This window comes from Typha angustifolia, chromosome 12 (assembly GCF_048772165.1).
Source record: "Typha angustifolia cultivar Huaian chromosome 12, ASM4877216v1, whole genome shotgun sequence".
NCBI classification, from domain to species: Eukaryota; Viridiplantae; Streptophyta; class Magnoliopsida; order Poales; family Typhaceae; genus Typha; species Typha angustifolia.
In genome coordinates, this window is record NC_133250.1 from 4,967,758 (window position 1) to 5,039,846 (window position 72,089).

At 39.6% G+C, this 72,089-nt stretch overlaps 1 protein-coding gene and 1 pseudogene across 2 annotated transcripts; one reads left to right on the forward strand and one right to left on the reverse strand.

Moving 5' to 3' along the window:
- Positions 1–8,082: 8,082 nt before the first annotated feature.
- Positions 8,083–30,481, reverse strand: LOC140771626 (uncharacterized). 2 transcript variants are annotated; one of them, XM_073113184.1, is made up of 3 exons: positions 30,186–30,481; positions 29,958–30,052; positions 8,083–8,502 (listed from the first exon to the last, which is right to left on the reverse strand). In XM_073113184.1, the coding sequence occupies exons 1-3, from the start codon at positions 30,328–30,330 to the stop codon at positions 8,371–8,373; spliced, it is 372 nt and encodes a 123-aa protein (XP_072969285.1). In that variant the 5' UTR covers positions 30,331–30,481; the 3' UTR covers positions 8,083–8,370. The 2 variants fall into 2 exon arrangements, with proteins under 2 accessions (XP_072969285.1, XP_072969286.1); XM_073113185.1 differs by having other exon boundaries at positions 29,958–30,046; positions 30,186–30,478.
- LOC140771961 (uncharacterized) lies at positions 15,847–18,162 on the forward strand (annotated as a pseudogene).
- Positions 30,482–72,089: the final 41,608 nt, after the last annotated feature.

The window sequence follows — 72,089 nt, forward strand, 5'->3', positions numbered from 1 at the left end:
GTGAATGCGATGCAGGCGTTCGAACTCGCCCGACCACGTTTGAACGCACAATATGCGTTCTCTGTATTTGCGAACGTGATGTAGGCGTTCGCAAGGTCGTTTGAACATGATCTCTCTTGCGTTCGAATACGACCTATAGGAATTTTATTTTAATAAAAATAAACAACTAATGCAATAAGAAAAGATTCTAACTAAGTGTATCAGCCCACCACGCTTCCCCCACCTTGCCCTTAAAGTGAAAAGTTAGAGAAACACTCCAAAATGTCAATCTCCAACTCCCATGTCGCCTCATCGGATGGCTTGCCAAGCCACTCAACTAAAATCTCCATCTCCAATCTGGTACCATGTCGTTGTCAGCGTTTAGCAAGTATACGAACTGGCTCTATAATCTATATCTCTTCCAATGGCTTCGATAGAACTGATCCAACAATCTCATGACCTTCAATGCGCTCCCTCAGTAATGAAACATGAAAGACAAGATGCACTCTCGACCCCTCCAGCAGCTCCAAACGATATGCAATCGGACTAATATGCTCCAGCACCCGAAACGGACCAAAGTAGCGATGTGCTAACTTTTGGTTACGTATCGGACACAAGGTCACCTGTCGATACGGTTGCACCCTCACAAACACCCAACTACCGATGTTGATATGGCTACGATCATAAACTTGCTTCGTGCGGTTTTGAGCAAGTTTAAGCTAAACACAACCTCCTCAATGTGGCATCTCTATCCATCAACGCTAAGTCCACCTCCGTCTGGTCTACAGATGCCACTAGATCATAAGCGTGTAACATCGGAGTCATGAGTTCATACACCACCTCAAATGGAGTCATGCCATTGCTGCTATGGTAGGCGGTGTTGTAAGACCACTTCGCCCACGGTAAGAACTCCAACCATTATCTCGGCATCTCTCCAACAAAGCACCTCAAATACTGCTCAATACCTCAATTAATTACCTTGGTTTGGTTGTCCATCTATGGATGGTAGGCCGAACTAAAGTTCAATTGAGTTCCCTACAATCTAAATAACTCAGTCCAAAAGTCGCTCATAAATACACGATTACGATCCGAGACAATTGTGCATCGCATGCCATGTAACCGAGCAACATCTCTAACAAAAATTTCAGCCATCGACTTGGCTGAAAATGGATTTGATAATGCCAAAAAATACGCATACTTGCTCAATCTATCAACCACTACAAAGATAACAAAATAACCATGTACTAGCGGAAGAACCTCTATGAAATTCATAAAAATGTCTTCCCAAATACGGTCCGTTATAGGTAAAGGCTGTAATAATCCAGCCGGTTTCAATGTGGTTGTCTTAGCCCTTTGACAGACTTCATAAGCAAGGACAAAACTCCTCACATCCCACCTCAATCCTAGCCACGTGCAACTCTGAGATATCCTCCTTAAATCCTCAAGACGCCCTTATGACCAGCCTTTGGAGTTTGGTGGAAGTGCTCCAACATTTTTTGCTGCAATCCATTATTTGCGGGCACCCGAATACATCCATAGTCCAACCGCAACCCGCCTCGATTCTCCAACTCTGGATGGCGCTACGAATCATCCATCACCTCCTGCAACAATCTCAAAATATCTAGGTCAGATATACATGCATACCTTAGCTCGTCAAGGAAGAGAAAGGTAGAAGAAGAATTGTATCGCCCCCGTTTGGCACGGGCACGTGCACGCCCATGCGCCCACACGGCACGTGCGGCGCATGCGATAGGTCGGGCGAGGTTCGTCACGCATAGATACTCTCTTGTGCACATATAATCATGACATCATTAAATAACACCTGCTAACATATCCATGATTACATAATCCATCGCCAAATAAACCATACTATCAATCAAATAAATCTGTTTTCATATAAATATCCAAGTCTACAATAATACACACTATACCACTACTTACTCTAGCAGGACCCACACAAGCCACAACAAACCATCAAGATACAACTAAAACAACTAATACAAGAATACGCTATGATTCGACCTATATTATACAAATCATCGTCTAATATAAAAGAGTACAAATATCAAATACTGGTACAACTCAATTTCTATATAAACTATCATCTATACTGTCTTGCATCTATAGCTCACCTCATCATCACTCTAAAATATCTTCTCAAGATATCTCGAGTCGCTATCACGTACCACATATCTGAGGGGTTAGAAAAGAAATAAAGGAGTCATGAGAAAAAGGCTTAGTGAATAGACCGACCTTACCCTGAATCAGTGATGCCAAATAGAGAATAAATCATGTACTAGATACTGCCTACTGCCCACCACCATCACTATCACTTATTATTATTCCTTTTATCTTTTCCCTCCATCCTCCTTATTGTTCTCATTCATCCTCTAATCTCCGTATCCCATTTTGCCTATGAAGGAAATCTACTTTGAGTGTGGTGGTGGTGACGGGTCGAGTGGATGTCAGGGTCATGGATGATAATGGAGATGGGGGTGGATGGGTGATGTTGTTTAAGGGATAAAGACGAAGGGGAAGAAGTGGTCGAGATCCCAAAGAAGAGGGAGAACTCGACAGATGAGGGAGATTAGAAGTTAGGAGAGACCTTGCCAACGGTAGAGATGGTAGGTTGGTGAAGAAGGAGGAGGGAGATTAGGGTAGAGAGATGATAGAGAGGCAAGAAATCAATACGATTAGAATATTGGGAGTTGGAAACAGATATCTTATAGCATTTCCCCGACTTTACACCTTGAGGGCAAGGTGAGGGAAGCGTGGTGGACTGATACACCTAGTTAGTCTTCTTTTACTACATTAGCTATTTATTTTCATTAAAATAACTTTTCTGTAGGTCACGTTCGAACGCCTTTGCGAACGCCTACATCAGTTCGCAAAAACAAAGAACGCGAAATGTGCATTCGAACGCAGTCGGGCGCATTTGAACGCCCACGTGCGAACGCTTGCATCAGTTCGCATCGACAATGAACGTGATCGGTGGGAGTCTACTAGAATTAGGGCTAATAATTATTATTTTAGCTTGTTGGCTAGCCTCTATAAATGTGTGGATGGCAGCCAAAATTATTATGCTTAATGAATATTGGTTTCTTTCCTCCTCTATCATCTCTATAGTCTCTCTACCCTAATCTCCCTCCTCCCTCTTCACCAACCAACCACCTCTACTGTTGGTAAGGTCTCATCTAACTTCTAATCTCCCTCGTTTGTTGAGTCCTCCCTCCTCCTTGTGATCTCGACCACTTCTTCCCCTTCGTCTTTATCCCTTAAACTATATCAACCATCTACCATCATCTCCATTATCATCCATAACCCTAATATCCACTCTACCCATCACCACCACTTTCACCCCCACTCTATCATATTTTTGTCCCAGTTACAGTTCGAATCTACGAAGGACATAAATACAAAAATCATAGATCAGGAAGTTATGGATCGATCCAACTTGGTTTATTAATTTTCTGACTATGAGAGAATATTTGGTGAATATTTTATCTCGATTGCGCGGACTACTTCCTGCAATCAATCTAGATCTTGAAGGGATCGTTCCGTAGCTTCTTCTATCCTCTCTCTAGTCTCTCTACCCTAATCTCCATCCTCCCTTTTCACTAACCAGCCACCTCTACCGTTGACAAGGTCTCATCTATCTTCTAATCTCCCTCGTCTATCGAGTCCTCCCTCCTCCTTAGGATCTCGGTCACTTCTCCCCCTTCATCCTTATTCCTGAAACTACATTAACCATCCACCCTTATCTCCATTATCATCCATAACCCTATCATCCTCTCTACCCGTCACCACCACCATCATCTCCACTCTAGCGTATTTTCGTCCCAATTGTAGTCCGAATCTATGAAGAGCGTAAATACCAAAAACGTAGATCAGGAAGTTACGGATCGACCACCTTTAGTTTTGTAATTTTCTGATTAGGGGAGAATATTTTGTGAATATTTTCTCTCAATTGTGCGGACTGCTTCCTACAATCGATCCAGATATTGAAGAGGACGTTCTGTAACTTATCACAGCGGTGGGTGACAAAGCTTTTGGGGTATGACTATGAGATGCAATACAAAAAAGGAATGGAGAATCGAGTAGCGGATGCTCTTTCACGCCAGCTGATTGGAGCTGAATTGGTGGCTTTTTCCATGCCTTCTTTTCCCTTTCTCGAGGAGTTAAGGAGCACAAGTGCCACTGACCCATGCATAAGGGGGTTATTGCAGAAGATTCGAGCTAATCTAGAGCGGTTGGAGTATCTTCCATGGGCTGAGTGGTTGTATAACACTTCTCATCACAGCAGCACCAGCATGCCCCAATTCAAGGTAGTATACGGACGGGCGATACCGGCGTTACGGGGGTATGATTTGGTGGCTTCATCGGAACGGATTGAGGTTGATATGGCATTGATGGATCATGATGCTATTCTTAGGAGGTTGCAGATGCATATGAGAGCGGCCTAGAATCGGATGAAACAAATATATGATCAGCATCATCGCAAGGAGTTTAGTGTGGGCGACATGGTGTTTGTACGAGCTCAACTCTATCGTCAAATCACCTTGCGCCCTATTCAGAACCAGAAACTGGCATTCAAATTTTTTGGTTCATTTCGAGTTTGTGAGCGTGTTGGACCCATCATTTACAAGCTTGAGCTATTAGAGGAATCTAGGGTACACCTAGTGTTCCATGTTTCATTGCTGAAGATGAGGATTGGGCCAGATCAAGTGGCGAGGTCGGTTCTACCCGAACCCGAGGAGGATTTACATCAGGTGGAGCCAATACGAGTATTGGCACAACGACAGAGGCAACATGGCTCGAGGCTAGAGATGGAGATCTTGGTTGAATGGTTGGGCAAACCATCCAACGAGGCGTCATAGGAGCTTGAGTCCAAGATCGTCGATCTATTCCCCGACTTTACACCTTGAGGGCAAGGTGGGGGGAAGCGTCGTGGGCTGTTACGATTCAGCTAATTATGGCTTGGGACCTGACTTTTGTTTCCTTTTATTTTAGAAATAACTTTTGTTTTGGAAGAATAAGATTTATGGCAGTTGCGTTTGAACGCCAGGAAGTCGCATTCAAACGCGGCTGTCTAACGCCTGCACACGTTCGCAAAAATAGAGAACGTGTTTAGTGCGTTTGAATGGACCGTTCGAACGCCTACACACGTTCGTAATGACAGAGCACGCATTAACTGCATTCGACCGCGTTCGAACGCAATCAGCGAACTACATGGTCCTAGGGTTATTATTTTGTTTGATATATTAACCTGTAAATATATGGAAGGCAACCTAATTGAGCATATTTGATGAAATATTGAAGTTCTCCTTCCCAACCCTCTCTCTTTCCTCCAACGGCATCCAATCTTGGACATTCATAGGTTCGAGATCCACATCTATGAATTGAAAGGTCTGGTCTGGCTCGGCTAGGTGTAATAGCCAAGCCATTCCTTTTTCTGAAAGATAAGGGGCCAAGCCAACCAAATAAAAAACCAATTTCTTCCAAATTTTTCTCTAAAAGAAATGGAATGTCTAATTCCAGGAAAAAATCTTTTTTCACGAGGTATAATTAGCTATTCCTATTTATCTTTCCGCTATATCCTTAATAGCGGGTTGGTTACACTATCTGTGCCCCCTTGCCTCGCAAGGATTGGTCCACTCTCTCCCCCTTCATCTAGCTTAATGCTCTACCTCATCACCGCTGCCATCATCTTCCCCAAAACCTAACCATTATTTTCCTATTTCATTACTCACATCCTCCACGCCACCACCTGACCAACGGTCAGTATTTTCCTATAACTTTTGATCTACATATCCGATCAACGTGATCTTGGTTGCGTTGGATTTCTCACTTCAAGAGGAACAACCTGCCAATGTTACAGATCTATTGGATGGCTAGATCTCTTGCATATCTCCTCAAAATTTCTGCCCTAAGAAGAATTGGGCTGATCTTCAAATTGTTGCGACATCATTATTCCATATCTTATCAGCGTGGAAAGATGGAGTCGGGTAGAGAGAAGAAGTAGATGAAGGGGGAGAATAGGACTGTTTCTCTAGGATGAGAAGGGTCGATCAAACAAGGAGGAGGCGGTGGCTGGCCGAGTCCACAAGTTAAGCTCAGGTAAAGGAGGAAGAAGGAGAACAGATAAAGAGCTTTCTGATTTAAGGACTGAACTTGGGTTCACACCACAATATTTTATAGGTGGCTATTGATATGAATTAGCTTGATCTAATTCATAACTACTTCTAGATAGATTTAATGATTGAACTTTCAAGGGCAATTATGTCAAATCCACCCATTGGATCCTCTAGAAATTTGAATATGTTACCACTCTTAAAGAGAGCTTTTCAACAAACAATGGCTAAAAGTCAGAATATGTTCTGTGCAATAATGCGAATTAGAGGATAACTAAGTGGAAGAGAAGATGAGAGAGAGGAAGTGCCCTTATGGACAAGGGTGGTGCAGCTAGATGAAGGAGATTAGCAGCTAGACAAAACCTTGTGAAGGAAAGAGGTGGCATCGGTTGATGAAGGAGGGATAAGTTGAGACCAGCGGCCAAGTTGAGAGGCGAGAAGGTAAAGGGCTTGAGAAAAATAATTCTTCCTTAATTCATTTATTGAATAACAATTAGGATAGAACTCCACATGTATACATAGACTAACCCTAAACCGATTTATACTATGATTTGCCATAAAGTCTTACATTAAAGATAAACATGAATTAGCTAATTTAGTTTCCCTGATCTTTCTCGGATTAGTTCTTCATTCTGCCACAGAAAGAGTCCGAGGAAACTTTGAATATAAAAGTTCTAAATCATGACGTCAACAAGCTTATCCAACTGGGTTCATAATATTTGGACACTAGACGAATATCTTCTGAATATTTTTTCAAAACTGTACAGAGTAGAATTTAGCTAATTAAATAAATTCTAATATACTAAGACTCTAACTAAATTATATAAGCAGATAAGAGAAATAGACTCAATCTATCGAGTCCAATGTCCTCATGATGTGATCCAACCTAGTTCGATTCACATTAGCTACTCTTAACTCAGCTCCATGGTTGGATTCAAGGTCAAAGGCTAAATCATAAGTAATGACTAATAAGCAAATCATGACTCAAAATCAAAATGCAGAGCATCAGGGTCTAAAATGAATTAGACTTTTTAAATAAAGGGCTTGCATGGGCTTGTAAACTCGCCAAAACTGGTCCATATTCATTTTAGTATATTTATGAATTTCTTTCGTCATCCCCAATTATCCAGAGCTAGTGAGAATCTTGTTCGTAAACACTAGTTTTATGACAAGCTCCAGAAGAACTCTTCAGTCCTTAAGAGTGAACCTGAAACATTTCATCAATCTCGAGATCTGCAGAAGTATAAAGAATAAAAATCTCTTGCCTCATGACGATTGAAATTGATATATATATATATATATATACAGACACACCTATAAAGCTATCATGATAAATTTGAAAAATGACCCTTTGTCCAAATCCATTTCTTCAGCTTAAGGTAATTTCAGTATTAGAGATAGCTTTCGGACGCACATTTTAACAAGTTCAAGAAGGGAATTCAAATTAAAAATATATATAAGCCTGGTAGGATTTGATCTAAGAATCTCGCGTTCTGGTACCACAATAACCTCACCAACCAGAAAGATGTTAGACAATGCAATTAAATATAACAGTATTTATAAGAACCCCAAGCCACCCAAGTATCATGGCAAATGCATCACTGGCAGCTGTAAGAAGTAACTTGCAACCATGGGATCCAAGATCATCACAGAAGTGTAAAATTCTCAAGCCACTGATAATATAAACATTGCCTCATCCAAATGCAAATCTTTTAGTAACATCAATGTTTTCAAATACTAAAAATTTGTCTAAATTCAGCTCCTTCCAATGTCAAGTGCCTGTCCATCATATGAAGGTGTTGACTTGTACATCATTTTTCTCTTTTCTTTTGGAGAAAGTGCTGTTAGACAATGCAGTTAAATATTACAGTATTTATAAGAACCCTAAGCCACCCAAGTATCATGGCAAATGCATCACTGGCAGCTGTAAGAAAGTAACTTGCAACCATGGGATCCAAGATCATTTCAGATAAGGAAAACAAAAACCTGGGATCAAAGCTGTTTCACAGAATTGTTACATTCTCAAGCCTCTGACAATATAAACATTGCCTCATCGAAATGCAAATCTTTTAGTTACATAAATGTTTTCAAATACTAAAATCTTTGTCTAAATACAGCTCCTTCCAATGTCAAGTGCCTGTCCATCGTATGAAGGTGTTGACATGTACATCATTTTTTTCTTTTCTTTTGGAGAAAGTGGGCTGGCCATATATGTCTTATTTATGGGAGAAGGAGCTACAAGAGTAGAAACTTCTGTACATCACTGGGAACTGCAGGCGTTATTCAAAGCATCAAAAACATTTTGAAGAGTTGCATCCTGCACAAGCACAACCTTTTCCCTTGATTTTGAACCAGAGCCAATAGAAACTTGTCTTTTCTTCACACCTAAGACCTGTATGTTTGAAGATGTATAAGTTTTATATGTGTGAATCAAAGGTGGAGCCACATCTTGTAACTATGTGGCTCTGGCACTGAAGATCATGAGTAAGCTCCATTTTGACCTGGCTAACATAAATAGGAAACAGTTCAATGCAGGTCATGTGGAGAGAAATTTCTTCTCTAAGAGGGAGAGAGTAAATAATTTATTGTGAAGCTGTTTTTAAGGCCTTAATGGGAAAAAGGAGCTGGATTGGGCAGCTTGGAACATCAATAGCTATTTGGATACCATACAGGTAGGATGGGACATAAAATCATCTGACCATTAGGGGCAAATTGTGACCATATAATTAGAATCCTCTCATTGAAAAAAATAACTTCAATAGATATTAGGTGTCTTCGAAAAGGTCCAGCAAATTACTGTTACAGTCTGGACTGAATCCAGATCCGAGTCGAAATTAGCCCAAGCCAGCGGACCAATTAAGTCTGTCTAGTTATTTTCTTTGCATTTCATATTATGTTATTTACTTATGGCATAAATTAGTACAGGTCTTGTTCGGTCTGAACCTGTTTGTCTTTTAATTTGGTTGAGTCCTAGCTAAGTCGACTAGTTGAGTCGGGTTAGCCTCCAATATAACTGTAGAGAGTAACTCAAGTTTAGGTTTGATGCTTGATTATTGAACCTCTCTTCTTCCTCCTCTATTTTGTCTCTAGCTTCTCTCTCCTAATCCTTCTTTGCCCCAGTTGTCCCTACCTTCTATACAATTGTCATCTCTACCATCGACATTGATATTGCTGGCCTACCACCCGCAACCACCACCACTATCATCTACCTTGCCAAGCCCACAGCAATCTCCACTCGGCCTCCACCTTGCGACCACCATCAACCCTTTTCATGACCAGTATTCACTCTAGACGTGGTCCTTCATCCTCAACACAAGCAGTTGTCACCTTCAGCCTTAGACCACACAACCACCACCACCAAATTGCTATAGCCACCAAGTAGTCGTCAACCCTTCTCAGTTCATCAACCCTTCTCATTTCCTAGCCGTCATTTTCATAGCTCCACTATAGCTAAAACTCTACCCTAGATCTCTCCTACCTAGGTCGGCCATGACCCTCCCATGGACATGCCTCCCCACTCAACAAGGATGCTAAAACTCTAGCCAGAGGCCTACCTCACAAACTGCTGCGAGCCAGCAAGGGCTTTAGCCATTAAAGCCTTGTTCCATGACTCAAACCCTAATAAAATCCTAGCCCATCTCTAGCTAAGAACCCAACTCCACTTCCATGTCTAATTTCAGCCCAAAACTTATAACAGTTTCGTAAATGGTTCGACCATCATGAGATACTTGTGCAGTGAAGGCTCTTGGTAAGCTCGAGAGGGTAGCCACGTGTGGACGGTGGTGATGGTCGGTGGTGAGTTAGGGTTGGTGGAAGCTAATTAGCAACTACTCCTAATCCCAAAGGGTGCACATCGCAGCTCTTATAGGTGGCTACCATGATCAAATTATAGACTCGAGTCGGTTTACCCCTTGCTTGATAAGCTTAGGTCCGACTACCCTAACAATCAAGTGCAAAATTCAAGTTAGACCCTTGGGTCTAACCGATTACAATTGGCTTACTTAACATGAACCTAAATCTAATTAAAGAAATCCTAGGGTCTTTATTGCATTTCATGAGTCTTCTCGGTTTAAACGTAGCATTCCCACGTTCTTTGCTCCGGCTTGGCCAGATAAGCTAGTAACATTCCACCACGCTTCCTTCACCTTGCTCTCAAGGTGTCACCGAAAGGAAGCCGCTGGTTCCATTCTCCTTCATCGTTCTCGATTTGGACGTCGATGATTGATAGTTCATCCCAGGTTGAACTACTAGCCTTCCGATCGGTGTAGCTAGTAATTCAAACTAGGAAAAGCCATTGGTTCTCGATAGATGCCCCTTTTCAATTTCTTCCTTGCTGATCGTCTTCCTCGATGTCGCTGACCGAGGTTATTCCCAGCTTAAGCTACCAACAATTTGGTAGGTATGGTTGGTAATTCAAGTTGAGAAAAGCCACCAACCACCAACACTTGTCCCTCTCTGAGCTGTCTTTAATGGAATGTGCCTTAGAGCCATCCATCATGGTTCCTTCCCATCGGAGATCAAATCATCAGCCCAACTCGACTCACTCACCACTAAGATACGAGTTGGTAAGTTGAGTTGGGAAAATGGGTTGGGCTTCAGGGTCGATCTCTCAATCCCTTCGCCAACCTATGAGCGAGAAGATCCTCTTTTATAATAGGGTTTCTTCTCCTACAAGCTGGAGTCCCTTGCCCTTCTCCAAGTGTCGCAACGTCTCCGTCTACCTTGATTTGGTTGGGTGGCACTGAGATCAATCTTGAGCTCTCGAATTAGGTCCGCCCCCTTGAGTGTGAGCCGGGACAAGTCAAGCTCGAACTCATATCCTTGGATCTAGATCCTAAGCCCTTCAAATCTGTCATTCGACCGTAAGACCTTTCCATTGCCTATAGCCACATCAAACCCAACGGTCGGGCTCACCACCAGTCCATGCTGATGCGCCAACTTCGCTTCCACGAAGTTGTGTGTGCTACCCGAGTCGATTAAGATCTCAACCCAAGCATCCTTGACCTCACCTTCCATCTGTAGGATGCAAAATGCACTTGAGCCCGAGCAGATATGCAGGCTCAACTCAACTTGAGCCTCAATTCCAACCTAATATGCGGCTTGCTCAATGTCTCCTCCATTCCAAGCTCCCACTTCCTCTTCCTCTTCATCTGCCTCGAGGAGCATGATGGCTGAGGATTGTTTCTTGCATTTGTTGCTGAGCATAAACCGCTCATAACAATGGAAACAAAAGCCCTTGGCCTTCTAGTCGACCACCTCCGCCAGGGTGAGTCTCCTACAGTTCACTCCTCGTGAAACCTCCCCCTCGCTCAGGGCCGCTCGGGATGGTGCATGGGGACTGGCTTGACAAGAAGCCCAGCCCTAGGGCTTGCCTTGAGTACCACCGCTCTGGCTAGGGTGCTCGTGTAGGTGGCTCTTCCTTCCAATGCAAAACCCAAGCTTTGGTACGACCCTCGGAGATGCTTGAGCTTCTCCTCCATCATAGAGGCACACGAGAAGGGCATCCAGAAAGGTTAGAGGCTTCATGGCCTTCACCTTGAGTCACTGATGAACATGCTACAGATTAGTGAATCGATCCATCCTTGTGTCCGATCCGAGATGCACTTGAACTCAGCTTGGTAGGCTTGAATCGTGGTTCACTGGTATACTTGAGACAATGCCTCCTGAAAGTTTTCATACTCGGTGGGACCCGAACCAAGTACACATGGCTACCGCAAAATCAGTTGATCCCACGAATGGTCAAGCCTTGCTCGTGATTCAAAACTAGTGACTCATCTCCTGTTCAAAGTGGAAGAAGGCTAGTTAGACCTGCTAGTGATATGGAGTTCTGTGGTAGCTGAAGAACTGCTCCACCTAGTGCAGCCAATCAAACGGGTGTCCTCCCGAATATCTCTAACTTTCTCTACGAGAGTCAAAATCCAATATCGTCTGAAGATTTGGACTTTTAACGATTGTTGGACTGGGGAGACATTCGCATTAGTGGCCTAAGTCCCGCCCTAGGGCGTGTTCTTGCTACAGCAGTGACTCCCTACGGTGACGTGAAGAGTAATGTAGACGCTACCGTTTGCCACCCTATACTCCTTGCAAGGAGGGCCATCATTTGCTCCATTGTCTGCTCTAGGACCTCTCTCGCCCTTCTCATTTCCTCTTGCCATGGCAGCAACCCACACCAGCAATTGGTACCTTCGGTGTCAGGGTGGTCTCCTTTACCGGCGGAGCGTCCACTAGTTGAGGTGCCGTCGATGGAAGGCTCTCCTTGCTGACTGTTCCCCTATAGTGTGCGCAAACTTGCTTCATATGTAGGTCATTTCACCAAGGAACGTTGATTCTAATACCAAAATGTAATGGTCCCCAAACGGTTCGACCATCATGGGATACTTGAACGGTGAGGCTCTCGGTAGGCTTGAGAGGGTGGCCACGCGTGGTAGAAAGGGTGGAGGTGCTCGGTGACGGTGATGATGGTCAGTGGTGAGCTAGGGTTGGTGGAAGCTAATTAGCAATTACTCCTAATGCAAGAAAATAATTCATTCATCAATTTGTGATTCAATAGGGTGCTCTTGTAGACAACTACCCTGATCGAATTACAGACTCGACTCGATTGACCCCTTGCTCGATGAGCTTGGGTCTGACTAGCTCCTATCAATCAAGTACAAAATTCAAGTTAGACCCTTATGCCTAACTGATTACAGTTGACATACTTAATATGAACTTAAATCTAAATAAAGAAATCCTAGGGTCCTTATTGCATTCGACAAGTCTTCCTGGTTTGCACCCAACGTTCCTGTGTTCCTTGCTCCGCCTTGGCCTAGTTGGACCGTAACAAAACTCTACCCCTACGAGCCTGAACTAGCCCAAAGCTCTGTCCTAACCAAACAGACCCATGCTAACTTGTTGAGTCTAGAGCCTTCACCCACTTGACCTATCTAGCCAAATCCTCATGCCCTATCCATGGGTAACTCTCACTACGATCCAGACCTATGCTCTAGCCAAATGGCAAGCCAAGATTTGTAACCAAAAGGCACGTGACATCATAAAGCTCTAGCCAGCCAGAACTAGTCTAGTCAGCTAGACCAAGGCACCTTAGGCTGAGAGCACTTCTCTCCTTCCCTTGGCCAACCTTTGGTCCTTTTGAGAGAATCCTAACCTACGGTTGTATCAATTGGTATTAAAGCCACCCTTCCTTAGCATGCCACCACCCAATCCATGTCTGTAAGGAGAGTTTTGGCTGATTCGAGTTCATCGACATCGGCGCCATCCAATCTTGTGACGGAGCTTAAGATCGAACATTTTCAATAAGAGATGCCCGTCAATCCCACCATAGCTAATCTCTCCTCTCTAACGGCAATGATGTACAAGGTCTTCATCAAGTTTAGGTCGACCATTGTGGAGAATTCCTGGATTCTCTTCAAGATGAAGAATGGAGGCAGATCCAAACCTACCACTGGATCGCTGATTGTCGTTGCCGCAACCATACCAATATGCAACCTAACACCAACACCTCCACCGCTGTCCCGGCATGATGGCACGCCTCTTCCAACCTAGGACAGCAACCCCAAGCACCATTGCTGACCACACTAGAGTCAAGAGCAGCAATCGCTCACATAGGCTACCCCCGGTCACTGACCTGCGCAACCCTGCACCTGATCCATGGGCTGACCAACCAGAATCATGGCAGCCATACCAAACGGTAGTGAAAGAGCCCTTTCATGGCCGAGGAGAGTTTGGACGTAGAGACAGTCGTGGACCAGCGAAACAAGGTCTAACCACAAGGCTGGGCTTTTCAAAATTCAGCAACAAGGACCCGCTCGATTAGATCTATCGAGCAAACCAGTTCTTCTCGTACCACTACAAGAAATCGTACCTTTTATGACACATTATTTTATGACGGACTTTAAATCCACTGCAATACATATTATTTGCGAAATATTTTTTATTTGGACACAACTACATATATATTTGTCACGGTTAACAAAAGGGACATAAAAGATAGATTTGTTTGCATCACTTTTTGTTAGGTTGACGCGTAAAAGATCTTAATTATGATGATTATATAATAAAGCGGATAAAGACGGAAGGGCTAGATCGACATTATGTGTCACAACTATTTTAATTTTCATGACGGGATATAAAAGCTGACATAAATAATAGTTTTCTGTGACAATATAAATAAGTGTCACAACAAGTATTACTTGAGTGACTATTTCACAAGATTGTCACTAATAATTATGTAAAAGTATAAGTTTTCGTGTAAACATTCGTAGACACAAATATAAAACCAAATAAAAATAATTCAATTAAGATGGACACATATATAACTTACTCTATAAAAGACTTAGTGACAACTAATAAGGGATACAAAACTTGAATTATTAGGTCCAACTTGAATTCCAATACCTATTTGATTACAAATAATATTTTCATGCATCACTATTATATACATAAACTAGGAAAAATAACAATAGAGTATAAAAAAAAAGAAAAAGTATAATATTTGAAATATAGATTTGTTATTTATCTTTATCTATTCATGATGATGTAGATTTGTTTAGACATCATAAAAAGATCATGTCATTGATGACAAGTTGAATACTAGTGGGCCCCGCAACTTATAGAAATCAATACGTGTTCATTCACTCACTAGTAAATATAAAATATTTTAATAATTTTATATAAATTAATACGGGCCCCACAACTTAAAAATTTTAGAATGAATCGACGTGGGAAATTTCTCTCTTTGCGCGCGCATGATCAAATCTCACCCACGATTTGATTTTCCTAAATCCCTAATTATTTTCCTTATCTATATCGTAAGTAGTTAAGTACTTTATCTTTACTTTCATCTAGCCGTCTTCTTTATTGGTACTTTCGCCTCTCTTTCTATCTTATTTCTCACAAAGGAACACAATACCAAAATAAATCAATCTTGACATCTCCCGTTGCAAGGTATTTTTTATGTTTACTTCTCATATTGCTATGATGAATTTTATTTTATATTTTCTCATCTTTTTTACCTATCTCTGTTCACATACATAAAAAAAGCTAGATTTAATTATTTTAAATTAGTGTATATTCTCGTTTTTTACTATCGAACCGTTTTAGCCTATTTTAAGATTGAATGATTAGCATCAACTTTACTCTATTAAATTAGCCATGAAATAAGCAATCAATAAATCATGGGGCATATACAACTTTTAGTGTTGCATCTTTCTATTAATTTTAAACAGTGCTTTGCCTTTGTAAACCGTGCAATTACTACTACACTCTGATTTTTAACTAAGAATTATACGGATATTTTGAAGAGTAAGCTAGCTTGTGACTTGATAGCATAATTTATTTTCCTTTATTGATACTGTAATATGTATATCATTAATTGTAAATTTTTTTATTGCCTAGATTGCAAATGGATCAAATAGATAAAAGATGGATGGAAAATAAAGATAGATTAAGCAATGAGTACAAAGGAGTTCAGATATTTTTGGATTTTGCCTTTCAACACAGTACACATGAAGATCAAATATTATGTCCATGTCGGAAATGTAATAACGCTCGCATGAGGACTCGAAAAGAAGTCTACAATCATTTAATTATACATGGAATTTTACGAACATACACCATTGGGTAGCACATGAAGAGGACATTATTGAACTTAACAATATAGAAGAAATTGACGATGATGCTGACGAAGATAAGCACAATAATTTAGAGGAAATGATACATGACTTAAATTGTGGAACAAGTGTAGATCGAGAGGAAGAACCAAATGAAGAGGCTGCAGATTTTACAAATTGTTGGAAGATGCTCGAAGACCTCTTTATCTAGGCTATGAAAAGTTCTCCAAGCTATCATTCCTTGTGAAGTTATTTCATATAAAGTGTCTTAATAATTGGAGTGACAAGGGATTTAATATGATTATTAAGCTGTTGAGAGACATACTCCCCTCAGGTGAAACTTTGCCAAACAATTGGTACAAAGCAAAACAAATAATTAAAGATCTGGGTTTGAACTACGAGAAGATATATGCATATGTGAATGATTGCATGTTGCACTGGAAAGATTTTAAATACGTAGATTCATGTCATATATGTGGAGCCTCCAGGTATAAACTGAATAGAAATTTGGGAAAAGATGCAGATGTTGATCATTGTTCTACTACAGTTAGTAAGATACCAAACAAGATTTTACGTTATTTCCCACTTGCAAGTAGACTTCAGTGATTATTTATGTCACCAATAACAGCTAAAGATATGATATAGCACAGTGTAGGTCGTTCTACTTCACTTGATAGAGTTATGGCACATCTAGGCGACTTCCAAGCTTGGAAGACATTTGATGTAATACACCCAACTTTTGCATCCGACAATCGAAATGTAAGGCTTGGTTTAGCTACTGATGGTTTTAATCCTTTTGGATCAATGAGCATTTCCTATAGCACATGGCCCGTTGTTCTTATTGCTTATAATCTACCTCCATGGTTATGCATGAAGCAACCTTATATAATGCTCACTTTACTTATTCCTGGACCTAAGGCTCCTGGAAATGACATTGATATCTACCTACAACCTTTGGTAGAGGAGCTAAAACAATTATGAGACCATGGTGTGGATACATATGATGCCTTTAAAAAGCAAAATTTTCAAATGTGTGCTGCACTACTCTGGACAATTAATGACTTTCCAGCATATGCCCACTTATCTAGGTGGAGCACTAAAGGCAGTTTAGCATAATGTGGATACATGGTCATGTAGGCTTAAACATAGTGCCAAGTTTGCATATATGGGTCACCGACGATTCTTGCCAATGAGCCATAAATGGAGAGCAAATAAAAAGTCATTTGATAATTCTAAAGAATCACGTCCTCCTCTAAAGCGAAGAGCTGGTGATGATGTTTTGAAACAATTAGAGGATTTTGGAGAGAATAAATTTAGAAAAATGATTAGGAGAAGTGAGTTAAAGAGACGCTCAAATAATTGGAAGAAGAAAAGTATTTTTTTTCTCTTACCGTACTGGAGAACAAATCTCTTACGCCATAATTTGGATGTTATGCATATTGAGAAGAATGTTTGTGACAATATTCTGGGAACATTATTGAACATTGAAGGGAAGACTAAAAATCACCTGAAAGCTCGTCTTGATTTACAAGAGATGAATATAAGGAAAGATCTGCATCCAGTACCACATGGTGATAAATATAAACTGCCAAATGCACTTTACACATTGAATGCAAACCAAAAGACTAAAGTATGTAAATTTTTAAAAGACAAAGGTTACAGATGGATTTTCATCAAACATATCTCGTTGTGTGAATTTGGAAGATTGTCGAATATCTGGATTGAAGAGTCATGATTGTCATGTAATGATGCAACATTTTCTTGCCTTAGCAATTCGTGGAGTCTTACCAAAACAGGTAGCAAATCCGCTAATTGAGTTGAGTATATACTTTTGAGATTTGTGTTCGAAGGTCCTAAAGGTAGATGTCTTGGAAAGGATGGAATCACAAATTGCTATAATATTATGCAAGTTAGAAATGATATTTCCACCATCATTTTTTGATATTATGGTCCATTTACTTATCCATCTTGGAAGTGAAGCTAAAATTGGTGGTCTAGTTCATTACCAATGGATGTATCCAATTGAAAGGTTAGTTTTCTTAAATGCTACTTTTTTCATAACTTGTATGCTTTTACTTTAAGAATATATTAAATATTAACTTATAATGATGATTATAGGTATCTAAGGAGGTTAAAAAAATTATGTCCGAAACAAAAATTGAGTTGAGGGATCAATAGCAAAAGAATATCTTGCTGAGGAGTCTTTAACATTCCGCTCTCGGTATCTTCATGGTATAGATACAAGATTTAATCAAATTGAAAGAAACTATGATGGTGGTCCTTCTGATTATAATGGTACCTTCTGGATTTTTCAAAAAAATGGACGACCAACATCCAAAAAAGGAAAAATACGACGACTTAGTGAATATGAGTTGGACCAAGTGTAGTGGTATGTGCTAAATCAATTGGATGAGGTCACTCCATTTGCTGAGTAAGACTTAGACCCTTAACTATTATATGCACTTATAAATCATTTATTACAATAACTTTACTTTTATAAAATAATTAATGACTAGTCTTTTTCTAATTGCTTGAAGATTTACTTGTTGAGAATGTATCGAGAGCTCACAGACAAGATTTTCGTAGATGGTTCTATAATCATGTAAGTTATATAAATATCAGAACTTTCTCTCCTAATCTATATGAGATATGTTTTTATTTATAATATGATTTATATTATGATTTATATTATCTTATAGATCATCTCATTACAAATGGCCGGAGATTCTCGAGCAACTAAGGGGATGCTTTCATTGGCAGCTGGCCCTCGCCTTGGAGTTAGATGTTATAGTGGATATATTATGAATGGTTATAGATTTCGTACAGAAAAAGTTGAAGGGAAGAGCATGTCACAGAATAGTGGCATTGTTGTCAATAACATTGAGGAAGGTTCAAAATGTGACTATTATGGCATCTTAAATGAGATCATAGAACTTGAATATGGTGAAAGACGCATTGTTTTATTCAAATGTACTTGGTGGGACTCTCGAAATGAGCGTGATCGTATTGGTTGGGTCAAAGATGTGCATGGGTTCATAAGTGTCAACAGCAAATCTCCTTTAAATACAAATGAACTATTTATAATAGCATGCCAAGCTGAACAAGTCTTTTACGTGCCAGATAATAGCAGAAAAGATTGGTATCTTGTAGTGCAGACACCACCAAGAGACTATTTTAATATTCCAAATACGAATGAGTTGGAATCAGATCATGATGAGGACCCATACCAACAACATGATACTGAAGTTCATACTAACCATAACATTGAAGTTGGTGAAGAGGTGCATAGATGGATAACTGGGGATGGCCATATACTTGTTGATATGCCAGTAGCAGCTATCGATGCAGATTGTCTTGATAGAGATCAAGATAATAACTAGAATATCAAAGATAATATTATGGATGTTGAAGTAATGGCCTAAAATTGTGTTACATCATGGTCATTTTTTTCTATTTTATATCTTAATTCTTCATAAGACATTATATTAGTGTAATGTCAGCATATAGCTTTGTAGTCACCTTATTTTTTTAGAGCACTTATAACATTTAGTTTGTGAGTTATTTGACTTTTCTCTTTATTAACATTATTCGTCAGTGTTCTTAGTTCCTAGATTTAGTAAGCAATTTTATATAATTTATCTCAAATTTTAGAGTTCTTCACTTATGATATTTCACATGGATTATGAATATATTTTTCTTAAGATGGTTAGTGGAAAAGAACACCTCAGATCTACAGGAGGTATAAAAGGTCGAGCTCCTACGCAATTTATGTCATCGTCAAATTCCTTTGTGCCAACAACGCAATCTTCAGTGACTGAGCCTTCTTCTCAAAATATTGCTACTACTGGACAGCAAAATTCTACTAGTACCAAATTTAAACTTATGTTTTCTAAAAGTTTTTGTTCATATTAATTTGATTAATGTACTAATATTTTATGGTATTTGATACTTATATCATATCTGAGTAATAGGTTCCAATAATCGATCAAGAAAAGGGCGATGAAAAGCAATTGGAATCAAAGTAAGAAAATTAGTTCAAGGAGAAAAACTTAAGGACCTTAAATTTACAAAGCAAGGTGATTTTTATGGTAAAGATTCTGCTAGCTTTGCTTCTGAGGCCAAAATGCTAGTAAGACAGCTTGTTCCTTTGAAAACAAAGAATTGGAAAGAAGTTCCAGATACTGTGAAAGAAAATATATACCTTCGCCTTAAAGTACGTATATATTAATTTTGGAGTAAGTAACATTTTTCTATACATAGAAAATTAAGTTCCGCTTTCAATAAATTTAATAGTATTTGTTTCAAATGTGAAACAGAGTTGATTTTCATGGGAAGGAGAACAAAGAAAGGGTATATTTCGCTTTCTTAACAGGTTACATAAAAACTATCGCTCACAATTAGTGAAGTTCTACTATAGCAAAGGAAAGACACCTCACGAGCGGTTTGCTCTTTGTCCTCCCGATATATCACGAGATGACTGGGCCTGGCTCTGTAAATATTGGGGCTCCGAAGAATTCCAAGTAATTATCTCCATATGTGTTATTTTATGTCAATCCTAACTTTTATTCTTTTTGTTTTCAGATGTAGATAACTAACAATTTACTTGTCAATATAGGTTGTCTCCAACGAAAATAAGATAAATCGATCAAAAAATTAGGAGATGCCGCATTTGACAGGTCGTACTAGTTTCACACAGCTTGCCTACTCTACAGTAATAATTGATTTCATTAGCTTTAGTTTATGTAACATAAAATTTTATCCTTATAATTAATTTGATACTATTATTGTGAATAGGAGGAAACACTACATCGTGAACTTGATCAACTTGAAATATTTGAGATGAGTCGGCAAAAGAAAGATGAAAAGTGGGTTAATACAGAGGCTGAAAAGTGTTGGGTATGCATCTTAATTAGTCTTTTAGATAGTCGAAAGACATGAACTAACAAATTCTATTTTCATGAATCCAGGAAAACATACAATCAGAGGTGCAATCTACTACTCAAGCATCAGAGGCCGGAAAATCTGCTCCCACCCATGAAGAGATATTCATTAAAGTTATGGGTCCTAATAGGTCTAGTCGTATTCGTTGTGCCCCTCGAAGTGAGACTATCAAGTCATATTATGGTGAAACATCTTCTAGGTCAACAATGTTGTCCCAAATGTATGAACAAGCTGTTCAAGAAGCTACAGAAGCAAACAAAAGATGTGCAACAATGCAGGAACAACTTACTGAGACGCGAAATCGCATGGATGAATTAGTGAGTTCGATACAAACATGGATGGATCATATGCGATCTGCTTTTCCAGGAATGCCATCCATTTTGGGATCACAGTTCACACCAAATTCTCATGTAATTCTACCATTTGAATCATCACCGGCAGTAAAAGATCAGGTATATGAATTTGTGTAATACTCTTACTACATAGAAATTAATTAAAGATTATTAGACACCTTTGTTTTAGATATTTTGTTTTATTTAATTGCGTATAAAGAGAGGTAAATATTATTTATGATCTTATTCAATGATATCAAATACACGTACGAATTCTAAATAGTTTATTTCTTGAATTTTTATAGGAGACCAATCTTGGAGAACCTTGATAGTTCTTTCTCAAGTGCTTACTGTGGAGTGTGACATGCTTTTATGAGTTACTTGTAGAATCAAATGTGATCTCTTGAATGGCTTTAATTAGTTAGTGAGATGATTTAGTTTGTCATGTATGATTTAATTTATCATTTACTTATAAACAAGTTCTAATGTTTATGAAGCTTTTGTTTTGTTAATGCAATTATTGGTTGATACTTTGCTAAATTTATACTACAGGTTCATTCAATGTTGTGGATGATAAGTTATCGTTTGTCTTAGATAGTCTCAAAAATATCACTACATTGTATTTTTGTATTAAAGAATGTAATTGACAAAAAAAAAAAATTCAATAAAAACTACCTTTTGTGACAACATATAAACGTCAATAAAAATATAACTTGATTATAAAAAAACTACTTTTTATGACAAGCTAAATAGTGTTACAAAATATTGTACCATTTGTGTGATATGATCCGAAAGAGCTGGGTCAATCTAGAAGATGGGCTTTAGGCCAATTGGTCCACTCAAAGGGTATTGAGTCTGGGCTCAATACAGTTATCCACTCTATTTGCTTATTTACTTATTGCAATTATTTTAGTTTAATCCCATATTGGATAATGGGCTAAACCCACTTGTATCTCCCTCTTATAAATAGGAGGGCTGATCTTCACTTGAGGGTCATGAATGAATTATTATGAAACTTCTGGCTTAAGCTCACTTCTCCTTCTTCTATCAGTCTAGGACTTGACTCATTATGGTTATGTCCCTCTCCCCCGTATTCGACTAGTCGTTCCCTCTCGACCCCGAGAGCTGACTCCCTTCTCCCTGATCTTCTTTGCCTTGCGCAGCACCCCGATCTAGCCCACACCATCTCATTCATTTCCTCCACGTCCTAAAGTCTTTCCCATACCCATAGGCCTTCCACCATCCATCGACGACCTTCATCTCGTCAATCTGTAGGTTCTACCTTTCACATCCATCTCGTAACCATCTGATCTTCTGTCAATATTATCACCATAACTCTTGATCTACTCATCCAATCGACCTAATTTTGATTTCGTTGGATCCCTGACTTCTAGGGGAACAACCTACTAGAATATCAAATCTTTTGGACGGTTAGATCGATTAGAATTTATCTTAAAATATCCACCTCTAGATCTATTCTAATCCAGCGGAGTATTTTGGTAAAACCTTGATATCTAGAAATCCACATATCGCCCCAAATCCCATGACCCCATTTCGGAAAGCTGACTTAGAGATCTATCTTCCATCCAAATTTGATAAGTATCCAATGGTCGAATCATCGATAAATCAGCCTGGAAGATACGACTATATTTAGATCCAAATTAGACCTCAATCATCATCTATTTCGAATTCTTTCCGATATTTCCTTAAATATCCTTCCATATCTTCCCTATTCCCTTCCATCATATTTCATCTACTATTCATAGCCATTCCATCTCCACCATTCATCCTTAATCCTCCATAATCCACCTAGGATCTCGTGCCTCCATCCACGGATCCATTGACGGACTCCCCTGACGTTCGTCTACTTATCTGACGATATCTATAGATCCTGCGGTCCGATTTTCCTGAAACTAGATTCGTTGGAAAGCTCTTTTCCAGAGCTACAATGTATCAAAGTTTCACGTCGATCCGACAGCTAGAATTTCCAAACTCCTTTTCCAAAGTTCCGTGCTAGATTCTGTCCAGATCTGAAAAACATGATAAATCTAACCTTAGCCTAAGAGATCGTATCATTGTGACACCTACTACAGGATGCAAAAGAAGTTAAAATAAATTTTACTTTATTAATTAAATTATCTTTCGTGTCGGATGTAAGTTGTCATTAAAAATATATTATTTGCAACACATATTGTACCCGATGTAAATTCATCTATTTATTGCTATAAATAACCATCACAAAAAGAGATGGCAATGACACAATTAATTCAGATGGTGACAATAACATATTAATCGTGTCGACATTCCCAAATATTTGTGATGGCAATTAGTGTCGCAAATAATTACTCAACTGTATCGGCTTAGTATTATACTATCATAAATATTTTTGCGACGGCAATATTTGCGACGACTTTTTTAAGTCATTGCAAATACTTTTTGTGATGCATTTTCTATTTTTTGCCACACACATAAAATGTCACAAGAATTTAATTTTGTTGTAGTGTACCAAGACACACCGGAGGACCATAAGGTGTTGTTGGCCTCCCTATATCTAGAAAACGTTGCAATAAAATGGTTCCAATTGGCACAATGAAACCGTTCGTTCAGACATGGGATGCATTCGCGAGGCAATTTGTGAACGATTTGGATCGTATAGGTATGATGACTTTTAGGCAATCCTATCGAAGTTTGTTCAATTCTCCTCTATCCAGATCTATCAAGATAAGTTTGAAAGAATCTTCAACCAAGTACATGATACGAACCGACTTAGAGTCAATCCGAATCGTGGACAGTTCTACACAGTTGAGGGACAATATTCGCTGAATATTCTCTGGATGCTAGAAAATTACAAAACCAATTGGAATAGTTTCGTAACTTCCAAATCTAGGTTATTGAATTTAGACTCTTTTTAGATTTGGATGATATCGTGGTCTAATATGGATGACAAACTGATAATGGTGTAGGTGGCGGGTGTGGATCAGCTTGTAGATGATAATGGAGATGGCGTCGATGGTGGATAATGATGGTGGTGGTTAGATAGATTAATAGTTAGAGGAAAAGGAAAAAAAGTAGACCTGCCCTACGGGACTAAGGGAATTGGCGAAAAAGGGAAATTAAAAGCTAGACGATAACTTATCGACAGAAGAGGTGGCATAGGTTGGTGAAGGAGGTGGGAGATGTTAAGGCCGGTAGTCAAGTTGAGAGAGATATAAGGGCAAAAGTCAATTAATTATTCGTGCCAAGCATACCTAAGATACAAGCCATAATGCCATATATATAGAGATCAAATCAAAAAAGTTCTAAACAAACTTATCTAAATCAATCTTCCTTATCTTTCTTAAATTAGCCCTTTATTTTGCTGCAGATAAAGTTCGAATCTTGAAAAACCTTGAATAGGAAAGTTGTAGATTCTAAGGTTGCCAATCTTATCTATGTGGTTCATACTATCCGAAGACTTAAAGAATATCTTCTGAATATTTTTCCAAAACTGCTCAGAGCTAGATTTAGCTAATTAAATAAATTTCTAACCTACTAAGACTCTAACTAAACAGACTCAACCCATTGAGCCTAATGTCCCTTTGATATGATCCGAGCTAACCTGGTTTGCATCAATCCACTACGCTTCTAACCATCTTATCCTCAAGATGTCCATGATGGTTTACAAACCTTTTTGTGGTTGTCGAATCCTTTCTTTCAACATTTGAGCCAAGTCCGAGCATTTTTGCTAACTAGGTTTGATCACATCTGGTCCTTGCAAGTGGCCACTCTTCAGGCTGAAACACAAAGAAAGTTTGGACACAAATTTATAATTAAGTTGATCGGATCAACTTGGCTTGAGTCCTTCTCATCCTCCCAAGTGAAAGTACCTAACTAGTCTTTGGTTGTGGCCTCTAGCTGGTTCTTCACCTTTGCCTCTGCCCTTGGTTGATGGTGGGGTTCATCCCACTTATCCCATGAGTCTTCTTGATGATTTGCTGCCATAGGTGGTCTAGGACACGAGTGAAAATTCTACACATTGACGTTGTGCTTCGTCGCGCCGAGGCCATAGTGCTTGCTAAATTGACCATTGTTGGTCCTGTTCCAACGGTGGACGCTCCTCTAGCCTACGATGCTGGTCATGAGGTGGAGGATGCTGATCTAGTTGAGCCGGGGCCGGGGGAGGCGCTACAAAAGCTGCAGCCATCACCAGTTCGTCGGTGGGCACGAGTGGATCAGGATCGGCGACGACGCTGGTTCGAGGTAGCATGCCACCTTAGACATTCACCCCATGGGTGGTAGGGTCTGGGGTACGCCTTCGAAGGTGGTGATTCATGTCCAAGAGGGTTGCTTGAATTGCCATCATGTTTTGCACCACGAATGCCAATGTTTGCGATAAATCAACATGGCCCTCCATCGAATCTTGAGAACACGGTGGAGATGGCGATCTAGATGGTACTTCTTGTTCCGTCTCTATGGCTAGATCCGTTATTTGTGATATTTGCTCCACTTGCTTTGCTGCCGTTAATCTAGTGGTACTCATCACGGTTCAAAAAATGTTGGCTCGGATACCAAATTGATAAGAACCGACTTGGGGTCGATCTAAATCACAGATAGCTCTGCTTGAGGGAGAATGTACAGCGAATATTTTTCAGATGCCAGAAAATTATGAAACTAGTTGGAATAGTTTCGTAACTTCCAGATCTAGGTTTTTGATATTCAAACTCTTTTTAGATTTGGATGATATTGGGGTCAAATATGGATGACAAACCGACAATGGTGTAGGTAGTGGGTGTGGATCGGTTTGTAGATGATAATAGAGATGGCGTCGATGGTGGATAATGATAGTGGTGGTTAGGTAAATTGATAGTTCAGATAAGAAGGAAAAGAAGTAGACATGCCCTACGAGACTAAGGGAATCAATGGAAGAGAGATTAGAAACTAGACGAAATCTTGCTAACGAAAGAGGTGGCGTTGGTTGGTGAAGAGAGAGGTGGGAGATGTTAAATCTGGTGGCTAAGTTGAGAGAGATGCAAGGGCAAAAGCTAGTTAATTCTTCATTCCAAGCATACCTAAGGTACGAACCATAATATCATATTTATAGAGATTAAATTAAAAGAGTCCTAAATAAACTTAACTAAACTAGTCTTTCTTATCTTTCTAGAATTAGCCCTTCGTTTTGCTATAGGTACAGTTCGAATTTTGAGAAACCTTAAATACGAAAGTTATAGATCTTAAGGTTGTTGATATTATCCATGCAGTTTAATAATATTCGGATACCTAAAGAATATCTTCTAAATAATTTCCCGGATCTGCACAGTTCTATATTTAGCTAATTAAATAAATTTTTAACTTACTAAGACTCTAACTAAGATATAAAAACAGATAAGACAAATAGACTCAATTCATTGAGTCCAATGTCCTCTTGGTGTAATCCGAGCTAACTCGGTTCGCATCAGTACATGGGTGGTCGAACTGCACTTTGTGAAATACCTTCATTAGCAATCTTTGCCATGGCATCCAATATGATACGATCTGGGTTAGGTCGTATCACATCTTAGGGACATTAGCTCAATGGGTTGTTATCTTATTTGTTTCTATAGTTTAGTGAGAGTCCTAGTAGGTTAGAAATTGCTTAGTTAATTGAATTCAAACCTATAAAGTTTTGAGAGAAAATTCATAAGATATAAGGTCCAAAATTTACGAAACTAATTGGATAAGATTGATAACAACCTGATCTATAACTTTTATATTCAAAGTTTATCTAGATTCAAACTCTATCTATGGCAGAATGAAAAGCAAACATAATGATAAGTTTGTTTTGTATTTTTAAATGTGTTTTCTTTGTATTTATCTTTAGGGTTTTTACGACATAGTTTAGCCTATAATTATGTGTCTAGGCAGCCTATTTTGATTAAGCATTGAATATTTAATTGAAGTCTATCTCTCTAAACTCTATCTTCCTCCAACTCTCTAAAACTCTCTTTCTCCCTCAATTCTCCCGTCTCTTTTCTCTGATCCTTTTTGTCTAGTTGTTTCCCTCGATCCTTAAGGCCAACCCACTTCTCCATCTTCGTCCTTTCACCGTCAATAATACCCACAAGTATCCTAACACATCTATTAACCTATTTTCGCAATTTTGCACTATGCTACCACATAACCTTTACTAAGGGTTATCATCTATCAAGCCATGTCATTTTCCCAAACCACCACTACTAGCGAGTTCCTCTCGTTCTTCTCATCAATTTGGCCTACTCACACGCCAAAACTGCCACCGAAATCATATTCTATGCCTTGCCTTAGCCCAATCACACATAATTTATAGGTTTGACGTCAAGACCAATCAAACCCCGATACGTTCGTAACCGAAACATATCATCCAAGCCAAGGTGAAGGCAACTCAACCTCTATCTCTAATGGACGCCTTCCACTTTACTTAGGTAAAAGAGAACTTTGATGATGAAGACCGATAGAAAGCCACCATGGATAGCGACAGACACTCTAGAGCTACCTTGGCCACCGGCAACTCCACCCAAGCCAAGACAGACGCGCAAATTGGCTCAATGGCCAAAGTTGGGCCAAAGGTGCTCACAACCTTCAGAACTCAACCACGGCCTCCTACACGTAGGCTTGTGCTTTTACTATGACAAAAAATTTATCCTAAGACACAAATGCACAAGGCCGACTACAATCATGTTGATGGAAGGAGCCAAATGAGACCAACTTCAAGAAGGAGAAAGCGACTCGGATGGCTAAATCAGATTACATGGCTTGGTTTCCTTTAGTTCTCACCTTGTGGTCAAGATGAACAAAAGCATCGTAGAATACTACGATCTAGACTAAATCTAGGTCCAAGTCAAAATTAGCCCAAGCCAGCGAGCCAACTATGTCGGATAAGTCTAGTTCCTTTCTTTGCATTTCATATTGTGTTATTTGTTTATGGCATGAGTTAGTTCTGAATCTGGGTCCAAGTCAAAATTAGCCCAAGCCGGTGGGCCAACTATGTCGGATAAGTCTAGTTCCTTTCTTTGCATTTCATATTGTGTTATTTGCTTATCGCATGAGTTAGTTTAGGCCTAGTTCGATCTAAACATATTTGTCTTTTAATTTGGTTGAGTCCTAATCAAGTATGTTAGTTGAGTCGGGTTGAGTACGAATAGCCTCAAATATAAATGCGAAGAGCAACTCAGGTTTCCCTCCTATATTTTGTCTCGCTTTCCCTCCTCTCCCTCGCCTGAATCTTTTTTTGCTCCACCCATTCCTACCTACCAAAAGGCCTTCATTTCTACCGTCAATGTCTCAAGCCTACCATTCACAACTGCAGCTACCACTAACCAAGCTCATCACTACTCCACTCGGCCTCCACGTTGCCACCACCATCACTCTCTTCCATGACCAGCCTTCACCCTATACGTGTCTTCTCATCCTTAGCCCAAATCATCGTCACCTTCAGCCTTAGGCCACACCACCACCACCACCACCAAGCTCCCACCACAACTAAGCCATTGCTACCCCTTTCCGATTCACCGACCATTCCCCATCTCCTAATCATCATTTTCCTTGCTCCACTACAGCCAAAACATTAGTCAAGATCTCCCCTAACCAAGTCGGCCTCGCCCCTACCCAAGACATGCCTCCCCACTCAGTAGGGGCACCAAAACCCTAGTTGGCCCACGGCCCCACAACATAAGTTGCTGCAGGCTAGCCAAGGTTTTCGCTTATTAACCCTTGTTCCACGGCTCAAAGCCTAGCTCATCTCAAGCTAAAAATCCAACCCACTTCCATACCAGATTTTAGTCTAAAACTCTATACCTAACGGCCTAAACCGGTCCGAAGCTCTTGTCGGACCCGATAAACCCATGCCAGCCCATCAAGTCCAGAGCCTCTGCCCACTTGATCTATCTCTTAGCCAAGTCCTCAAGTCCTTTTCATAGCTAACTCTCACTAAGACCAAGACATATCCTCCAGTCAAGTGACACCACAAAGTTCTAACTAATCAAAACCAATCCAATCGGCTAGACCAAGGTGCCCTAGTATGAAAGCCACTTTTATCCTTCACTTGGCCAACCTTTAGTCATTTTGAGAGAACCCTAACCTACTATCATAGTCTTTCGCATTTTGCTCAGTGATAACATAAAAGAAGGGACAAGCACAATTATGAACTTGAACCCTGTTATTTGTTTCCTAAGAAGGTGACGCTACAAAATGCAATTCTAAGAGCTAATACTGGTAGAAAGAGTTCACAACAAAGTTTTAGCATCTATATTCTATCATTGTACATTAGTCAGCAAAATACACATCAAAACTATTACTGTCAAAGAATCTCGTACATGAAGATGGGTGCATGCTTTCCCCAATAATAAAAATGTGAAAATCCTGTTCTAAGATAAATGGGGAACATGTAGAAAAAAGTTTACTCATGATTAATAACTCAAGAGCATTAACCTTGTATTACCAATCAGCGGCATGCAGCTAGTTCTTGTTAGAGTAAGATAAGGACAGTTTCAAATAAATAGACTTCCATCATATAATGGGTGAAGATAGCCATAAAACCTTATCCTTAAACTTCATTTCTTGTTCAAACCTAATTCAATCTGGTTAGTGTCTTCAAGTAAAGCAAACAAGAGAAATTAGATTGACATGATATTTATCCTAAACTGAATTAAAACTTAGCGGGTCCAAAACTGCACTTGAATAATTTTAAGTTCTAAATAAAAAATATCTGACCCTTTGTACATCATCGATAAGATGTGCTACAAAAGAGCGAAATGAACTAATCTAGCGTCCAGATTGTTCATGAACTAATCTAAGACATTGAATTCCCTTTTCTTAATCTCGTTTGACACATCTACATGTTTCTTCAAATCAGATCAATAATTAACCTTTGAGCAAATTGAACAAATTTAATAAGATGTGTTTCAAAGTTTATTTTCACACCAACTTCTCCTTATAATAGCAACTAATTTCCAAATTCGAAGAAAAGGGCTCACCGAGCTGATGAATTCGAGCAGCGCCGTGTTAGCTTCGCCGTCCCTCGCTGGAGCATCGATCTGCACGCTCACAGCCTCGTCGCTGAGATCTGAGTCTCCTCGTATCAAGCAAACAAAGAATTCAAAAAAAAAAAACTCCTCGTATCAAGCGCACAAAGAAATCAAAAAAGGAACAAAAAAGGTTTAGATAGAAAGGAAAAGGGAGAGAGAGAAAAAGGGTATGCAAACCAGTGACGGTGGCGACCTTGGAGCTGGGCTTGGCGTGGACGGAAATGGCGACGGTGGAGGGAGGAATTAGACGAAGGCAGCCTGGAAAAGCGGCGGCGGCGGCGGCGGCGGCGGCCTTCGGTTTCCCTCTTCTAGGCGGAGCCATTAGAAGCTTCAGGCTAAACGTAAGTTTGGTCCTTGTAAATTAAAGAAACCGTAGATTGCGGCTGTCTGCTGTTTTAATTTGGAGAACTCGTGTTGCGCCAGCAAACTCCGTTCTGCAGTTCTGCTCCTTCCCTGCAAAGTGGGAGAACAAAGCTTTGACCTACTTGTGGAAAGGGAATTCAAATTTTGTCTACTCAATTCTTGGAATAATAAAGTCTAATTTATTTTTACTAAAATGAGCAATTTATTCTAGGAATAGTTTACTTATATTCTGGAATAAGGATATAATGATTATGTTTGATATGATATAAAGTAGATTTAATGATACCTAAGACCGTGCGCGAGCTTCGGGGCTTCCTTGGTTTGACAGGCTATTATAGAAGGTTTATTGCAGGACATGGGAAGATAACTTTACCTCTCACGGCCTTATTAAAAAAAGATGCATTTGTATGGAGCGAAAAGGCCACGGCTGTGTTTGAAGATCTGAAAGCTGTTATGACGTTGGCACCGGTATTGGCATTATTGGACTTCTCCAAAACTTTTGTAGTTGAATGCGACGCATTTGAAGATCTTAAAGTTGCTATGATGTCGGCACTGGTATTGGCATTATTGGACTTCTCCAAAACTTTGTAGTTAAATGCGACGCATCGGGAGTTGGTATAAGTGATGTTCTCTTGCAGGGAGGAAGACCTATAGCATTCATGAGCAAAGTTTTGTCAGAGAGATCGCAGCAGCTATCGACTTATAAGAGGGAGATGTTGGCTATTTTGCACGTCATCACCAAATAGAGGTCGTATTTGATTGGGCATCGCTTCACCATCCGCACGGGCCAGAGAAACCTTTCCTACTCATGAGCTAGTGGATTCACACCCTAGCCTAACAGAGGTGGGTGACAAAATTGCTAAGATATGATTATGAATTGCAATACAATAAGGGTGCTGAATATCAGGTGGTGAATGCACTATCACGCCAAATCGACGGGGCTAAGTTTGCGAGTTTTTCAATCCCAATTTTTCCCTTCCTTGAAGAGCTGAGAGGAGTAGGTAATGATGATCCAAGTGTTAAGTGTCTTATGTAGGACTTAGCAGCAAATCCAACAAGCCACTCGGAGTTGGAGAACCGAGACGGCATCCTACTCTACCATGGGTGCATCCGGGTGCCCGCGGTTAGCTCATTGCGAACTCGGGTGTTGGAACACTTCCACAACACCTCGGAGGCTGGACATAAAGGTGATGCACCTTGCTAGAATCTTTTCTTATTGCATTAGTTGTTTATTTTCAAAAAAAAAAAACTTTTTGTAGATCGCGTTGGAACACAGAAGGGGGCGCATTCGAACGCCTTTGCGAATGTTTGCATTAGTTCGTAAAAACAGAAAACGCAAAATGTGCATTCGAATGCGGTCGGGCGCATTCGAACGCCTGCGTGCGAACGTCTACATTAGTTTGCAACCACAGAGAACATCTTTTGTGCGTTCGAACACGGTTGACCCCGTTCGAACGCGGTCAGCGAGAATCCACTGGTATTAGTGTTAATAATTATTATTTTGGTTTGTTAGCTAGCCTCTATAAAGATGTGGATGGTAGCCAAAATTATTATGATGAATGAATATTGATTTCTATCCTCCTCTATCATCTCTCTAGTCTCTCTACCCTAATCTCCCTCCTCCCTCTTCACCAACCAACCACCTCTACCATTGGCAAGGTCTCATCTATCTTCTAATCTCCCTTATCTGTTGAGTTCTCTCTCCTCCTTGGGATCTTGGACACTTCTCCCCCTTCGTCCTTATCCCTTAAACTACATCAATCATCCACCCTCATCTCTATTATCATCCATAACCCTATCATCCACTCTACCTATCACCACAACCATCAACCCACTCTAGCGTATTTTCATCCTAGTTGCAGTTCGAATCTACAAAGAGCATAAATCAAGAAGTTGCAGATTGACCACCTTTGGTTTCGTAATTTTCTGACTATGGGAGAATATTTGGTGAATATTTTCCCTTGGTTGCGCGGACTACTTTCTGCAATCAATCCAAATATTGAAAAGGACATTCCGCACCATATCAGAAGGCATATTGAGGACCTACAAAAGACTCTCCAAGTGTTGAACCTAGCCTGGATTGTGGAAGGACATTAGAGAGCACGTGCGGGTGTGCGAGACTTGCCAACAAGCGAAGGTGGAGACAATGAAACTGGCTGGACTTCTTTAGCCTTTACTAGTGCCAGATAGAGTTTGGGAATATATATCAATGGATTTTATCGAAGGTCTACCATTGGTACATGGATTTTCAGTAATATTTGTTGTGATGGACAGGTCGAGCAAGTATGCTCACTTTGCAAAGTTGGTGCACCTTTTTTTGGTGAAGACTGTTGCCAATGTTTTGTCCAAAATGTCGCAAAACTCCATGGCACGCCCCACACTATCATTTCAAATCATGATAGGGTGTTCATCAACAATTTTTGGACAGAGTATTTCAGATTGCAAGGCACCCGCTTGGACATGAGCTCGACTTATCACCTGCAATCACATGGATAGACGGAAGTAGTGAATCAGACACTTGAGCAATATCCCTGAACAAACCGTCGATAGTATTCAATCAAGCCAAGAAACCCTCTAAGCTCCTTGGGTGTTCTCGGCTTAGGCCAGCTCACCATAGTCGTTATCTTCTCCGAATCTGCCTCTACATGATTGGTTGAGATTATGTGCCCTAGATAATCAACTTGAGGCTGAGCCTAGGTGCATTTACTACTCTTGACTCGGAGGCCATGCAAGTCCAAGATCCCCATAACTATGTGTAGGTGGTCCATGTGCTCCTCTCGGGTTTTTCTATAGACAAGAATATCATCAAAGAAAACCAGAACATACTGCCTTAGTAGGGGACGGAACACATCATCTATTAGTGAGGCCGAAGGGCATCATGAGGAACTCGTAATGCTCATCATGAGTCCTGAAAAAACTTAAATCCCTAGACACACGTATGTATCTAAACACTAGGCAATGATATCGCTCGTTCGCTTAAGTAAAAGTCCAAAGAAATATTAAGAACGAAAGCAGAGATGAACGCTAAGATTTTAACGTGGAAAAACCCAAAACGGGAAAAAAACCACGGATCCAAACTCGGATCAAAACCAATCACTATAATAGTAGCAGTTACAAGACTGACTCACAAAACACCCCGTCGATCCAAACGACTTTGTTTCTCTCAGTCTTGATCGCTAGAACCCACGATTCACTGCTTCTTGTGATTGAAGTCCAATCTCAGTAGCCCTCGAGATTGATCTTTCGTCTAGATCACCCTTAAGACGAAAGATTAAATTCTTGTAGATGAGTGGAACATTGTTAGTTGAAGAATCGATGTAGCCTCAAGAAGTCTCCTTCAATAATATTTTTTCAACTGCCCTAGGTTAGGGCAACACTATCTTTATATATGATCTCCAAGATAGAGACAAATACGAGTCTTATCCGTACTCATGAACTTCAAGATAGAGCCAACTCCGAGTCTTATCCGTACTCATGATCTTCAAGATAGAGCCAAATCCGAGTCTTATCCGTCCGTACTCATGATCTTCAAGATAGAGCCAAATCTGAATCTTATCCGTACTCATGAAAGTCCAATATTTTTAAACTTTGTTGGTGCGTTCGAACGGGCTCGAGTGCGTTCGAACGCGACAGCTTGAATTCTTCAGGTTGCGTTCGAACGCGTTTGTGAACGCGGCTCTCTGTCTGTGTGAACGCAGTGCCCGCATTCGAACGCGTTTGTGAACGTGGCTCTCTGTCTGTGTGAACGCAGATTTCGCGTTCGAACTCATTTGTGAACGCACCGCGTTCGAACTCGTTTGTGAACGCACCGCGTTCAAACGCGTTTGTGAACGCGGTGTGAACTCAACAGCTTTTCTCCAATAACCTTGTAATTCTTCACACCAGAGATATTCTAGACTTGTGTAAAGCTCATTTACATGTAAAAAATACACTTAGAATATTTTATACACAATTGCCAACAAATAAAAATCTAACAATCTCCCCCTTTGGCAATTTGTGACAAAACACCTAGGTTACAAGATATTACAAAGACTTCAAATTGAGCAATCAACAAGTCTAGAATATTTTGCACATAAAGCCCTGCAAATAAACATATACCAATCCAAAATCAAGTGAAAATAACTTGAAATGAATAAACAATCTAAACACAAGTTATCAATGTAGCATAAATTCAAAAGTACTTAAGCAGACAAAGTTCACAGTTACTTCAAGCAAAGTTCAAAAGTACTTAAGACTCTCATAAACTCCCCCTATGCACATACTCCCCCTACACACCTAGACACCTAGACACTAGCCTAGACACTAAGACATTCTCCCCATTTTTGACACAAATGCCAAAGACTAGGAACTCGGAGGAAACTGACGATGAAGAATCGTCAACACGAAATCGAGATAGGTGACGAAGGCGGCCTTGGTTTCTTGGTAACTGTAGTTTTTTTTTAGGCATTCTAGAGAAGGAAAAAAGTCGCAAGATTCAACATATGCCCAAAGAATACAAAAAAAAAATAACAAGAAATCCAAAAATTCTAGAAACTATGAAGACCCTAAGTGAAATCCATCTTCCACTTAAAAATGCTAAGTTATCACGTTCAATCCAACAAAAAAAACATCAAGATATTAACTTTAACGTGATCAAAACTTGAAACCGCTCGAAATCAATCAAGATCAATAGACTTTGGAGATGCACTTCTAGAAATTCAAAATATATTCAAGACATAGAATATGACAATCAAATGAAATAAGTCATACACAGATCAATCAAGTCATCAAAAGCATATTATAATCAATTCTAATGCATCACTCAAAATTAAATTAATCTTGATTGATCATAACGATACGCATATGCAAGATGAGCATAGATAACATGAACCAATCTTCTTAAACAAACTTTCCTATATAAACAATGATGCAACACAGTAGTCAAACGGACTTAGTATTGAAATTTTGCACTTTGCGACTTATTCTCCATAACATAACAGGAATTTTTCCTGTATTTTTTTTTAAAAAAAATAGGTGCAATGATGGCTTTCACACATGAGTAGGTAGCCCTTTTCTTGTAGTACAAATCAAATAAAGTGTAAGAAGAAATTCACATCTATCATTTTTTTTTGAATTTGCATATAATGTACTGAGTCAAACTAGACTCGAAACAAGACGGCTTTCACACTAACTCATTGTAGCCCTTTTCATTGATCTGTTATAAAAATATATTTGATAACTAAGTATGAGGTCAAACTGTGCAAATCAAAGTTAATAGTGAGCTATTTAAAAAAATATTCATGATATCATGCTCATACAAGAATACACATACGTTATGAGTGCATTAAAATTTTATTATTATAGAAGTTGAGGGAGTGACAAAATCAAAATTGAAACAATATACTACAAGATGACAAAATTGACTATAATAACTCATAATCAAGAGAAAAATCATATTTTTATGTCAAGAGTATATTATTGAATCTAGGAGTGCATCAAATTTTTTTTTTTATAACAAAAACTCTCGACAAATCTAAAACTGAAACCAAAGAAAATTTCAGAGTAAAATAAAACCTAAAAAAAATGAAACAAAATAATAAGAAACTCACAAACTAAAACACAAATCAATCCAAAGTATAAATCCCTAAAGAAGTGCGAAGATACTGAAATCTCTGTAAATCAAAAGGTTTTGTAACAAATCACCCAACTGTTTCTCCGTCTCAACATGTTCTATTGCTATTGTTTTGTCTTGTTACATTTCAGATTATGTGAAGTTCTAACAATATAGCAATTATTAGATGTTCTAGATCCAGAACATATAACATTACGATCATGATCTAGAATAGTACAATCAATTTTAGAGAATTCTACCTCATAACCTTCATCACAAAATTGAATGATGCTTAATAAATTTGCTTTCAAGCCATTAACATAAAGAACATCTTGAATAGCCACTATCTAAATACCACAATTCAGAATTTAAGGCTTTCAAGGCAGTATGCACAACATAACATTTCAAATCAGATTTCTTGATCCATATGGCCTTTGTTTTCATCCCATAAATAAAAGCACTTCTAGGTTTTTGCAAAAATTTGCAATGTGGTCGAATATGCCCTAGAATGCCGCAATGATAGCATGTCGGAACAAACCTTTTTCTACTCACCTTATGTCGAGGAGAGTGATTAGAGTTTACCTTTGGTACCGTCGAATATTCACCAGTTTGTATATTCAAGTTCTGTTTAGAAGGGTTCATCCACAATTGCTTTGTAAATACGGTTGATGGCTTCAGGTATTCTTCCTTTTGTATACCTGCAGAAACAAATACAGTTTTATTATTATTTGAATTACCAGTGTATCCAACACCATACCTGTCTTTTCCAGAGATCTGAGCTTTTAGAATTTCGTCAAGTTTGTTCTTCCCTTTTAGAAATGTAACTTCCTTATGCAATCGCTCTAGTTCAATTTCATCAGCCTTCATTTTATTTTTTGCATTGTCAAGTTGTTCAGAAAGGTCTTTGACACGTTCAAGCTCCAATTTGTACATCTCTTCAAATTGAATTCTTTCTGGTTCGATTACCTTGAGTCGTTGAAGTAGTCTAAAATTGCTTTTCTTGAGTTTAAACGACTCTAGGTATAAGTCATTATATGTCTTTTGGATTTCAGATTCATCTTCCTCAGCAGGTAACATATCCTGATCATCTGTACTATCAGTATCAATAATAGAGTCAGTATAAAGTAGAGAAGAGGTAAAAGCTACAAAGTTTTCTTCGTCCTTTTCAGAATCATCAATAGATTCATCTGAGTCATCCCAAATAACTTTCATAGCTTTGCCCTTCCTCTTAAGACGATTAGGGCATTCTTGTGCGATGTGTCCAAAACCAGAACATTCAAAACATTAAACTTTATTCTCAAAATTCTTATTTTTCTGTTTGACATTGTTGTTGGTACCACCTGTATTTGAACTCATAGTATTCTTCCTTTTTACAAAGGCTTTGCTTTTCTCAAGTTTTTCAGCATTTAACTTGTTTGGCTTCCGAAAGAATTTATTGAACTTTTTGACAAACATGGTCAACATCTCAACATCTAAATCACCTTCATCATCCAACTCCTCTAAATTTTGTTCAACTGTAGATAGGGCCATCCCTTTGGACTTCCTCGGTTTTGAAAGACTGGACTCAAATGTTTGTAGATTTCTTACCAATTGTTCAACTTTCATTGAATCGATATCCTTACTTTCCTCAATAGCTGTAACTTTTGCTTGAAACCTTTCTGGAAGGGACCTAAGGATCTTACGGACAATTCTGTTTTCAGGAAATTTCTCTCCTAAGTTGAAACTAGAGTTGACTATATCACTCAGCTTTGCATAGAACTCATCAAATGTCTCATTCTCCTCCATACGTAGGGTTTCAAAACTAGTAGTCAACCTCTGAAGTTTTGAAAGTTTTACAGCCATAGTGCCTTCATGAGTTGTTTCTAAGATCATCAAGGCTTCTTTTGCTATTTCACAAGTAGATATTCTTCTAAATTCTTCCGAGGAAACACAACTAAAAATTGCATTTATTGCTTTGCTATTCTATCCAACTTTTTCATAATCTGTTTTATCCCATGACTCAATCGGTTTCTCAACTAACTCATCATTCACCATGTACATTGGTGGACTCAAACCGTTCACAATGGCCATCCATACTCGCTCATCTATAGATTTCAAATAAGCTCTCATCTTAGCTTTCCAATATCCATAATTTGATCCATCTAAAATAGGAGGTCTAATAGATGAGGGTCCATCTCTATGAAAATTCATGCCTATTTGATCTCTCTCAAAGGGTGAGAAAACCTGCTCTGATACCAATTGAAAAACCCCTAGACACACATATGTATCTAAACACTAGGTAATAATATCGCTCGTTCGCTTAAGTAAAAGATCGAAGAAATATTAAGAACGAAAGCAGAGATGAACGCTAAGATTTTAACGTGGAAAAACCCAAAACGGGGAAAAACCACGGATCCAAACTCGGATCAAAACCAATCACTATGATAGTAGCAGTTACAAGACTGACTCACAAAATAACCCGTTGATCCAAACGACTTTGTTCTCTTAGTCTTGATCGCTAAAACCCACAATTCACTGCTTCTTGTGATTGAAGTCCAATCTCAGTAGCCCTCGAGATTGATCTTTCCTCTAGATAGCCCTTAAGATGAAAGATTAAGATTTGTAGATGCGAAGGGCCTTGTTTGTTGAAGAACCGATGTAGCCTCCAAAAAGTCTCTTTGGATAATCTTCTTCAACTGCCCTAGGTTAGGGCCATCCCTTTGGACTTCCTCGGTTTTGAAAGACTGGACTCAAATGTTTATAGATTTCTTACCAATTGTTCAACTTTCATTGAATCGATATCCTTACTTTCCTCAATAGCTGTAACTTTTGCCTGAAACCTTTCTGGAAGGGACCTAAGGATCTTACAGACAATTCTGTTTTCAGGAAGTTTCTCTCCTAAGTTGAAACTAGAGTTGACTATATCACTCAGCTTTGCATAGAACTCATCAAATGTCTCATTTTCCTCCATACGTAGGGTTTCAAAACTAGTAGTCAACCTCTGAAGTTTCGAAAGTTTTACAGCCATGGTTCCTTCGTGAGTAGTTTCTAAGATCGTCCAGGCTTCTTTTGCTATCTCACACGTAGAAATTCTTCTAAATTCTTCCGAGGAAACACAACTAAAAATAGCATTTATTGCTTTGCTATTCCAGCCGACTTTGTCATAGTCTGACCTATCCCATGAGTCAATCGGTTTCTCAATAAGTTTTTCATTCACCATGTACATTGGTGGACTCCAACCGTTCACAATGGCCATCCATACTCGCTCATCTATAGATTTCAAATAAGCTCTCATCCTAGCTTTCCAATATCCATAATTTGATCCATCTAGAATAGGAGGTATAATAGATGATTGTCCATCTCTATGAAAATCCATGCCTATTTGATCTCTCTCAAAGAGTGAGAGAACCTGCTATGATACCAATTGAAAAAACTTAAATCCCTAGACACACGTATGTATCTAAACACTAGGCAATGATATCGCTCGTTCGCTTAAGTAAAAGTCCAAAGAAATATTAAGAACGAAAGCAGAGATGAACGCTAAGATTTTAACGTGGAAAAACCCAAAACGGGAAAAAAACCACGGATCCAAACTCGGATCAAAACCAATCACTATAATAGTAGTAGTTACAAGACTGACTCACAAAACACCTCGTCGATCCAAACGACTTTGTTTCTCTCAGTCTTGATCGCTAGAACCCACGATTCACTGTTTCTTGTGATTGAAGTCCAATCTCAATAGCCCTCGAGATTGATCTTTCGTCTAGATCACCCTTAAGATGAAAGATTAAATTCTTGTAGATGAGTGGAACATTGTTAATTGAAGAATCGATGTAGCCTCAAGAAGTCTCCTTCAATAATATTTCTTCAACTGCCCTAGGTTAGGGCAACACTATCTTTATATATGATCTCCAAGATAGAGACAAATACAAGTCTTATTCGTACTCATGAACTTCAAGATAGAGCCAACTCCGAGTCTTATCCGTACTCATGATCTTCAAGATAGAGCCAAATCCGAGTCTTATCCGTACTCATGATCTTCAAGATAGAGCCAAATCTGAATCTTATCCGTACTCATGAAAGTCCAATATTTTTAAACTTTGTTGGTGCGTTCGAACGGGCTCGAGTGCGTTCGAACGCGACAGCTTGAATTCTTCAGGTTGCGTTCGAACGCGTTTGTGAACGCGGCTCTCTGTCTGTGTGAACGTAGTGCCCGCGTTCGAATGCGTTTGTGAACGCGGCTCTCTGTCTGTGTGAACATAGATTTCGCGTTCGAACTCATTTGACTTGTGTAAAGCTCATTTACATGTAAAAAATACACTTAGAATATTTTGTACACAATTGCCAACAAATAAAAACCTAACAAGTCCGAAAGGTTGTCTTGTGAACGTCTTTCGCTCGGACTCGGATTTGGTAATATCTTGCGCATAGATCTAGTTTGGTGAAGATTGCTGCACCCGCCAACTCATCTAGGAGCTCCTCAATGACCGGAATAGGGTACCAATCTTTGATGGTGATCGAGTTGAGGGCGCGATAGTCCACACAGAACCGCCATGAATTGTCCTTCTTGCGCACAAGAAATACTGGTGAAGAGTAGGCGCTATGGATCGGTTGGGTGATCCCTTGATCTAGCATCTCACGCACTAGTCTTGTGATTGCCTCCTTCTAAGCGTGAGGGTACCGGTAGGGTCGTACATTGGCTGGCCCAACTCTTGGTGTGATCTCAATGCGGTGGTCATAGGCTCAAACACCCGGCAACCCTTTTGGTTCTTCAAATACTCATGGGTAGGCTTGCAAGATAGAATTCAAATCAGCCTTGATTTTATTACCTGATGCTTCAGGTTCTTTTCAGGTTGAAACAAGCCGCATCAACAAGTCGTGGCAACCTGCTTGTGGAAGTCCTTCTAGAGCTTGAAATGATGCTTTTGGGCTCGGTTTTATCCCTTCTAGTTGCACCTTCTTGCCTTTGGATTTGAACTCCATGCGCATTGCGCCAAAGTCAAATGTGATGGAACTGAGCACCTGGAGCCATTGGACTCCTAAGACTAGATCCGCCCCTTTGAGAGCGAGGGGGTACAAATCAAGCTCAAATTCATACCCTTGTACTAGCACCTTGACTCGCTCGCATTTTCCTTCAGTCCTAAGAACCGTGCCATCTCCAATCGCGATATCGAACCCAATAGTAGGAGTTATGGTCAAACCCAATCGTCACACCATCTTTTCCTCTACAAAGTTGTGGGTACTGCTCAAGTCAATCAAAATCTCAACTCGGCTTCGTTTGATCATTCCTTCTACCCGTAGTGTCCTAGGAGCACATGAGCCTAAATAGGCATGGAGACTCAACTCAGCGTGCATCATCTCCTCTTGTTCTTCTTCTTCTGCAGCCTCTTCATGGTCTTCATGCTCATCTTCCCATTGTTCAGTTTCCTCTTCTTCGGTGGCATCAAGTAGCATGATTGCCACAGGTTGCTTCTTGCATTTATGGTCCGGTGTGAACCGTTCGTCGCAGTAGAAGCATAGCCCTTTGGATCTGCGATAGGCTACTTCAGCAGATGTAAGTCATCACTAGCTACTCCTCCTCTGCCCTTCACCATCAGTTAGGGGTGCTCGAGGTGGTGGTAGGTGTGCACTCGGTGCTCCTCGACTCGATCTTGTTCCAAACCTAGGGCTAGGTCTGAATGGAGTCAAGCTTGATGTAGGACGCGTGCTCTTCTAATCCAAGGCCATTCCTGATCTGCTGGTCTGCCACATCTCTTGCAGCTTCTCCTCCATGACCTCTGCACATGTATAGGTGTCCAAGAGGGTCGTCGGATTCATGGCTCTCACCTCAGCTCAGATTTCAAGTTTGAGTTCCCCAATGAAAGCTGAGCGTAGCTGCGAGTCAGACCATCCTTTGGTTCAATTGCTGATTCGGCCAAACTTAGCCTTATACGCTTGCACTGTGGTTTTCTGCTGGAGTCGGTGTAGAGCCTCCTTGAAGTTCTTCTAGTGGGTTGGACCGAATCACCTACATATGGCATCAGCGAACTCGGCCCAGGTCTGAAATGATTGGGTACGATTGGCAGCCTAGAACCAATCGCATGCCTCATCTTGTAAGTGGAACAACACGAGTCTGACTTGTTGGTGCGCCGGGGTCCCTTGGTAGTCAAATAGCTACTTGACTTGATGCAACCAGTTCAGCGGATCTCCACTTGAAAAAGTAGGAAATTCAAGTCACAAAGTACGAACTTGAACTCTAGGGATCTAGTTTTCATCTCGACCCACTTGAGCCCAAGACTGGTTGTGCGCTCTATACCCTTGAATTGGTGGAACTCTTTGGTGTGGGTTCCATTGGCCTGATTGCCATCTTGGCCCACTAGCCCACGCATCTACTTCTTCTAGTTTGATGTTGAACTGTGCAACATGTGGCTCAATCCACGTGCTTGGTTTAGTAGGCGAACTGAAGACTGAACTGGTTCATTAAGAACCCTATGCGTTGGATCTGACTCATAAGCTACACAATAAGATGAACCAGGTACATCTTGGGCTAGGCCTTGGGGAGCACACCCTAGGTTTTGATCTGCATGAAATTCTAGGTGCTCTTGAGTATTTGTTGCAGCCGTCGCTGCTGCTGGTGTAAATATGGAAGGACATCCTTGATGACCAGAAATAAGGGAAAACATCATTTCAAATTTTCTTTCCAATCGTGCTTCTCTTTCCTTCACTCTCACATCCTACGCTTGCAAAAGGAATGCCAGCCACTTAGGTGGTGCTGGTGCGACTGGAGGTGGTGCCGCCATGGTCGGAGTTGCTTGGTCTCTCGATGGTGTCAACATTAGGAGAGAGGTGTCTTCAGTACTCGATGATTCAGAGGTGTGGGGAACTTCATCTGTTGCTGCCCTTGCTGCTTTAGATCTGGTTTGAGCCATGGAAATGTTCCAAGGAAGGAAGGGCTCTGATATCAATTGTAGCGGCCTAATTTCTAGAAAAGTAGATCTAGATTTGAAGGAGTTGCAGATGCTTCTAGGTGTGGTAATTCTGTAACAACCCAGAAAAATAAATAAATAAATAAATAAGTAATAATAATAATAATAAATAATGTAATAACCTAGAAAAATAAATAAAAAAATAAAATAATAATAATAATAATAATAATAATGTATAAAATAAATACATAAATAAATAAGAGACAAAAAGAAAGAAAGAAAAAAATAAAAATAAATCAAGTTTAAATAAAAGATAAAAAAAATAAAAATTAAAAGTTTTTGGGCGCGACGTGGCCGGCCACACTATGGCCAGCCTCGTGCCAAAGCAAGCTGCTCATGCAACTTGCGTGGTGAGGCACCACGCGCCCACTGCCGCTGCCGTAGCCAAACGGCTGCGGCCAGCTGGCGTGATGGGCCCCACCACCGCCAGAGCCTCCCTCCCCACCGCCTCTCTCTCTCTCTATATATATTTTTCTTCTCCCCACTCTCTCTTTCGGTCTTTCTCTCTCTCTCCTCCTCCACTCAAACTCTCTCTCTCTCTCTCTCTCAAACTTTCTCTTTGTTTTTCCTCGTGCTGTCGCCGCCCTGCCACCACCGGGGTAAGTTTCTCACTTTCCCTCTCCCTCTCTCTCTCTATCTAGCTCTCTTTCTCTTGCCCTTGGGCTCGGGCTCGTCGGAGCCGAGCCGCCGACGAGAGGCCGGCTGTTGGATGGCCACCAGTGGCTGGTGCCCTCCTCGTCGGCCCAGGTCCGCAACCCCCCCTCCCTGACCTTCTCTCTTTCTTCTCTTCCTCTTCTCTTCTTCTTTTCTTCTTCCTTCTTCTTTCTTCTTTCTTCTTCCCATCTCCTTTCTTCTCCCGCAGCTCTCCTTCTCCTCTTTTTGCACAGTGTTGGGCTCGACCCAGCACTGCTGCAGAGCATTGGTGGCATTATAAATTTATTTGTTTTATTTTAATTTTGTTTATTTATTTAGTTAGGTATTGCTTTCTTAATTTATGTAGATAACTTATTTAGACATTAATTATTTTAATAATAATGTATATTCTTCAACATGATGATTATTAATTATAATTAGTGTAATTAATGATTAACTAGGTTATAAACTATTATGCATAAATATAGGTAATAATTATATTTATTTAATTATATATTTATATTTTAATTAGACTAATAGATAGTGTTGTAAATTCTAATTATTAGATTTATGTATTGATATTCATAATATATGCATTTGAAGTAATCTTAACAATTTATTATATATTATCGTGTGTAGAATAAGATACTAGTCTTATTAATTAATTAATTATTTTGCATAATTAAGTAAATACTATATAACTTCTGATTAATCAAGATAGAGTAAGAATTATAAAATTTATTATAAAATAGATCTTGTCTATACGTATATCTTATTTATAATTATTTAGCTTTTATTTTATAATTACATATCTAGAATATTTTAAATAAAAGAAACAAACTTTTCTCCTTATGTTATAACTAGCATTTTAGGATAATAATATAATTATAGCGTTTGAATCGTATCTATAATATAAATCTAATTATGTAATCAAAAATAAAAAGAAGTGATTCTAAACCTAATAAACCTTTATATTTTACTTGAATTAATCCTAATTAGATAAACGACTAACTTCATATTACTTAAATATTTTCAGACCCCGAACCCCCTTATGTGAGACCTCGTGGACCTTGACGTTGAGTTGATGTCTGATTAACGGATGTGAGAGTTACGTGGTTCGTGTCTTCTGTTCAAGGGTGAGTAGTCTTATCCCCTAGATCCCTTTCTCAAATTAGGTTATATTATATATTATATAAATGTATGTTTTGGCCTCCGGCATAATTGTATGACTTTATCTAGAGATGATTATAGTCGAGCATATTTTTATCATGCATATAATTAGACTGATTTTGGATATGAGTATGATGATGATAAATAGAGATGATGAGAGATGATTATACTGTTGTAAGGTTATGTCCAGTTGATTTATAGCATGGGTATGCATGTAATAGATTAGTATCAGTATGCATGTGTTGACTATATAGTTGGAGACTACATTGCATCATTTTTCTCTTGATTCCTATTCCACCTAAATTCCTGTTATGCATTGACTTGTTATTGTACTGGATATATGCATATGATTTGTCATTTACAAGGAAAGCATGAAATGTGATTGATAGGATAGTTGATAGAAAGCATGAGGATACCCGAGTGGGCGCGAGGGTTAGGTGTGTACCTGGAGATGATTGATCGCTCGACATAGTCGCAATTCTGTTGGCCTTACGTTTGAGGTCGTTAGTCTCTGTTCGCAACAGACATTCAGACACATGCCGTTTGCCAAGGCATATGTGGCGAGTTATCCTCACGAGGTTTCTATCAACTATGTGGGTGCCCGGTCTGGATAGATGTTGATACCCTAGTGGGTGGCGAGGTATGTTTAAATTTGAGATACTCTTGCGGGTGGCGGAGTATGCTTTGAGCCTTCAGACATGATGTTGAGACCGGGTACCGGGTGTTGACTATGCACGGTGGTTTAGTATGATGATGACATATAGAGATGGCATTGATGACTGAGATATTAAGAAATGCATATGATTTCATTATCATCTGATTACCTGATTATTGAGTGGTTAATATACATCATATATGGTTGCATTTGATATCATAGCATTGTCATGGTCGGCATGCATCATGTATCATATTAGAGAGAGAGTTATGATGATCGCATGACGTTGTGACATGTTTATTCATTGTCGAGGATTATGTACTCTTATCAGTTATGACATGTTATCTATTTTTCATTTATATATTATTGAGGATACACTTATATACTCATTCATGACATGATTCTCTTTCTGATTTATATTATCCAATACATGATTTTCTCTCTGTTTGGCATCACTAATTCGGGGTACGGTTTATTCACTGAGCCTTTTGCTCATGACTCTCTTTATTTTTTTTTAACCCTTAGATATATGGTACGTGATAGCGACTTGAGATATCTTGAGAAGATATTTTAGAGCGATGACGAGGTGAGCTATAGATGCGAGACGGTATAGATGATAGTTTATATAGAAATTGAATTGTACCATTATTTAATATTTGTACTCTTTTGTATTAGACAATGATTTGTATAATACAGGTCGAATCATAGTGCACTTGTGTATCCATTGTTTAGTTGTATCTTGATGGTTTGTTGTGGCCTGTGTGGATCCTGCCAGATTAGGTAGTGGTTTAGTGTATATCATTGTGAACTTGGATATTCATATTTTAACAGATTTGTTTGGTTAATAATATGATATATTTGGTGATGGATTATGTGAGTATGAATGTGTTAGCAGGTATTATTTAATGATGTCATAATTATATGTGCACATGAGAGTATTTGTGTGTGACGAGCCCCGCTCGACCTATCGCGTGCGCTGCGTGCGCTGCGCGTGCCATGTGAGCGTGCACGTGAACGTGCCGGGCGGGGGTGTTACAAATTCTCTCGTTTGGGGTCAAGAGAGGGTGGCCACGACTTAGTGGAGGAGTGGTGGAGGGCTGCAATGGAGGTGTAGAGGGAAATTTCGGAGGTGTTGGAGGAGGTTATTTAGATTATAGTTACTCTTAGGGCTAAAACTAGCTGATTCATTTCATAATGATCAAAAGAGCTGCACACCATAATTTATAGGTGGCTCGGCCCAGCACTGTAGTAGCACTATAGCAAAGAGAATTACTTTTTTTATATATAATTATTTCCTAATATTAGGTAAATTAGTCTATTTAAAAATTAATTATTTTGATAATTTACACTCACTAATATAATTTTACTAAGTATTTTTAGTATAATAATTTTTTAATTTTAATTATAAATATTGCCTATAAATTTATTTATAGTTTAACTCACTAATATAATTTTACTAAGTATTTTTAGTATAATAATTTATTAATTTTAATTATAAATATTGCCTATAAATTTATTTATAGATTAGTTATTATTTATTAGATTAATATATGTAGTCTCATTCATAATAATCTTACATTTATATTTATATTTTATATAACTATTTTTAGTATATTATTATTGTCTAATAGTTTGTATAAAATGGAATACTAGACTTGCATATTATTTTTGTATAATAGGATAATGACTATTTTGCGTATAATTTATGATTAATTAAATAAAAGTAGGTATTACAAAATAAGTATTAATAATATTTTTTTTATAATTATATTTTTTTATTAAATCATATACATATATATATATATATATATATATATATATATATATATATATATATATATATATATATATATAGTCGTCTTTGGTTATTTACAAAAAGGAGATAAATTACTATTTACTTATTACTTATTCTATAATTAGCAAACTAGGATTTCTAGTAAATAAATATAAATTATGGTAATAGCATATGAATATTATCACAATTAAACTTATCCTATGAATCTAATCAATTTTAAACCTAATAAAATATTATATTTTATTCAAACAGATTATAATCGGATAAACAACTAACTTTATGTTACTTACACATTTTCAGACTCCGAACTCCCTTATTTGAGACTCCGTGGACCTTGCTAGTGATGTGTGACGGTTGATTAATGGACGTAAGAGATACGTGTCTTAGGTCTTCTGATCAGAGGTGAGTAGTCTTATCCCCTAGACGTCTTTCTTAAATTAGATAATATTATATATTATGTATATGCATGTTTTGGCTTCCAGCATGATTATATGACTTTATCTAAAGATGATTACAGTCGAGCATATTTTATCATGCATGTAATTAGGCTGATCTTGGATATGAGTGTGATGATAAAATATACAGATGATTAGAGATGACTATATTGTTATGATTTTATATCCAATTGATCTGTTGTATGAGTATGCATGTGATAGATTAGAATGGGTATGTATGTGTTGACTACATGGTTGGAGACTACATTGCATCATTTTTCTCTTGATTCTCGTTCCACCTAAATTCTTGTTATGCATTGACTTATTATCGTATTGGATATATGCATATGATTTGTCATTCAGAAGAAAAGCATGAAATGTGATTGATAGAATAGTTGATAGAAAGTGTGAGGATACCCAAGTAGGCGCGAGGGTTAGGACATGCTTGGTGGATGATTGATTGCTCGACATAGTCGCGATCCTGTTGGCTTACGTCCGAAGTCATTAGACTGTGTGCGTAGGGCATATGTGGCGAGTTATCCTCACGAGATTTCTATTAGCTAGAAGGGTGCTCGGTTTGGATAGATGTTGATACCCTAGCGGGTGGGTGAGTATGGTTATATTTGAGATACTCTTTGCGGATGGTAGAGTATGCTCTGAGCCTTCAGACATGATATTGAGACCGAGTACCGAGTGTTGATTGTGCACAGTGGTCTAGTATGATGATATATAGAGATGATATTGATGACTAAGATGTTAAGAAATGCATATGATTTTATTCTCATATGATTACCTGATTATCAAGTGGTCAATATACATCATATATAGTTGCATTTGATATCATAGCATAGTCATGGTCGGCATGCATCATGTGTTATATTTGAGAGAGAGTTATGATGATAGTATAACATGGATATTTGTTTAATCATTGTCGAGGATTATATATTTTTATCAGTTATGACATGTTATCTATATTTCATTTATGTATTATTGAGGACACATTCATATACTCATTTATGACATGATGCTCTTTTTGATTCATATTATCCAGTACATAATTTACTCTCTATTTAGCATCACTGATTCGAGGTAAGGTCTATTCACTGAGCCTTTTGCTTATGACTCTCTTTTTATTTCTTTTCTAACCCCCACAGATATTATAATACGTGATACTAACTTGAGATATCCTAAAGAGATATTTTAGAGCAAAGATGAGGTGAGCTATAGACTTGAAGTGGTATAGAAGATAGTTTATTCAGATATTGAATTGTACTTTTATTTGATATTTGTACTTTATTATATAGATGATGATTTGTATAAATACAAGTCAGATTATAGTGTACTCGTGTATTAATTATTTAGTTGTATCTTGATGGTTTGTCGTGGCCTGTGTGGGTCCTACCAGATTATGTAGTGGTCTAGTATATATTATTATGGACTTAGATATTCATATGTTAACAGGTTTATTTGGTTGTTAGTATAATTTTTTTGGTGTTGGATTATGTGAGCATGGATATATTAGTAGGTATTATTTGATGATATCATGATTATATGTGCACAGGATTGTATCTATGCGTGACAGGCCCCGCCCGACCTGTCGCATGAGCCGCGTGTGCCGTGTGGGCGTACACGTACCCGTGCCGAGCGGGGGCATTACAGGTATGTTGTAATAGGATTTGTTTAGGGTTTTTGCATGTTTGGCTAGCCACCAAATATGTGAAAAAGTAGCCTTTTTGGATTATTGATCATTGGAATTAGTTTTCATCTAGGCTTAAGCCATCTTCTCCCTCCTTCCTCCCTCATGGTATCCAACCTGAGTTCTCAATTACGGCCAAGGTTAATCCTTTGTCAATTCTCCCTCCTCCCTCTAGCAACCAACCATACCTAGAAGCTCCCTCCTCCTACCTCATCTAGTTCCAAGCACTAATTTCTCCACCATACCCATAATCATCTCCCATTACCCTAACCCCATATTCTACGTCCATCTCGCTACCTCCTGACTTTCGATCATTATTTCACATATAACTTTCGATCTACTCATCCGATTGATGAGATCCTAATGACGTTCGATTCCTAACTCTCGGAGGAATAACATATGCGAATCGTAGATTGATCCAACTGTTGGATCGAACTGAGTTACCTTTACAAGTTTCATGCTAAATTTTATCTAGATTATCAAATCGGATAGAAAATCATCTTCACCAAAAACAACTATAATAGAAGATCGATATCCCATTTTGGTCATCAAGGATATACTAGACAAACTTGCATGGGCTACTATATTCAGTAAGCTCAATCTCAAGGCATATTATCTACAAATCAGAGTTCATCTGATGGACTTCACAAAATGACACTTTAGACTCTAGACGATCACTATGAGTTTCGGGTGATGCCATTCGGCCTCACAAATGCTCCAGTTTCAAGGTCTTAGGAATGATGTGTTTAGACCTCTGCTGCATCGGTACGTGCTAGTATTTTTTGACAATATTTTGGTATATAGCAAGACCGAGGAAAATCACATTGAACTTGCTAAGCTTGAACCACCTCAAAGTGAGGATGTCAAAGTGCCTATAGGGAAGACCAAAAGTGGAGTATCTTGGCTATTTATTTCAGCTGATGGGGTGGTGCTCACGAGAGCAAAATTGAATGCATGCTTGAGTGGCTGCAATCGAAGATAGTGCCAACACTTCAGGGATTTCTTGGTCTGGCCGACTACTAATGTCGATTTGTCGTTGGGTATGGGAAGATTGCTGCTCCACTTACTGCCTTACTGAGGAAGAATGCATTCGAGTGGACCGAAGAAGCAAGGATGACATTCTAAAATCTAGAATTTTCTAAAGGCTTTGTTGTTGAATGTGTTATGATCAGCCTTGAGGAAAATGAAATCATAACAAGGTGTAGTCTTGGATATATGAGTGGAACTTTTGAGATATTTTTTTGGTGGATCTAGTCGCTAGATTGACATGAAATTTTAATATGTTATAGCATTGGAAGAGAGATTTCTAATGAATCCAATATCTTACAATTTGGATGATCATATTTGGGGAAATCATTGAATCGGTGGATGAAGGTCGGAGAGATAGACCTAAGGGATTAAGGTCCGAATTGGATCTACTAGATTCGGTTTGCATGCTTGCTGCCTTTAATGGCTGAATTAGTGCAGAAGTTGATGTCTAGTTGTTGGATTGACATAAAATTTTAATATGTTATCGCATTGGAAGAGAGATTTCCAACGAATCCAATATCTCAGGATTTGGATGGTCAGATCTGGAGATATCATTGAATCAGTGGATGATGGTCGGAGAGACAGACCTAAGGGATTAAGGTTCGAATTGGATCTACTAGATTCGGTTTGCATGCTTGCTGCCCTTAATGGCTGTATTAGTGCAGAAGTTGATGTGCTCTTGGATGGAGAGTAGGGAATGGTGATTGAGGAGGAGATTAAGGAGGGAAGAAGGGGGTTAGAAGCTAGTTGAGAACCTTGCCAACGAAAGAAGGTGGCTTCGTTTAGGTGGGGAGAGTGATACACCTTGCTGGAGTCTTTTCTTATTATACTAGTTGTTTATTTCCAAAAAAATAAGGTTTTTGTAGGTCGCGTTTGAATGCGGGAGGAGTGTTCGAACACCTTTGCAAATGCTTGCAGGCGTTCACATCGACAAAGGACGCAAATTGTGTGTTCAAACGTGCTCGGTCGCGTTCAAACGCCCACGTGCGAACACCTACATACGTTCGCATCGACAGATAACGTAATTTGTGTGTTCGAACTTGATCAGCAAGAGTCCACTATTTCTAGGGTTAATAATTGTCATTTTGACTTGTTTGGTTAGCCTCTTAAAGTGTGGATGGCAACCAAAATTATTATGATGAATGAATCTCAGTTTCTATCTCCTTCTATCCTCTCTCTTGTCTCTCTACCCTAATCTCCCTCCTCTCTCTTTACCAACCAACCACCTCTTCCGTTGGCAAGGTCTTATATATCTTCTAATCTCCCTCGTATGTCAAGTCCTTCCTCCTCCTTGCGATCTCGGCCACTTCTCTCCCTTCATCCTTATCCCCTAAACTCCACAAACCATCCAGCATCATCTCCACTATCATCCCAACCTTCTCATCACCTCCACCTATCATCACCACCATCACTAGCATCATCTCCAGTTGCAGTCAGAATCTGCGAAGGGCGTAAATACTAAAAACGTAGATTATGAAGTTACGGATTGATCACCCTTAGTTTCATAATTTTTTGACCATGAGAGAATATCTGGTGAATATTTTCCATCGGTTGCGTGGACTACTTTTCTACACCCGATCCAGATATTGAAGAGGACGTTCCGTTCTTATTAGTGGTATCAGAGCCCGGTGAACCTCGGACCTCAATTAATGGTGGAAACAAGGAAGATGGCATCATCAAGGAGATCAATGGAGGGCACACTGACAATGGAAGATTAGACCCACGAAAACCCTAATCGAGAGGCCGATTCCTTTGGTGCGGCCACGGTAGGACCGAGTCAACCGACATCTATGGGTGTGAACATGGGCTTGGTGGATGAACTTAGGGACATGTTCCAAACATTGCTATATCGGGTGGATGCAATGCAGAATGATCATAATGCCTTGAAGGAATACGTCATGAACTGATCGGCTTCGTCATCTTCTCGACAAAGATCGGTGTCGCAAGAAGGACCAACGGTGGAACCACACTGAACTGATGCCCCACAGGTCTAGGTACGATATGTTAATGTCAATGAGCCACTTTTACCTATTCCTACACAACATCCCCTACCTCCGATACACAACCCGAGGCCGGCGGTGGTGGAACCCGAGAGGCGTGCGGCACCGGTGCGCTTCATCGGTGAAGAAGATTGGCACTTTGACGATGATGTCAATCCCTTCGGAGATGGTGTTGGGCGTGTTCGAGGATTCAGAGAAGGAGAACAACAAGCACAACAGTTCAGACTTGAACCAAGGATCTTTCGCGAGCCCGACAATGCTATCCAGGGGAGAACCACACGCTTGGATTTTCCAAAATTCTAAAGCGGGGATCCGATGGATTGGTTGTTTCAAGTGGAGCAGTATTTTGATTGTCAAGGGACAGCAGAGGATGCAAAGGTGACGATGGCAAGCTTTCACCTCCAAGGAACGGCATTGCATTGGTACCGATCAGCCATTCAAGGTGGAGGATTTACTAGTTGGGCAGAATTTTGTAGGAGGATTACATGCAGATTTAGGATAGCGGTGTATGAAGATTTTGCTGCCACATTAAGCAAGATGGTTGAGAGAGCAACCGTGTTGGAGTACCAAGCAGAATTTGAAAGAGTTAGTAGCTGGTGCGAGCCACCCTAGCTCGAACCGATATTGATGAAGACTTTTATTTTAGGGCTGCGGGAGGATATCTAGGTGGATGTTCGTGCTCTCTATCCTATCACTCTTGAGGAGGCCTTTGAGAAGGCCGTGAGGATAGAGCAAAAGCACAAGGCTCTAAAAATGGCAGCAAAGGCAAGTTGGGCAACTAAGATGGGTGATTTACGTCGAGAACACCGGCTGGAACTTCTACGAGTTTAAAGGCAGCGGCTGCTAGTATTGGGACACGACCACCCTTGAGACCTCTTCTGATGTTAGAGGAGGCACAAGACCCCTTGTTCAAACTCTCACACCTACCCAGGTGGAGGAGCGAAGAGCAAAGGGGCTTTGCTTTCTATGTGATGAACGTTTCACCTCCGGTCATTAGTGTTCCAAACCGATCGAGAGTGTGATGCTCATCAACGGTCTCGAGGGGGACGATGAGGTTGTTGGTGATGGAGAGTATACAGAGGAGGTCCATGGGGAGGACATGGAGGAGGGCGCGGAGAAAGATATCCAGGCTGAGATATTGATGCATGCATATTTGGGTACTTCCACCTAAGGACATTATGGGTGGACAGATTCGTTAGAAAGCATTGTGTGCATATCCTTATTGATTCTGGGAGTACACACAACTTTCTAGACGAGAGGTTGGTGAGGAAGATGGGCTTGGATGCTGAACCGACCGCGGGGTTTAAGGTTGCTATTGGAGACGGCACGAAGCTTCGGGCGGAGAGCTTGTGCCGTCGGGTCGGTATACAGGTGCATGGACACGACATCATTATGGACTTGTATCCATTAGCGCTGCAAGAAGCAGACATTGTTCTTGGCAGTCAGTGGTTGTAGAGCTTGGGACCCGTCATATTTGATTTTTGGAGTATATGGATGAAATTTTGTAAGGAAACAAAGAGGTGTAGCTTGATGGCGTTCGGTCTATGATAATCCCAGCAATGCAGTTGATGGTGGGGCTACCTTATGTGAGTGATTGGGCTTATCTTCTTCAGTTAGGACCAGCAGGAGATGAGCCTCAAATGAGTCCAGGTACTATAATTAATTTGTCTAATTTATTGGATAAATTTGCTGGACTATTTGAGAAACCAAAGGAGTTGCCGCCGACACGAATGGCAGACCATGGTATTGAGATTGTGCTTAGGGCTGCACCGGCGAACGCGAGACCGTATCGGTATCTACATGTGTAGAAGGATGTTATCTCCAAAATGGTGACTGAGATGTTGGAGCAAGGCTTCATACAACCAAGTCATAGCTCTTAGTCATTGCCCGTGTTATTGGTGCTTAAGAAGGATAGGTCGTGGCATATTTGTGTCAATTACTAGGCACTAAACACTATCACCGTCAAGGATCGGTATCCCATTATGGTCATAGAGGAGCTGCTGGACAAGCTTGCAAGGGCGAACATATTCAACAAGTTTGACTTGAGGGTCGTGTATCATCAAATTAGAGTTCACCCGGCAGATGTGCACAAAACTGCATTTTAGACTTTGGATGGGCACTACGAGTTTTGGGTGATGCCATTCGGCTTCACCAGTGCTCCAGCAACTTTTCAAGGCCTCATGAATGATATTTTTTGGCCTCTGCTGTGACGTATGTCTTGGTATTCTTTGATGACATTTTGGTGTACAGTAGGACTAAAATGGATCATTGACAGCATTTAGAAGATGTGCTGAATTTGTTGATGCAAAACCAGCTAAAAATTAAGAAGTCTAAGTGCCTATGGGGAGTACCACAAGTGGAGTATTTAGGCCACATCATAACAACAGAAGGAGTGGCGGCGGATCATCAAAAGGTGGCGTGCATGACAGGTTGGCCGATCCCTATTCCACTATAGGACTCTCTGGCTTCTTGGGGCTGACCGGGTATTATCGCTGCTTTTTCGTTGGGTATGGCAAGATCGCTACTCCTCTCACTGATACGATTCGGACTTCATCGATGTTGTCTCGATCATGAATACACCTTATGGGTATCTTTTCTTATTGTTTTACTATTTTATTCAAAGAAAAATAAGATTTCTGTAGGTCGCGTTCGAATGCAGGTGGGTGCGTTCGAACGCACTTGCGAACACCTACATCAGGTTCGCAAAAACAGAGACCACGAAATGTGCGTTCAAACGTGATCGAGCGCGTTCGAACACCGCGTTCAAATGCCTGCTGTCAGGTTCACATCGATAGAGAACACCTTTTGTGCGTTCGAACGCGTTCAACCCCGTTCGAACGCGGTCGATGAAAATCCACTATTTCTTGGGTTAATAATTGTAATTTTTAAATTGTTTGGTTAGCCTCTTAAGGTGTGGACGGCAACCAAAGAGGCATTATTGAATGAATTGAGTTTTGCCCTAATCTTCTTCTTCTTCTTCTCCTTCTCTCTCGTTCTCTCATTCCCTGCCTCTGCCGCTTCTAGCCTCCCTCGACCAGCCACTCACCTTAGTCCCTTAGGGCAGCCCACTCCTCTCCCTTCTTCAAATCTCTCTACCCTTGCCCTAACCATTTTCATCATCCATAATCCTTCCACCACCACCTTACTCACCGGCGCCACCCATTACCGTCGATCTACCACCTCCATAATCCACCTAGGATCTCGTGCCTCCATCCACGGATCCATAAAACGGACTCCCTGATGTTCATCTACTTATTCGATGATATCTCCAGATCCCGCCGTCCGATTCTCATAAAATTAGATTTGTTGGAAAGATATTTTCTAGGGTTATAACATATCAAAATTTCACGTTAATCAGACAGCTATAAATTCTGAAATCCTCTTCTAAAGTTCTATGCAAGATCTTGTCCAAATATGAAAATGGGATAGATCAAACCTTAACCCAAGGGGAGATCATATCAAGAGTGGTATCAGAGACACCATTTCTCAGATGTGTGCTTCCTATGATGACAACTAGAGCCATGGCTGCACGGTGAAATGATGAGGATGAGGTTTCCCTAATAGAGGTGGAGGAAACGGCTATGGGAACTTCCACTCGCGGAACAGCCCGACCAAATCTGAATACGGAGGAGCCTAGTGTTCAATCTTTGATTGGATCTCTTTCCGAATAGATGGCTATCAATAATCAGATGATGATGGAGATGATGCAGGAAATATGGGCGACAAGAGAAGCTATGGCGATCGGAAATGCACCAACAACCCCCCGATGCGAGTCTACCACCATGAACCCGCCGCCATCGGTTCAGAACCTTCACCATCAAGAACCTCTACTGCCACCACCCTATGAGTAGAGACCAGCAATGATGGTTCCACCAGGCCAAGTTGCAAGTGAGCTTGTTTGTCGAGTAAGCCTAAATGGAGATCATCTTGGAGGTCTAGACCCTTGGGTAGGGCAAGACGAACCGGAACCGCGTCGAGTTAATATAAACCGAAGGAGGGATCATCAACCATTCATGATGCATCATCCTTAGGTTAGACAAGGGCTTGGATATGATCCAGACCGAGACAACGATATCTGTGGGCGAACCGTGCGTCTCGAATTTCCAAAGTTCAAAGGTGGTTACCTGGTCGATTGGTTGTATAGGGTGGAGCAATTCTTCGCGTACCAAGGTATAGTGAAAGAATATAAGGTGACGCTTGCGAGCTTCCACCTTGAAGATGCGGTACTTCATTGGTTTCGGGTAGCCAATGCGCGTGATACTATTGAAAGTTGGGCCAATTTCTACACTGATATCACGCGGCGATTTGGAGCATCGGGGTATGAATACTTTGATGCTCTCCTCTCAAAGACTGTACAAAGGACCACGGTTGGAGCATACTAAGAAGAATTTGAGAGAATAAGTAGCCGTTGCCAACCTCCTTGGACTGATCAACAACTTTGCAGCACCTTCATCTCGGGGCTGTGGCAGCCAAAATTATTATGATGAATGAATATTGGTTTCTACCCTCCTTTATCCTTGCTCTAGTCTCTCTACCCTAATCTCCCTCCTCCTTTTTTACCAACCAGCCACCTCTTCTGTTGGCAAGGTCTCATCTATCTTCTAATCTCTCTCGTCTATCGAGTCCTTCTTCCTCCTTGGGATCTCGGCACTTCTCCCCCTTCATCCTTATCCCCTAAACTCCACAAACTATCCACCCTCATCTTTACTATCATCCCAACCTTCTCATCACCTCCACCCGTCACCACCACCAGCACCCCCACTTTTGCGTATTTTCACTCGAGTTGCAATCCGAATCTATGAATGGCGTAAAAACTAAAAACGTAGATCAGGAAGTTATGGATCAATCACCCTTGATTTCATAATTTTTTGACTAAGGGAGAATATCTGGTGAATATTTTTCATCGGTTGCATGGACTGCTTTCCTGCACTCGATCCAGATATTGGAGAGGACATTTTGTTCTTATCAGAGAGTTGTCACCAGTAGCTAAGAGAAGAGGAGAGGAGATGATAAGTTATGGAACGATCCCTTCAAGATCTAGATTGATTGCAGAAAGTAGTCCGTACAACCAAGGGAAAATATTCACCAAATATTATACCATAGTCAAAAAATTATGAAACCAAGGTTGATCGATCCATAACTTCCTGATCTACATTTTTTGTATTTACTCCCTTCACAGATTCAAACTATGACTAGGACACAAATATGATATAGTGGGTGTGATGGTGGTGGTGACGGGTGGAGTGGATGATAGGGTTATGGATGATAATGGAGATGAGAGTGGATGGTTGATGTAGTTTAAGGGATAAAGACAAAAGGGAAGAAGTGATCGAGATCCCAAGGAGGAAGGAGGACTCGATAGACGAGGGAGATTAGAAGATAGATGAGACCTTGCTAAAGGTAGAGGTGGCTGGTTGGTAAATAGGGAGGAGAGAGATTAGGGTAGAGAGACTAGAGCAAGGATAGAGGAGGGTAGAAACCAATATTCATTCATCATAATGATTTTGCCTGCCACAGCCTCGAGATGAAGGTGGCTGGTTGGTAAAGCTCTCACGTCGGCTTGTATGTCTCCACGCAGCCTCGGAACTCGTAGTGCCCGTATAGAGTTCGAAATGCAGTTTTATGCACATCCGCCGGGTGAACTCTAATTTGATGGTACCCAGCCCTCAAGTCAAGCTTGCTGAATATGGTCGCCCTTGCAAGCTAGTCCAACAGCTCCTCTATGATCGGAATGGGATACCGATCCTTGACGGTGATAGCGTTTAGTGCCCAGTAGTTGGCACAAAAACGCCATATCTAGTCCTTCTTTCGCACCAATAGCACGGGCGATGAGTAAGAGCTATGACTTGGTTGTATGAGGCCTTGCTCCAACATGTCGGCTACCATCTTGGAGATAACTTCCTTTGCACATGTGGATACCGATATGGTCTCACATTCGTTGGTGCAGCCCCGAGCACAATCTCAATGTGATGGTCCGCCATTCGCCTTGGTGGCAACTCCTATGGTTCCTCAAACAGTTCAGCAAATTTATCTACTAAATTAGACAACTCGATGGTAGTATTTGGACTCATTTGAGGCTCATCTCCTACTAGTCCTAACTGAAGAAGATAGGCCAAATCACTCGCACAAGGCAGCCCCACCATCGGCTGTATCGTAGGAATCGGCGGAGAACGAACGCTATCAAGCCGGATATCTTTATTTCCTTGTTTAAATTCCATCCACATATTTTGGAAATCAAATGTGACGGGTCCCAAGCTCTATAACCACTGAGTGCCAAGGACAATATCCGCTCCTCGTAGCGCCAACCGATATTAGTCCACAATGATGTCGTGTCCTTGCACCCGTATACCGACCCGATGACACAAGCTCTTCGCCCTAAGCTTCGTGTCGTTTGCAATAGCAACGTCAAACCCCACGGTCGGTTCAGCGTCCAAACCCAATCTCCTCAGTAACCTCTCATCTAGAAAGTTGTGTGTACTTCCCGAATCGATGAGGATGTGTACACAATGCTTTCTAATGAGTCTATTCACCCGTAATGTCTTCGGCGTGGAAGTACCCGAATATGCATGCATCGATATTTCAGCTTGGATATCTTCCTCCGCGCCTTCCTCCACGGCCTCCTTATGGACCTCCTTTGAACACTCTCCATCACCAACAACTTCATTGTCCTCCTTGAGACTGTTGATGATCACCAATCCGCTCCCTCAGTAATGAAACATAGAAGACATGATGTACTCTCGACCCCTCCGGCAGCTCCAAACGATATGCAACTGGACCAATACGCTCTAACACCCGAAACGGACCGAAGTAGCGATGTGCTAACTTCTGGTTTCGCATTGGACGCAAGGTCACCTGTCGATATGGTTGCACCCTCACAAACACCCAACTGCCGATGTCGAACTTCTGCTCCCTATGACTGCGATCATAAACTTGTTTCATGCGATTTTGAGCAAGTTTAAGATGGGCATGCAATCTACTCAATGTGGCGTCTCTATCCATCAAAGCTATGTCCACCTCCATCTAATCTGCAGATGCCACTGGATCATAGGCTGAATTGAAGTTCAATTGAGTCCCCTGCAATCTAAAAAACTCCATCCAAAAGTCGCTCATAAATACACGATCACGATCCGAGACAATCGTGCGTGACATGCCATATAACCGAGCAACATCTCTCACAAAAATTGTAGCCACCGACTTGGCTAAAAATGGATGTGACAATGCCGAAAAGTGCGCATATTTGCTCAATCTATCAACCACCATAAAATAATTGAATAACCACGTACTAGTAGAAGACCCTCTATGAAATCTATAGAAATGTCTTCCCAAACACGATCCGCTATAGGTAAAGGCTGAAGTAATTCGGCCGATTTCAATGTGGTTACCTTAGCCCTTCGACAGACTTCGCAAGCACGGACAAAACTCCTCACACCACGCCTCAATTCTGGCCACGTGCAACTCTGAGATATCCTCCTATAAGTCCTCAAGACACCCTCATGATCAACCTCTAGAGTTTGGTGGAAGTGCTCCAACAATTTCTACCGCAATCCATCATTTGTCGGCACTCGAATGCATCCGTGGTCCAGCAGCAAACCGCCTCGATTCTCCAACTCTGGATGGTGCTCCGGATCATCCGACACCTCCTGCAATAATTTCAAAAGATCTGAGTCAGATGTACATGCATACCTCAGCTCGTCAAAGAAGAGAAAGGTAGGAGAAGAATAAGCTGCAAGCTCGACGGTATCGAGTTGGCGCGATTGTGCATCTACCGCTCTATTTTTTGTTCCCATCTTGTATCGTATTTTATAATCATACCCCAGCAATTTTGTGACCCATCTCTGTTGTGTCAGAGTGTGTATACGCTGTCCCATAAAGTATGGAAGGCTCGTTTGATTGGTTCGGATAATGAATCGCCTACCGATCAAATAAAGCCTCCACTTAGTCACCGGATATAGAATTGCCAATATCTCTCTCATAAGTCGATAATTGCTAAGATTTTTGTGATAAAGCTTTACTGAGAAAGGCAATGGGATGTCCTCCTTGCATTAGTACAACTCCTTTGCCAACTCTTGATGCATCACATTCCACAATGAACTCTTTGGTGAAGTTTGGTAGCGCTAACATGGGCACCGTCGTCATTGCTGTTTTCAATTTTTCAAAGGCTGTAGTGGCTTCATCTGTCTATCTAAAAGAGTCCTTTTTCAACAAAGTGAGAGAAGCAGCGATCTTGCCATAACAGGCGATGAAGCGGTGATAATATCTGGTCAGCCCCAAAAATCCTCTCAATCCGATAGTGGTAGTAGGAATAGACCAAGTGGTCATACAAGCTACCTTTTGAGGATCCGCCGCTACACCTTCCATTGAGATGATGTGGCATAAATACTCCACTTGTGGTACTCCCCATAGGCACTTGGATTTCTTGATCTTCAAATGGTTTTGCTTCAACAAATTCAGTACATCCTTTAAATGTTGCCAATGCTCCAATTAAGTCCTATTATACGCCAAAATGTCATCTAAAAATACTAAGACATATCTTCGCAATTGAGGCCGAAATATATCATTCATGAGGCCTTGAAAGTTAGCTGGAGCATTGGTGAGACCAAAAGGCATCACTTGGAACTCGGAATGTTCGTTTGGAGTTCGAAATGCAGTTTTGTGCACATCCGCTGGGTGAACTCTAATTTGATGATATTCGGCTCTCAAGTCAAGCTTGCTGAATATAGTCTGAAAAAACCCCTAGACACACGTATGTATCTAACCTCTAGGCAATGATATTTCTCGTTCGCTTAAGTAAAAGTCGGAAGAAATATTAAAAACGAAAGTAGAGATGAACGCCAAGATTTTAACGTGGAAAACCCAAACGGGAAAAAACCACGGATCCAAACTCGGATCAAAACCAATCACTATGATAGTAGCAGTTACAAGACTGACTCACAAAACAACCCATCGATCCAAACGACTTTGTTCCTCTCAGTCTTGATCGCTAGAACCCACGATTCACTACTTCTTGTGATTGAAGTCCAATCTCAGTAGCCCTCGAGATTGATCTTTCATCTAGATAGCCCTTAAGACGAAAGATTAAGATTTGTAGATGCGAAGGGCCTTGTTTGTTGAAGAACCGATGTAGCCTCCAAAAAGTCTCCTTGAATAATCTTCTTCAACTACCCTAGGTTAGGGCAACACTATCCTTATATATGATCTCCAAGATAGAGCCAAATCCAAGTCATAATCGTACTCACGAAAATCCAATAAATTGCAAACTTCATAGGTGCGTTCAAACGCGGCCCGAGTGCGTTCGAACGGCCTAACTTAATCTCAGGTGCGTTCGAACGGGCTCAAGTGCGTTCGAACGCGACAGCTTGAATTCTTCAGGTTGCGTTCGAACGCGTTTGTGAACGCTGCTCTCAGTCTGTGTGAACGCAGTACCCGCGTTCGAACGCGTTTGTGAACGCGGCTCTCTATTTGTGTGAACGCAGTGCCCGCGTTCGAACGCGCTTGTGAATGCAGCTCTCTGTCTGTGTGAACGCAGTGCCCGCGTTCGAACGCGCTTCTGAACGCGGCTCTCTGTCTGTGTGAACGCAGATTTCGCGTTCGAACGCGTTTGTAAACGCGGTGAGAACGCGACGGCTTTTCTCCAATGATCTTGCAATTCTTCACACCAGTGATATTCTAGACTTGTGTAAAGCTCAAATACATGAAAAAATACACTTAGAATATTTTGTACAAAATTGCCAACAAATAAAAAACCTAACAATCTCCCCCTTTGGCAATTTGTGACAAAACACCTAGGTTACAAGATATTACAATGACTTCAAACTGAGCAATCAACAAGTCTAGAATATTTTGCACATCAATCCCTACAAGGAAACATATACCAATCCAAGATCAAGTGAAAATAACTTGAAATAAAAAAAAAATCAAAACTCAAGTTATCACAAGAGCAAAAATTTAACAGACAAAGATTAAACACACGTTATCACAATTACTTCAAGTTAAGTTCAAATGCCAACAACACTAAGACAAAGCAAAGTTCAATCATCAAGTAAACTCCACTAAACTCCCCCTATGCCCATACTCCCCCTACACACCTAGACACCTAAACACTGAGACACTCTCCCCCTTTTTGGCACAAATGCCAAAGACTAGGAACTCGGAGGAAACTGACGATGAAGAATCGTCAACACAGAATCAAGTACAGTTCCCTGACGGACTTGCTCAGTATGTAGATCATGCACCGCGGAATGGAGATCCTGCACTTGAGTACTAAGTTGATCGAACCTGTCCAAGTACTGTGGTAACTCCCCCTCAGTGGGAGATGAGTCATCGGCAGAGCTATCATCAGAACTGTCGAGATGCGATGACCGACCAGCGACGGAAGAGGATGGTTTGAGAGGAGACGTCTGGTCGTGAGCTTGACTCCGCTTCAGAGTAATCCGATCCAATGGTTTCTGCGAAGTAAGAGAAGGTTCCGAAGCATCTACTCGCACCCCACTCTGAGTGCACAAATTGGTAAGAAAAATGCCAAAAGGTAATCCCTCACGAGGTGCTTCTTTGTGTGCAGTTGAGAGAATCGAATCATAGATCACTGCAGCTAAGTCAATAGAGATTCCCGATAACATGGCATGAAGAAGAAATGCACGATCCAGACTAATGCTGGAATGTCGAGTCTTGGGGGTGACATTGTACAGACAAAAGAGGTGAAGCATGCGAGCCACAGATGTCAGCCTTGCATGCGGTATCATGTTACCTTTCCAACGTTCCCCTTTGATCAGGACTGTACCGGCATAGTCATTTATATCAGGGAGTGGAGCAGACGTCGGATACTGAAACTCACCATCAGGCAGACTCAGTTCAGCACGAATAACATCGGAATCTAGGTATATAGATACACCACGAACAGTAGAACGTATACAGTGATCGAAAATCGTGGCATTACTAAAGAATTCACGAACAACTTCCACATAAGCAGTCCCGCTCATCCGACACACTGATAACCATCCTCGTTTAGTAAAGATATGTTCAATCCCCAACTCAGAAAAATCAGATATAACCACGGGTCTTTCACAGATAACAGGACGGGTGCCAAAATTATGCTTGTAACGACCCGCAGCCGTTGTTGAAGAAAACTTGGGAGCCGAGGATGGCGAGGAAGGCGGCCTTGGTTTCTTGGTCACCGTCCTTTTCTTAGGCATTCTTGAAAAGAAAACACGTTTCAATATTCAATACATGCCGAAAGTAACCAAAAAATAGCAAGAAATCCAAAAACAATGGTAGAAACCATGAAGCCCCAAAAGAAAAACATCTTGCACTTGAAAAACGCTAAGATATCACGTTCAATCTCACAAGAACCATCAAGAGTTGAACATTAACGTGATCAAAAGTTGAGAATGCACAAATCACTCAAGATCAAGCATGTTTATTAAAAAAAACTAAGAAAATAATGGATGATCATACCTTGCAAATGTGGGGAGAAACTCAAAATTTTGGTTGAAAGACACTAGATCCGGAGGAGATCTACCCCCAAAAAAAATTTGAAGTGAAAAATTCGATGAAAAACACCAAGATCTTGAAGATTTGAGAAGGGGAAAATGAAGGGTTTTTAGGGTTTGGAGAATGGAAGATGAAACCCTTGGGTTCGGACGCAATATTTAAAAAACCCACGCGTGCGCTCGAACGCACCAGTCTGCGCGTTCGAACGCGCCGCGTTCGAACTCAAGAATCCTCGTTTGAATGCCCCTTTTTTTTTTAACTAAACAAAAACAAGTTAAAAATCTTTTTGGAGATGCACTTCTAGAATTCCAAAATATATTCAAGACATAGAATATGACAATCAAATGAAATAAGTCATACAAGATCAATCAAATCATCAAAAGTATATTATAATCAGTTCGAATGCATCACTCAAAATTAAATTAATCTTGATTGATCATAACGATATGCATATGCAAGATGAGCATAGATAACATGAACCAATTTTCTTAAACAAACTTTACTATATAAACAATGATACAACACAGTAGTCAAACCGACTTAGTATAGAAATTTTGCACTGTTCGACTTATTCTCCATAACACAGTAGGAATTTTTCCTGTATTTTTTTTATTGAAACATATATGTGCAATGATGGCTTTTACACATGAGTAGGTAGCCCTTTTCTTGTAGTACAAATCAAAGGATGTGCAAGAAGAAATTCACATATATCATTTTTTTTTGAAATTTGCAAATAATCTACTGAGTCAAACTGGACTCGAAACAAGACGGCTTTCACACTAACTCATTGTAGCCCTTTTCATTGATCTTTTATAAAAATATATTTGATAACTAAGCATGAGGTCAAACTGTACAAATCAAAGTTAATAGAGAGCTATTTAAAAAAATATATATTCATGATATCATGCTCACACAAGAATACACATACGTTATGAGGCATTAAAAATTTATTATTATAGAAGTCGAGGGAGTGACAAAATCAAAAATTGAAACAATATACTACAAGATGACAAAATTGACTATAATAACTCATAATCAAAAGAAAAATCATATTTTTATGTCAAGAGTATATTATTGAATCTAGGAGTGCATCAATTTTTTTTTTATATATGACAAAAACTCTCAACAAAACTGAAACTAAAACCAAAGAAAATTTCAGAGTAAAAGAAAACCTAAAAAAAACAAAACGAAAGAAACTCACAAACTAAAAAGAACACAAATCCTAATAAAATCAGTCTAAAGCACAAATCCCTAAAGAAGTACGAAGATACTCAAATCTCTGTAGATCCAAAGGTTTTGTAAACAAGTCACCCAACTGTTTCTCCATTTCAACATGTTCTAGTGCTATTGTTTTGTACGCGAGTGTTGAACAGGATTTTTCGATATAACATGAACCAATTTTCTTAAACAAACTTTACTATATAAACAATGATGCAACATAGTAGTCAAACCGACTTAGTATAGAAATTTTGCATTGTTCGACTTATTCTCCATAACACAGTAGGAATTTTTCCTGTATTTTTTTTATTGAAACATATATGTGCAATGATGGCTTTCACATATAAGTAGGTAGCCCTTTTCTTGTAGTACAAATCAAACAATGTGCAAGAAGAAATTCACATATATCATTTTTTTTAAAATTTGTAAATAATGTACTGAGTCAAACTGGACTCGAAACAAGACAGCTTTCACACTAACTCATTATAGCCCTTTTCATTGATCTTTTATAAAAATATATTTGATAACTAAGCATGAGGTCAAACTGTGCAAATCAAAGTTAATAGAGAGCTATTTAAAAAAAATATTCATGATATCATGCTCACACAAGAATACACATACGTTATGAGGCATTAAAAATTTATTATTATAGAAGTCGAGGGAGTGACAAAATCAAAATTGAAACAATATACTACAAGATGACAAAATTGACTATAATAACTCATAATCAAAAGAAAAATCATATTTTTATGTCAAGAGTATATTATTGAATCTACGAGTGCATCAATTTTTTTTTTATATATGACAAAAACTCTCGACAAAACTGAAACTAAAACCAAAGAAAATTTCAGAGTAAAAGAAAACCTAAAAAAAACAAAACGAAAGAAACTCGCAAACTAAAAATAACACAAATCCCAATAAAATCAGTCCAAAGCACAAATCCCTAAAGAAGTATGAAGATACTCAAATCTCTGTAAATCCAAAGGTTTTGTAAACAAATCACCCAACTATTTCTCCGTCTCAACATGTTCTATTGCTATTGTTTTGTCTTCAACTAACTCGTGTATAAAATGATGTCGGATATCAATATGTTTTGTACGCGAGTGTTGAACAGGATTTTTCGATTTATTAATAGCACTCATGTTGTCACAATAAAGCACCATAGTATCTTGTTCAATGCCATAATCCTTGACCATTTGTTTCATCCATAATAACTGAGAACAACAACTTCCTACTGCAATGTACTCGGCCTCCGCAGTAGATAAAGATATCGAGTTTTGTTTCTTACTGTGCCAAGCAACCAGATTGTTTCCAACATAAAAACATCCACCTAAAATACTTTTTCTATCATCACATGAACCTACCCAATCAGAATCCGTGTATGCCGATATGATAGCACCCGAGTCATAAGTAAACCAGATACCTAAATCAACTATGCCACTGATATATTTTATGATACGTTCCATAGCAAACAAATGTGACTTCTTAGGTTCAGACTGAAATCTAGCACACACACCGACACTAAATGCAATGTCAGGTCTACCAGTCGTTAAGTACAAAAGGCTACCGATCATGCTCATATACACTGTCTGATCAACACTTTTTCCAGACATGTCCTTACCTAGTTTGGTAGTTGTATTCATAGGAGTTCTAGCATGTTTTGCATTTTCTAAACCAAATTTAGTCACAAGATCCTTAGCATACTTGGTTTGAGCAATAAAAATCCCTCTCTCCAATTGAGTAATTTGAAGCCCTAAAAAGAACTTCAACTCACCCATCGTACTCATCTCAAAATGACTGTGCATGAGATCAGCAAACTCCTTAGCTAATAATTGTCTCGTCGCCCCAAAGACAATGTCATCCACATATATTTGTGCCACAACTAAACTCTTGTTTTCACGTCTAATGAATAATGTCTTGTCCACTCCCTCTCGAGTAAACCCCGCATCCACTAAAAAAGTGGTCAACTTCTCATACCAAGCTCTTGGAGCTTGTTTTAGCCAGCACATCATATCACATCACATACACATGTATTTTTATGATTTTCTATACATGATAGATCATATGCATATATCTAGTATTGCAACAAATCATACAACTTAGGAATTTAGGTGGTAAAGAAGCCAAAAGAAAGATGATGTAATGTAGACTCCAACTATGTATCTAACACATGCATACTCCTGTTAATCTATCACATGCATACTCATGATAGAGATTATCCCGACATAAAATCATAATAGCATAATCATCTCTAATCATCTCTATATATCACTAATGTACTCATATCTCAGATCAGCCCAATCAAATTCATGATAAAATATGCTTGACTGAAATCATCTCTATATAAAGTCATATAATTATGCTGGAGGCCAAAATATGCATGTATATAATATATAATATATTCTAATTTGAGAAAGGCGTCTAGGGGATAAGACTACTCATTGTCTGATCAGAGGACACGAATCATGCATCTCTCACGTTCGTCAGTCCAACATCAACTCATCGTTAGGGTCCATGGGGTCTCAAATAAAAGGGTTCGGTATCTAAAAATATTTAAGTAATATAAGGTCAGTTATTTATCCAATTAGGATCCGTTTATGTAACATATGATGATTTATTAGGTTTAAAATTCCTTCTTTTGTTTTTATTAAATAAATGATCTATATCATATATTTAATTATAATAATATTAGTATGTTATTATTCTAATTGTAAATTTATTTATAAAATCATAGTTTCCTAATTATATATTAAGTATATAATAGTCAATCTCTTTTGATAAAAAAAAACGTAAAAGAGCTCCATGTACAATAATATATAATTTAAGATACAAGCACCTATATTATATAATATTATATAATTATACTTTAATTACTTTGTCACTACTACCCTTACTAAACAAATTAAGAGTTGCATATAAAATAATCTTTACTTAATCATGTAATATAAACATTAAGTGAGCCTACTATTATATTACATGCATAATAATGTATAATAAGTTATACATATATATATATATATTATTATTATTATTATTATTATTTTCTGGGTTATTACACGCTGGCTGGCCAACAGCGGCCGGTGTCCTCCTCGCCTGCCTGGGTCCTCTCTTCCCTCCCCTCCTTCTCTTCTCTTCTTCTTCTTCTTCTTCTTCAGCTATTCCCCCTTCTGTAGTAGTGCTAGGCTCGGCCCAGCACTGTTACAGTGCCGAGCCCAGCATTGTGACAAGGGATTGCTCCCCTTTAATTTGTATATGATTTAGTTTCTAAAATTTAGGTAAATCAGTTTATCTAGATGGTAGATTATTTTGATAATTTATACTCACCAACATAAGTATTAGCTAAGTATTATTAGTATAATAATTTATTAATTATAGTTATAAATACTTGCATATGATTATATATAGTTTAGCCACTATTTATTAGATTAATACATGTAATCATATTGATAAGAATCTTATATTTTATATAGTTAGCTTTATTAAAAATAATTAAATTATATAAGTTTCCATTAATGTTTATGTATGCTTATACATGCATATATTTAATATATTTGAGTATACAATGTGTTTCTAGCACCTTATTATTATTATATATTATTTTCTATGCAATAAAATGTTGAGCTCAGATAATTATTTTTATATTTATGGATAATGATTATTATATGTATGATTAGTAACTAGTTATGTAAAAGTAGTAATTGCCAAATAATTGAATTATAGTTAGTTATTTTGTGTACATATATTTTAATTATATTATTGTATATCTGATTCTTTTATGCTTAAAGAGATTAATTATTATATGCCTAATATATAATTAGAATAAGGTTATCATAATTATATATATATATATAATGTATATCAAGTTATTTAATAAAATTAAATAATTTCTTATATTTTACACCAATGAATTCTAAATGGGATAAACGGCTAACATCATATTACTTAAATATCTTCAGACCCCGAACCCCCTTATTGGAGACCACGGGGACCTTGATAGTGATGTGTGATGGTTGATTAATGGATGTGAGGTATACATGTGTTGGGTCTTCTGATCAGAGGTGAGTAGTATTATCCCCTAGACGCCTTTCTCAAATTAAGTTATATTATTTATTATGTACATGCATGTTTTGGCCTTCAGCATGCTTATATGACTTTATCTAGAGATGATTACAATTGAGCATATTTTTATCATGCATATATTTAGGCTGATCTTGGATATGAGTATGATGATGATAACTAGAGATGATGAGAGATGATTATACTGTTGTAAGGTTATGTCTAGTTGATCTGTAGCATGAGTATGCATGTGTTGACTACATAGTTGGAGACGACATTGCATCATTTTTCTCTTGATTCCTATTCCACCTAAATTCCTATTATGCAGTGACTTGTTATCGTACTGGATATATGCATATGATTTGTCATTTAGAAGGAAAGCATGAAATGTGATTGATAGGATAGTTGATAGAAAGCGTGAGGATACCCGAGTGGGCACGAGGGTTAGGATGCGCTTGGTGGATGATTGATCACTTGACATAGTCGCGATCTTGTAGCCTTACGTCTGAGGTCGTTAGTTTGTATGTACAGCAGACATTAGGATACATGCTGCTCGCTAGAACATATGTGGCGAGTTATCCTCACGAGTTTTCTATCAGCTAGAAGGGTGCCCGGTCTGGATAGATGTTGATACCCTTAACGGATGGCAGGGTATGGTTATCTTTGAGATACTCCTTGTGGATGGCAGAGTATGCTCTAAGCCTTCGGGCATGATGTCGAGACCGGGTACCGAGTGTTGACCGTGCATAGTTGTCTAGTATGATGATGACATATAGAGCTGATATTGATGACTGAGATGTTGAGAAATGCATATGATTTCATTATCATCTGATTACCTAATTATCGAGTGGTCAATATACATCATATATGGTTACATTTAATAACATAGCATGGTCACGGTCGGCATTCATCATGTGTCATATTTGAGAGAGAGTTATGATGATCATATGATATGGAGATTTGTTTATTCATTGTCGAGGACTATATACTTTTATCAGTTATGACATATTATTTACCTTTCATTTATGCATTATTGAGGACACATTCATATACTTTTTCATGACATGATGCTCTTTCTAATTCATATTATCCAGTACATGATTTACTCTCTGTTTGGCATCATCGATTCGGGGTAAGGTCTATTCACTGAGCCTTTTGCTCATGACTCTCTTTACTTCTTTTCTAACCCCCTTAGATATGTGGTACGTGATAGCGACTTGAGATATCTTGAGAAGATATTTTAGAGGAATGATGAGGTGAGCTATAGATGCGAGATGGTATAGATGATAGTTTATATAGAAATTGCGTTGTACCAGTATTTGATATTTGTACTCTTTTGTATTAGACGATGATTTGTATAATATAGGTCGAATCATAGTGTACTCTTGTATTAGTTATTTTAGTTGTATCTTGATGGTTTGTTGTGGCCTATGTGGGTCTTGCTAGATTATGTAGTGGTATAGTGTATATTATTATGAACTTGGATATTCATATGTTAACAGGTTTATTTGGTTAATAGTATGATTTATTTGGTAATGGATTATGTGATCATGGATAGGTTAGCTGGCTTTATTTGATGATGCCATGATTATGTGCATAGGAGAGTATCTGTATGTGACGAGCCCCGCCCGACCTGTCGCGTGCGACGCGTGTGTTGTGTGGGCGCGTGGGCGTGCATGTGCCTATGCTGGTTCAGCTGGGCTATCTTCCTCCATTGGTTCGGGCAAGGCCAAACCCACCACATGGTTAGGCCCAATCTGGGCCTTCAATGCCGATACATGGAAAACTGGATGGATCCGGGTTCCATCAGGTAGGTCCAAGCGGTAATCTACTGGACCAATTCATTGTAGCACTTGATAGAGACCATAGTACTTGTGATCCAACTTCTGGTTCAAAATTGGCCTCAATGTGGATTGCCGATACGGTTGAGCTCAAACGAACACCTATTGATCCACCTCAAACTCTCGCTCACGCCGGCCTTTGTCATGAGTTTGTTTAATGCAGTTTTGGGCCAACCGCTTGTAGGTACGTAAGACCCCTTCATGGCATGCTATAAGAGTATCATGGAAGTGTGCTATCAATAGTCTCCATAGCTCTTCTTCCGCGGGTACCTTGATCCGCCTGTGCTCAAGTACCATCCCGTCGTGCTTCTCGTGCTCGAGGTGGCTTGATGGGTTCTCACTTAGCTCCTCCATGAGTCAAACCAGATCATTATCCTCTGCGCTGGCTCTTCACAGATTTGAGAAGAAAGGAAAGGTAGGTGCCGAGAAAGAAGCAAGCTCTCTTGCATCCCCTACGCTTGGAAGTTCAAACAGCGGTTGATTTCCATCTAGCAGTACTCTCTGGTCATTCCTCTAAAATGTCAATGTGAGATTTGTAAAGTCAAATGTCACGGGCCCCAAGCTTCGAAGCCATTGAGTCCCCAAGACAATGTTGGCACCTCGCAAGGCCAACGGATAAAGATCCAATGTGAAAAATTGGCCTTGCACCTTCAACTCCACACCTCCACAAATGAAATCTGCTCGCAAGGTGATGCCATCTCCGATCGTCACATCAAACCCTTTCGTGGGTTATGACTCAAGCCCAATCTTTCTAAGAAGCCTCTTGTCAATGAAGTTGTGGGTGGACCTTGTGTCGATCAAGATTCTCACTGTGGTTGTCTTGATTACACTTTTCACCCGCAAAGTTTTTGGTGCGGCTATCCCGAAATAGGCATGGAGGGAGATCTCGGCTTTCATGTCCTCCATGGGTTGCTCCTCGGCTACTCTTCCTTGTTGTCTAGCCACACCTTCATCTTCATCTGCAATCTCATCCTCAGCCTCCTCCAATCCGCTTGTTAGCATCACTGATCCCATCGGTTTAGCGCAGCGATGTCCGGGTACAAACTTTTCATCACAGCAAAAGCATAGGCCTTTGGCTCTTCGTTCCTCCAGTTGAGTAGGTGTGAGTGCTCGACCCGGACCTCTAGGTGCATACTTCACATCTTGGGAGGGCTTTAGGGGTGCTCGAGA

What these genes read in the sequence shown, in the direction of transcription:
- LOC140771626 (XM_073113184.1), bottom strand. Translation starts at nt 30,330, where the DNA reads ATGGCTCCGCCTAGAAGAGGGAAACCGAAGGCCGCCGCCGCCGCCGCC. An exon ending in CAAGGTCGCCACCGTCACTG is followed by an intron (nt 30,053 to 30,185) that starts GTTTGCATACCC and finishes TGATACGAGGAG; the next exon opens with ACTCAGATCTCAGCGACGAG. An exon ending in TGCTCGAATTCATCAGCTCG is followed by an intron (nt 8,503 to 29,957) that starts GTGAGCCCTTTT and finishes TCAAACATACAG; the next exon opens with GTCTTAGGTGTGAAGAAAAG.